At 46.0% G+C, this 57,350-nt stretch overlaps 5 protein-coding genes across 13 annotated transcripts; 1 reads left to right on the top strand and 4 right to left on the bottom strand.

The window, feature by feature from the left end:
* Positions 1-3,468: 3,468 nt before the first annotated feature.
* MRPS21 (mitochondrial ribosomal protein S21) lies at positions 3,469-16,176 on the bottom strand. 3 transcript variants are annotated; one of them, XM_032301388.1, is made up of 3 exons: positions 16,097-16,176; positions 15,552-15,667; positions 3,469-3,757 (listed from the first exon to the last, which is right to left on the bottom strand). In XM_032301388.1, the coding sequence occupies exons 2-3, from the start codon at positions 15,632-15,634 to the stop codon at positions 3,577-3,579; spliced, it is 264 nt and encodes an 87-aa protein (XP_032157279.1). In that variant the 5' UTR covers positions 15,635-15,667; positions 16,097-16,176; the 3' UTR covers positions 3,469-3,576. The 3 variants fall into 3 exon arrangements, with proteins under 3 accessions (XP_032157279.1, XP_032157280.1, XP_032157281.1); XM_032301389.1 differs by having other exon boundaries at positions 15,988-16,102; XM_032301390.1 differs by lacking the exon at positions 16,097-16,176 and adding an exon at positions 15,754-15,980.
* Positions 16,177-22,911: 6,735 nt separating this feature from the next.
* On the bottom strand, positions 22,912-28,259 carry CIART (circadian associated repressor of transcription). Of its 2 annotated transcripts, none has more exons than XM_032301379.1 (6): positions 26,861-28,259; positions 25,904-26,329; positions 25,660-25,735; positions 25,351-25,429; positions 25,122-25,233; positions 22,912-23,653 (listed from the first exon to the last, which is right to left on the bottom strand). In XM_032301379.1, the coding sequence occupies exons 2-6, from the start codon at positions 26,267-26,269 to the stop codon at positions 23,129-23,131; spliced, it is 1,158 nt and encodes a 385-aa protein (XP_032157270.1). In that variant the 5' UTR covers positions 26,270-26,329; positions 26,861-28,259; the 3' UTR covers positions 22,912-23,128. The 2 variants fall into 2 exon arrangements, with proteins under 2 accessions (XP_032157270.1, XP_032157271.1); XM_032301380.1 differs by having other exon boundaries at positions 26,919-28,258.
* Positions 28,260-28,577: 318 nt separating this feature from the next.
* Positions 28,578-34,291, bottom strand: C10H1orf54 (chromosome 10 C1orf54 homolog). Of its 3 annotated transcripts, none has more exons than XM_032301386.1 (7): positions 34,159-34,285; positions 33,694-33,752; positions 32,389-32,472; positions 31,901-31,959; positions 31,405-31,515; positions 29,332-29,430; positions 28,578-28,656 (listed from the first exon to the last, which is right to left on the bottom strand). In XM_032301386.1, the coding sequence occupies exons 2-6, from the start codon at positions 33,737-33,739 to the stop codon at positions 29,335-29,337; spliced, it is 396 nt and encodes a 131-aa protein (XP_032157277.1). In that variant the 5' UTR covers positions 33,740-33,752; positions 34,159-34,285; the 3' UTR covers positions 28,578-28,656; positions 29,332-29,334. The 3 variants fall into 3 exon arrangements, with proteins under 3 accessions (XP_032157277.1, XP_032157276.1, XP_032157278.1); XM_032301385.1 differs by having other exon boundaries at positions 29,332-29,433; positions 34,159-34,279; XM_032301387.1 differs by lacking the exon at positions 29,332-29,430 and having other exon boundaries at positions 34,159-34,291.
* A 1,767-nt stretch (positions 34,292-36,058) lies between these two features.
* Positions 36,059-39,794, top strand: APH1A (aph-1 homolog A, gamma-secretase subunit). Its single transcript, XM_032301378.1, has 7 exons — positions 36,059-36,424; positions 36,994-37,164; positions 37,345-37,418; positions 37,655-37,777; positions 37,931-38,058; positions 38,512-38,635; positions 38,970-39,794. Exons 1-7 carry the CDS (start codon positions 36,081-36,083, stop codon positions 39,032-39,034), a joined length of 1,029 nt encoding a protein of 342 aa, XP_032157269.1. The 5' UTR covers positions 36,059-36,080; the 3' UTR covers positions 39,035-39,794.
* Positions 39,795-39,973: 179 nt separating this feature from the next.
* On the bottom strand, positions 39,974-46,667 carry CA14 (carbonic anhydrase 14). Of its 4 annotated transcripts, XM_032301381.1 has the most exons (12): positions 46,359-46,667; positions 46,022-46,122; positions 43,917-43,937; positions 42,850-43,029; positions 42,345-42,487; positions 42,024-42,119; positions 41,776-41,842; positions 41,457-41,614; positions 41,236-41,356; positions 40,970-40,990; positions 40,767-40,851; positions 40,257-40,648 (listed from the first exon to the last, which is right to left on the bottom strand). In XM_032301381.1, exons 2-12 carry the CDS (start codon positions 46,074-46,076, stop codon positions 40,585-40,587), a joined length of 1,011 nt encoding a protein of 336 aa, XP_032157272.1. In that variant the 5' UTR covers positions 46,077-46,122; positions 46,359-46,667; the 3' UTR covers positions 40,257-40,584. The 4 variants fall into 4 exon arrangements, with proteins under 4 accessions (XP_032157275.1, XP_032157272.1, XP_032157273.1 ...); XM_032301384.1 differs by lacking the exon at positions 42,850-43,029 and having other exon boundaries at positions 39,974-40,648; XM_032301382.1 differs by having other exon boundaries at positions 46,022-46,667.
* Between the last annotated feature and the right edge of the window lie 10,683 nt (positions 46,668-57,350).

Genomic DNA, 57,350 nt, shown 5'->3' with positions numbered 1-57,350 from the left:
GGCAGGCAGAGAGAGAGGAGGAAGCAGGCTCCCCACCGAGCAGAGAGCCCAATGTGGGGCTCGATCCCAGGACCCTGAGATCATGACCTGAGCCGAAGTCAGAGGCTTTAACCCACTGAGCCACCCAGGCACCCCTCAAGACTGCATTTTAGAACAATCATACTGAACTAAGGGTGGAGGGACTTGAAGGCCAGGCAACACTGACGCAAGATGGCTAAGTGACTATTGTAATCCAGAACGGAGCTGGGACTCGGGTTGTGGCATTTAGTCTTCAAGATGGGGAATAAATGGATGCTAGTGATGGCTGAGTGTGGAGAAGGACGCAATGATCAGGCTTCTGTCTGGCACAACTGAGGGATTATTGCTAACATTTATTAAGTTCTATGTGCCAGAAACCATGCTGAGTATTTGACATGCATGATCTCATTTAATCCTCACCACAAACCCCTATACACAATTATTTTCATTTTACAGGGGAAACTAGATTTTATATTAAATAATTTGCCAAAAGCATGACTAAATCCAGATCTAAGTAAATAACTTCGTATGTAAGATAACACACACTAGAAGTCCCAATATTTTCCTCTCCCTTCAAACACCTATATTTAACATATCACTCCATTATTACTTTACCTTGTGAGTATTCAGTGACTTACTACTCCTTAATGTTTTCAGTTAACATAGGGGCAAATTCTCATTTCATACTTGTGCACTTCTGGAAGCTTTAGAGTACAATGTCAGAGTTCCACAACAGAGTCCCAGTTTTAAAGGGGTACCTGTTTCCAGAGCACTAAACATGAAGATCCTTAAATTATGACTAGAATGGACCTGTCAGAGGAAATCCAGTGGACATCTAAGAAATGTCATGGGTGCCTAGGATCAGGATATGAGGTACCACATCTATCACACTGCAACTGGGTCAAACACCAAACCACCTCTCTCTTGAACCCAAGGCAGGGATAAAAGGATACAGAAATTCCTATTCATTAGATGACCATGAGATACCTTTTAGCTTCTCAGAGCAGAGAGTGGAAGGTCTTTTTCCTTGCCATGACAACACAAACTCCGTAGACTTCAGGCAGACAGTGAATGAACCCCTTTACCCAAGAGGCATCCCCACTAGCTATCTGCTAAAACCCATCACTGTTCACTGCGCTGGGGTACGTGAGCAATGGTCAGGAAAATGACTACAACAAGCAGGGGATCATTTTGGAGATGAAGGAAATTCCAGATCTTAAGCCACCACTTGATGTTTTGGAGGGAGCCCAGGAGCAAATGTAATCTCAGAGGAATACTGCCAAGTAACAGGCTTGGCTCCTCCTCTTCTTCCTTTTTTTTTTTTTTTTAAAAGAGGCCTTAGCTCTTCTATCACAAACATACCCTACCATTTCGGCAAAGGCCAGGCCTTCATTCATCAGCAGCAGCAACTGGCAGGAGGTGAACCAGTGCCATGGCTCAAAAATCACTCAAAAGTGATACATTAAAGACCAAATTCAGAAACTGAAAAGGGATTCGGAAGTATCAATGTCTAACTTGACATTGGTAACAAAGGTAACAAAATTGAACACAGTCTGTATTCAGCATTTCTCTAACAGCAGTTTAAGTTTCTGGAGTGCAAGGACCAGATCTACCTCTAAGCTACTTCTTTGCTCTGCCCTAAGATATGATTTATTCACCATGAACTTTACTCATGAGGGGAAGATGATCAAGCGCTGAAAGGCAAGGAAGCATGGTTCCAGCATATCTTCATGCAGGCCTGCCTAGTCAATAAGTATGGTAATTGTGAAAAGGAGAAATGATATTGAAAAGACTAAAATTAAGACCAGAGAAATCAGATTTCATGCCGCTATACCACAAGGGGGCAGTGTTTGAACATTAGTAATCTGGAGACCTGGTGCTTGGCAGTCTGCCCTTTACCTCCTTCTTCAACATCATACTGAGGGCTGGAGCCTGGGAGAGGAGAGATGGGCTAGTTGCTCCACCTACTCACTGTGTTCCACAGGGGCTGGCACCAACTTTCCTTATACTAGCAGTGTGGCTGTCAGGGGAGCAAGGCCAAAGGAAACAGCAGGAAAGGAAGCAGAGAGGCTCACATACCCAAGAGTGCCTGCTGAGCAGAAGTAGGGGTGATAGAGGGGACCTCTGCCTGGAAACTACTTTTGAGTAGGATGGGGCAGGGAGTCTCAAACTTTAGCGGGCATCAAAATCACCTGCAGGGCTTGTTAAGATAGATTACTGGCTCTAACTCCAATTTCCTATTCAGAAAGTCTAAAGTAGGTCCCAGAATTTGCATTTCAATCAATTAACTGGGTTATGTTCATGCTGCTGATCTTAAGACCACACTTTGGGAATCACTGCTGTAGATATTTCTGGCTCTGTGGCCTTATATCCCTTAACACTCACCCATTCCTTCTTTTCTACCGTCTACCTACTGTTTTATTTCTTCTCCATTATCCCTTCAGTAGACTCCTTTAGGAAAACTAAAGGATGGGGTGCCTGGATGGCTCAGTCGTTAAGCGCCTGCCTTCGGCTCAGGTGACAATCCCAGCATCTTGGGATCAAGCCCCACAGTGGGCTCCCTGCTCAGCAGGAAGCCTGCTTCTCCCTCCTCCCTCCCCACCTTGTGTTCCCTCTCTCGCTCTCTGTCAAAATAAATAAATAAAATATTTGGGAATAAAAAAAAAGAAAGAAAACAGATTTGTCTTAAGGATTCCTCTGCATAAGGATTCCATCACTCTAGTCTCATCGGTGGGTGTTTCAGTAGCAAAATTTATTCCAAATATGTAGATGCCTCCTCTCCTTTTGTCTAACAGCTGGGAGGAGGGGAGAGTTCAGGAAAGAGTAACAGATGCTTTTCCAATAATGTCTTGCTTTGGGTTTTGTAAGAATTGAGTAGGAAATGATAGATATATTCCACTACATTTTAGAAAAGTTCCTTACTTCTCCTAGACTAAAGCATTTTATTACAGCTAAATATACATAAAATTTGCCATTTTCACCATTTAAGTGTACAGTTCAGTAGCATTAAGTACATTCACATTATTGTGCAAGTATCACCACCATCTGTCTCTAGAACTTCTTCAGCTTCCCCAACTGAAATTCTGTACCCACTTAACACGAATTCCCCATTCTCTACTCCCAACCAGCCCTTGGCAACCACCATTCTACTCCTAGACTATTTTTTTTTTTAAAGATTTTATTTATTTATTTGAGAGAGAGAGAGTGAGAGAGAACATGAGCGAGGAGAAGGTCAGAGAGAGAAGCAGACTCCCCGCGGAGCTGGGAGCCCGAATGTGGGACTCGATCCCAGGACTCCGGGATCATGACCTGAGCCGAAGGCAGTCGTCCAACCAACTGAGCCACCCAGGCGTCCCTCCTAGACTATTTTTTGACTTAGTTTCTCTTTCACACAATAGAACAGAGTGTCCATTGCTAACTATGGGATTCCTTCTATATATGCAGGCCTTCTTGCTTATACGGGATTTAATTTATTATAAGAAAGGTAAGAGAAAATGGGATTGGAGAAAGGAGACACCTAGATAGGGATTTTCATACTGGGCCTACTATCCACAGGCCTCAGCAGCCCTGCCATGGATCCGGCCGATTCTTCCGCATCAAGAAGTTGATCTTGCGAGCCATTTCCATGTTGTAGATTCGCCGACAGGTTTCGTAGCTTTCCCTCTGTCGTCGGCGACAAGGCTTTTCGTAGTACCGCCGTCGCTTAATGTCCTCAATGAGCCCATCCATGGTGAGGATTCTGTATAAAGGCAGGCGATGAAGTTAGAAATCTGGGCTCATTATTATTCTTTTCCAGTTTCACAGATGGCCAGAAGTCAACTGATCAAACAACTGACGTCTATAAAAATTATGATGTGAAATGATGGTTATACAGCATTAATTGCCTACTTATCGAGGCCTCAAATAGGAATTTGTGCGAAATACCAAAGCAATTAATGACACAATCCTTGCTCTTGGGGAGTTTATAATCAGGGTCATATTTTCAACCTTTATTCTCCTACAGCACATCTGAAGAATGTGACACAGTCCTTATAAACAGTGGCTCTCTATGGCAGTGATTTTCAACCAAAGGATCATTTCAGAATCTTCAGATGGGGTGACTCATTTGTAGTAGGAAAAACAAATCACTGCGGGTGACTCCTGCTTCAGCCTTAGTGGCAAATGCTGCCCCGTCCCTACAGTTTAATGGACACAGCTGAAGTCTGTAGGCTTGAGATATTTCTGGACCTAATTAACACAAGGAGAGAAGAGGCCTTCATCACACCAATGATACAAATGGGAGTGGAGTATTAAGTAACAGCCTCACCCACCATTTTCCCCATGTACCACATGCTCCAACCACACTAGTCTGCTGACTACTCCCTGAACACACTCTGGTACCAAGTCTTTATTCATACTGCTCCCTCAACCTAGAATGCCACCCCCACGTCCAGTTGCCAACCTTCTGAGTAAAATTTTCCTCCTCTTTTTGATGCCAAACCTAGATGTCACCTCTCCAAAAAGGCTTCTTGTCTTAGAGAAAATCATTTCTATTATTGTATACCTAGCTAGTAATTATTTCATTCCTCCATTCCATTAATTATTAATACAAATGTCTCCCTCATTAGACTGAAAATCTCTGAAGGAAGAAATGTTTTATTAATCTTTAAGGGTCTATAAAATTGAGCTCAATCTGTTTTTTTTTCTTGCCCACCCAATGCAGTTACAATGCAGTTCCTCTTGTTGCACATATTTTTTCCTTTTCAAATTTTTATTGAAATTCTAGTTAGTTGGGATGCCTGGGTGGCTCAGTCAGTTAAGTGTCTGCCTTTGGCTCAGGTCATATCCTAGGGTCCTGGGATGGAATCCCACATCAGGCTGCCTGCTCAGCAGGGAACCTGCTTCTCCCTTTGCCTGCCACTCTCCCTGCTCGTGCTTTGTCTCTCTGACAAATAAATAAATAAAATCTTAAAAAAAAAAAAAAGAAAAAAAGAAATCCTACTTTGTTTTTTTTTTTTTTAAGATTTTATTTATTTATTTGTCAGAGAGGGAGAGAGAGCGAGCACGGGCAGAGTGGCAGACAGAGTCAGAGGGACAAGCAGGCTCCCTGCGGAGCAAGGAGCCCGATGTGGGACTCGATCCCAGGACGCTGGGATCATGACCTGAGTCGAAGGCAGCTGCTTAACCAACTGAGCCACCCAGGCGTCCCAAAAAAAGAAATTCTAATTAGTTAACATATAGTATAATATTGGTTTTAGGAGGAGAATTTAATGATTACATATTTATTACATTACATATAACACCTACTGCTCTTCACTTAGCCCATTCCTTACCCACCTCCTTTTATCAATTCTCAGTTTGTTTTCTATCGTTAAGTGTCTCTTATGGTTTGCTTCCCCCCTGCTCTCTTCTTCCTTCCCAAATGTTCATCAGTTTTGTTTCTTAAATTCCACATGAGTGAAATCATATGGTATTTGTCTTTCTCTGCCTGACTTCTCTCACTTAGCATAATACACTCTAGCTATATCCACATCACTGCAAATGGCAAGATTTCACTCTTTTTGATGGCTCAGTAACATACACACCCACCCACCCACCCCCATCTTCTATGTCCATTCACCAGTCTATGGACATTTGGGCTCTTTCCACAGTTTGGCTATTGTTGATAATGCTGCTACAAACATCGGGGTGCATGTACCCCTCTGAACCTGTCTTTTTTTATTCTTTGGGTAAATACCCAGCAGTGCAATTGCAGGGTCGTTGGTACTCTTGTTCGATTTATAACACATCTAACTCAAACTTACCTCTTTGTTCTTCCACAAAGACACTGGAGCTTATTCTATAAACTACTCAATCCCTCTGGCTCTATTCTGTAATTTGTTGCTTCCTCTCATCTAGAGGCATCTGCTGCCGCCGCCCTCCATTTCTGACATTGTTTACATGGCCCCTTTCCTGCTCACCCTGTTCTTTCATTACAGGTAAAAAGCAAGTCACAAACACAGTTGGAGTTAAGGAGGTTAAGTGGAAGAAGGGAGATAGAGGAAAAAGAAAATCAAAATAAGAGAAACCACCAGCTACTTCTGCCCAGTGGGAAGCCCTATTTCTTGCTGCTATGTTATACTATAAAGCCCAAGATAACAACTACAGAATGAATATGAACTTGAAAAAAGATGTGAGCTTTAGGTAAATTACAAATGTGAATAGACATGGGAACCACTGTCCTATGGGATCCTCTCCCAGGCTCCTGCTGTTTAATATCAAGAATGCTCTATAGGCTACTAGAAAATCTTATTTGTATAAATCAGTCTGTTTAGGTATTAGTGGTAGGAAAATAGGAGGCAAGGGAATTGCTGAAATTCCCAGAAGCAGGAGAAGCAGATAATTCAGGTTCTACTGGAAACACAGTCATGCTCAGAAGTCACGTGGACCCAACACTAGAATCTTACAATAGAGAAGTGAGGCACCAAAGCCTAAAAGACTCCATACCCTGGCCCATAAAGGTCTCCTTTGCTAACGTTAGTCCTTAATTTACTCTTGAATGTTGGTATTCCTCCAGATTCTGACTAAAAACCTTCTTTCTACACCTTCTTAAGGAGGTTCTACCCGACCCCCTTAACCTTTGCCAGTGAGCCTCAACACTAATGCACAATGGAATTATCCCTTAAAAGGTTTTTAAAAGACTACTTATTCCTGGGGCACCTGGATGGCTCAGTTGGCTGAGCAGCCAACTCTTGGTTTCGGCTTGGGTCATGATCTTGGGGTCCTGGGATTAAGCCCTGCGGCGGGGCTCCACACTCAATGGGAGTCAGCTAGGAGGTTATTTCCCCTCTGCCTTTCCCATAACTTGCACAGACGCACGCATGTGCTCACGTGCATGCACATAAGCTTGCTCTCTCAAATAAATTTTTTTTTTTTAAAGTACTGACTCCTGGGCCCTATTCCTCAAAGATTCTGATTTAATTGGTCTAGCATGGAATTATGCACTGGAGATGTTTTAAAAGACTCCCAGGTGGGATGCCTGGGTGGCTCAGGAGGTTAAGCCGCTGCCTTTAGCTCAGGTCATGATCCCAGGGTCCCGGGATCAAGTCCTGCATCAGATTCCTTACTCAGTGGGGAACATGCTTCTTCCTCTCTGTCTGCGCCCCTGCTCATGCTCTCTCTCACTCTCTATCTTAAAAAAAAAAAAAAAAAAAAAAAAGTGATCACCTTAGCAAATGCCTGTGTAAATGCTTGTATGATCAGGTAAAAAAAGAAAAAAAAAAAGCAAGGTAAGAAAAAAGTACAGAAGGATTTAAGAATGGAGGAAGGGAAAGAATGAAAAGATCATGGTCCCCAATATAATGATGGGATAACTAAATGGTGTTCCCTGGATGGCTCTAACTACTCTAGCGAACACTTACCCAGCTCTTTTTAGTTATCCAAAAAAGCTCCAGAGTCCCTACAGTAGAGACATCTACTCAACTCATTTTTTAAAAAAGATTTGTTTATTTGACACAGAGAGAGAGAGAGAGAGAGAGATCACAAGTAGGCAGAGAGGCAGGCAGAGAAAGAGGGGGAAGCAGGCTCCCCGCTGAGCAGAGAGGCAGATATGGGGCTTGATCCCAGGACCCTAGGATCATGACCTGAGCCGAAGGCAGAGTCTTAACCCACTGGGCCACCCAGGCACCCATCAATTCATTTCTAATAAAAAAAAATTGCAAGAGCTTTGCAGACCTGATGAAGTAATGATGCTTCTGCTTCCAAAGGTAGTTCAGGGACAGGCAGACCAACAGGCTAAACAGATCAGCCTGGAGTTCGGGTGCTTGGCAACCTAACACTGAAGGAGAAATCGGCTGCCAATTTTAGTTAAATTCATCAGATTATGTAAAAGGAGCTAAGCTGCCCAGGCTGGGGGAGGTTGGAAGTGGCAAACTCACATGTCAGCATAGCCAGCCTACTTCAGGATAACGTGTATGCACGAGGACTCACTGGGCCCCAAAGTTCGCCTACCAGGAATAAAAAGAGGTCAACTAGGCACACTTCCAGGGTGCTTGCCTTTCCTTGCTTGGGGGCTAGACAATCATACAGGCCTTCCTAGCAACCCCCACTCTCCATGTCCTCATCCCAGGGCAGGAATGAGGGCCCTTGGTTATATAACAAACATTTTGTGGTGGTCTCATTGAACAGACATATAGCCTGTTTCCTTTTCAAGACTGCCTTTGTGCTCCAAACACGCCAAAGCTTTAACGACCTCTCTCTCACTTGCTCTCCTACCTACTGTTGTAATAACACCACAGGACATTCAACTAATTTTTTAAACTACCAACCATCAGAAAGCTGGGAGAGATAAGAAGCCTGGGATATAATAAAGAATACAGAATACAGAAGAAGTGTGATACAGAAAAGGTGGCCAAAGAGGATATAAAAAAAAGCAGAGAAAAATAAGAAAAGTGCATCAGAAAATACTGTGTTTGACTGACAGGAAGACTGGGATACTCCAGAACTAGCTGGATTCACATTTTCAAGCTTAAAAGTCCTTGCCTAGAAAATTATTCTAAGAGCAAAATATTTGTCCATTTTCTCCCCCTGAAACTAAAATACAATTTATAGCATATAATACTCCAAGTTAAAAGGAAGAGAAATGTAGCTTCCTTAAAGACGGAACGTAAATTGAGAAAATAAGTATCCTCCCCAAAGACTATAAAAATCACTACTGTAACACTGCTCCAACCTGGCACCTTCCAACAACATACACCGCTCTTTTTCTTTTTTTAATTCTTTTTTCAAAGATTTTATTTATTTATTTTTAATAAAGATTTTATTTATTTATTTGAGAGACAGAGATCACAAGTAGGCAGAGAAGCAGGCAGAGAGAGAGGAGGAAGCAGGCTCCCCACCAAGCAGAGAGCCCAATTTGGGGCTCGATCCCAGAACCCTGGGATCATGACCTGAACGGAAGGCAGAGGCTTTAACCCACTGAGCCATCCAGGTGCCCTGAAGATTTTATTAATTTATTTGAGAGGAAAAAGAGAGAGAAAAAAGTTGAGGGTAGGGGCAGAGGGAGAGGGAGAAGCAGACTCCCTGGTAAGCAGGGAGCCCAATGTGGGGCTTGATCCCAAGATCCTGAGATCATGACCTGAGCTGAAGGCAGACGCTTAACCGACTGAGCCACCAAGCACCCCAACAACATGCACATCTTGCACTGCTTTCCTAGATAATCCCAACCACACAGTATTAATTTTCTAAATTTGTAAGAAAGCTGAAAAGAGTTAATCACACCCCAGGCTCTGAGTCTCTAGGACTTGAATCTTTTCATATATTTTTCTTTCCAACCATTCCTCTTCTTTCTGATCAAATTCTTTCCTTTTTAAGTAATATATAGTTTTTCCCCAAAAGCTATTTCTAAATTGGCATTTTAATCCCTGAAATGAAGAAAAATAAAGCCACTTTTTTTTTTCCTGTATACATTTATATATTTATTTTAGAGACGGGGGAGAGAGAGACAGGCAGGAGAGGTAGAGGTGGGGGAGAGGGAGAGAGAATCCTCAAGCTGACTCCAATAAGCAAGGAGTGTGATGTGGGGGTCAATCCCAGGACCCTAAGATCATAACCTGAACCAAAATCAAGAGTCTGCCACTTAACCGTACGAACCACCCAGGCCACCCAGTAATGCCATATTTCTTTTCTTTTCTTTTCTTTTTTTTAAAAGATTTTATTTATTTGAGAGAGTGTGAGAGAGAGAGCATGGGTGGGGGGAAGGGTCAGAAGGAGAAGCAGGCTCCCTGTCAAGCAGGGAGCCCGATGTGGGACTCCATCTCGGGACTCCAGGATCATGACTTGAGCCACCCACGTGCCCCAATGCCACATTTCTTAATTAGGATACTTGACAGTGTGCCAAGGGTATAATCCAGAGACAGAAGTCTCTGGATAAATTTGATGCATTTGCCCAGAGCTCTAATTTTAACTTGAATAGGGGCAGAGGTGCTAGCCCTAGAACAGATGTAATGGCAATGGATTAAAAAAAAAATCACTTAAAACTTTAATTAAAAGAAGAGAGACTTCAAAGAGCTTCCATGTTTGCTTATAGTAGCAAAACCCCTATAGTTCCTTTGCTCTCCTTTGTTGTTAAGGATACTTCAGTGAAAAGGTTTGACAAATACTAAAGTAAGAGACTGAAAAAGATAAAGAAATATCTACATTCATTAAATAGACATTTATTGAGAGCTTTCTATGGGCCACTTTGGCATATGCAAGGGATATACAAATGAAAATGCACAGGTCTCTGCCTTTAAGAAAGTCATTAGAATCTTGGCTCAACATTAAAATCTGATGGGACATTTTTTTTTTTTTTTATTTTTCAAGACTTTATTAGTCAGAGAGAGAGAAAAAGACAGAGCACAAGCAGGAAGAGCAGCAGGCAGAGGGAGGAGAAGGAGGCTTCCTGCTGAGCAAGGAGCCCGACACAGGACTCAATCCCAGGACCTGGGATCAGGAGCTGAAGGCAGAAGCTTAACCAACTAAGCCACCCAGGCGTCCTCATGGTATATTTTAAAAATACTGGTCAGCTGCAACTGCCCAGACTTAGTCTCAGGCTAGGCCCTGGGATCAAGAATTTTTTTGGAAGGTTCCCCAAGTAATTCTAAACTGGTAGTCAGAGTTGAAAACCACATGGTGTCACAATGACCAATCTCCTATGGTTTCTGACTAAAATTATTAGGTATACCTAGGAAAGAAGTATGCATAAACTGCCATTCATCTACAAAAAGAGAATCTTGAAAGAATTATGGGGCTGCTGTTTAACAAAAAGAAGAACAAAAGAGAGAGAGAAAAAAAAAAAAGACAGGAATGTGAAAACAGATTCCTAAGAACAAGAAGTGAGATAGTACCAGGCCAGGCCAGATGGCAGAAAGAATCCAAACATGCCTCACCTTCTGCCACTTATTTATTCTTCCCTCACCTGCCACCCACTTGCATCTGGAATCAGGAAGAATTTTTAGATAAAATGAAAAAAAAAAAAAAAAAACAGCAAAAGAAAAACTAATGTTTATTAAAATAAAAATATAATTGGATTTGGGGAGATGCAGATAAATAGAGGTTTGGTTCTAAGTTAATAAGAACAATCTTAGACAAAGACAATGGAAAAGTCTTCTCTCAGAAGACAGAAGGCCTAATTCAGGTCTGACATCAATGGAAAGATGAATTCCTTAAGGCAGGAAATTAGAGATATTTTGTTTTTCAGGTTTTAAACTTTTCTAACTGGAAATGGAGATGAAAGAGCACAGCAGGGGCTCCTGGGTAGCTCAGTGGGTTAAGCATCTGCCTTCAGCTCAGGTCATGATCCCAGGGTCCTGGGATTGAGCCCTGTATCAGCTCTCTGCTCAGCAGGAAGTCTGCTTCCTCCTCTGCCTGCCTCTCCCCTTGCCTGTGTGCCTCTCTCTCTCTGGGTCAAATAAAATCTTAAAAAAAAAAAAAAAAAAAAAGAACAGACCATACAGAAGGAATAAATGCTATTATTTCAAAATGAGATTAGCAATAGGCTAAATAGAAGAGCCTTTGTTGGAAAGTATCACTCTATAAGAGCCTATAAGAGGGGATGCCTGGGTGGCTCAGTTGGTTAAGCCACTGCCTTCAGCTCAGGTCATGATCCCAGAGTCCTGGGATTGAATCCCGTATTGGTCTTCCCCTGCTTTGCGGGGAGCCTGTTTCTCTTTCTACCTCTGCCTCTCCCCCTGCTTGTGCTCTCTTTCTCTCTGTCAAATAAATAAGTAAAATCTTAAAAAAAAAAAAAAAAAGAGTCTATAAGAAAAGTCATTCCAGTATCAGTAGCAAACTGGACTGTCCTGACAAAATAAAGCTTAATTTTCTCACTTTTTCATCTCCAGGCCACCTTGAGCATAACCTAATGATCAAGGAAGACAGGGAAAAAACAGCTAATGTAAATTCTTTATCATTCAAAATAAATAAATAAATTACCCACAAGCAAAACCAAAAGGGTTAAAACTTCCTTATGATGAGTTCCAGCTTATGATAATAGCTAACACACAATGCCTACTATGTGCCAAGCACTCTTCTAAACAATTTAATCATATTAACTAATTTAATCCTCACATCATCCCCAAGAGGTAGGTACTATTATTAGTTCTACTTTACAGAGGAAGAAACTGAGGCAGAGAGAGAGACATTGTAGCTTATGATAGATCATGCAGCTAATGAATGGCAGAGCTGAAATCTGTCCAAACTGGGCCATCTGCTTCAGGGTCTGTGCTTTTTTTTTTTTTTTTGGATTTACTTATTTTAGGGGCACCTGGGTGGCTCAGTTGGGTATCTGCAGGGTCCTGGGATCAAACTCCATATCAGGCTCTCTACACAGCAGAGAGCCTGCTTCTCCCTCTCCCTCTGCCTGCTGCTCTGCCTGCTTGTGCTCTCTCTCCCTCTCTCTATCAAATAAATCAATATTTTTTTTTAAAGAATTTATTTATTTATTTGAGAGAGAGAGACAGTGAGAGAGAGCATGAGCGAGGAGAAGGTCAGAGGGAGAAGCAGACTCCCTATGGAGCTGGGAGCCTGATGCGGGACTCCATCCCGGGACTCCGGGATCATGACCTGAGCCGAAGGCAACCGTCCAACCACCCAGGCGTCCCTAAATCAATAAAATCTTTAAAAAATAGATTTATTTGAGAGACAGAGAGTGAGTGCACGCAAGCAAGGGGAGGGGTAGGGGGGTAGGGGAGAGGGAGAGAGAAAATCTCCAGCAGTCTCCCCCTTGAGTGCAGAGCCTAACTTAGGTCTCAATCCCATGACCCCAAGATCATGACCTGAGCTGAAATCAAGAAACGGTTATTCAACTGACTGAGCCACTCAGATATGGGGATGCAGGAGTGTCTGTGCTCTTATATTCAAGCCATGACTACAGTCAAAAGTATTAAAGTTGTAGCTACTTTCTTGATACAAATATAAGAAAGAGTTCAATAAATAGTTCTGCACCACAAACTGTTCCTTTATTCCTTGCCAAAGTAGCTCATTTCTTAAAAATCAAATTTTTGCTTTTGTGTTATTTGCACTTTAGGAACAGGTAGTTTAGGGGAGCCTAAGCTAAGCCTTTAGAAATTTGTTTTACCATCAAGTAATAGCTGGCCTTTGACATCAGTCAATAATACAAACATCTCAATCACCCTGGCTAACAGTCCCCTCTAAATCCACCAAAATAAATCACAAAAAGACTTTGGGGAAAGATCAGAAAAAGGGTGGAGGAATCTGCAAGACTTCCTTTTCCCAAATTCAGCATTTCATCTCATTGGCTAATTCACTACTGAGTCTATAAAGACATTCATTTTGTGCTTATAATATATGAGCACAGAAAGGTCATTAGACATTTTGAGCCTCTCACAGACATGCCACTAGGTCTGAAATAGGAAAAGAGTTGGGAATGAGCCGCGATAGAAAAAAAATGATATAGGATATCTTACCACACGGTACTTAACTGATTACCTTTAGGGAACAGCTTCTATGCAAGGATATAACTAGTATGCACAGACATAGAATGAGGTAATGGGGCTGACCTAAAACCAGATCCTTTTATTTTTATTTATTTATATTTTTTAAATAAAGTTTTTTTTTTTTTTTTTTTAATTTAACAGAGAGAGAGATCAGAAGCAGGCAGAGAAGCAGGAGTGAGAGAGGGAGAGGCAGGCTCCCCACCAGGCAGGGAGCCCGATGCGGGGCTTGATCCCAGGGTCCTGGGATCATGACCGAAGCCGAAAGCAGAGGCCCAACCCACTGAGCCACCCAAGCGCCCCGACCAGATCCTTTTTTTTTTTTTTTTTTTTTTTTTTTTAAAGATTTTATTTATTTATTTGACAGAGAGAAATCACAAGTAGTCAGAGAGGCAGGCATAGAGAGAGAGAGAGGGAAGCAGGCTCCCTGCTGAGCAGAGAGCCCGATGCGGGACTCGATCCCAGGACCCTGAGATCATGACCTGAGCCGAAGGCAGCGGCTTAACCCACTGAGCCACCCAGGCGCCCCCGACCAGATCCTTTTAAAAGACACACAAATCTTGGGGTGCCTGGGTGGCTCAGTTAGTTAACTGTCTGCCTTCAGCTCAGGTCATGATCCCAGGGTCCTGGGATCAAGCCCTGCATGGGGCTCCATGCACAGCAGGAAGCCTGCTTCTCTCTCTCCCTCTGCTCTCCTACTCCTGCTCTGTCGCTCTCTATCTCAGATAACTAACCAACTAACTAAAAATAAATAAATAAATAAAAGACACACGATCCATCTTGAGCCTGCAAGTGCTTCTCAATTACACAGCTTGACAGCATAGTTGCCCTCATTTACTATGGTCTTCTGCCATCCAACCCTCCACACCTAAAACTCTTTGCTAAGAACTAGTTTTTTTACTTACCTTCTCGGTCCCCAAGAATAACACTAATAAACCCAGTCAAATACAGATTCTTAACAGGAAAATGACTGCCATAAGTGTCTACATTTCCAGAGGAACCAGTAAGCAATTTAGTGATATAAAGCAAAGAACACTGCAGTAGAAAGGTGTGATTTATGTTCCTCTCTACTGTTCAATAATTGTGTGATCCAAGAAGCATAATTTCCATGTGCTATATTTCCACTTGTGTAATAAAGCTATCACCTTACTGGCCTTAAGGCAGAAGGACAGCTCATGTATTCTCTTAAGATCTCTTTCATACAATTCTTTGACAATTTAATTCCACAAGGATTTGTTTCTTTCACACTAGGGAGAGAAAATGATGAAGCAAGCCAGAAAGTCAAAATCCTTACAATCAGTGATAAGGGAAGACTAAGGCACTATTGGCCTGAGAATGTACAACAGTAAGGTACTCTTTATTACAGCCCTTCTACATCTCTTAGTCTAGCATTCAAAACCTTTCAAAACAGCTCTTCTAGGGGCGCTTGGGTGGCTCAGTGGGTTAAAGCCTCTGCCTTCAGTCATGATCCCAGAGTCCTGGGATTGAGCCCCACATCCGGCTCTCTGCTCAGTGGGGAGCCTGCTTCCACCTCTCTTTCTCTGCCTGCCTCTCAGCCTACTTGTGATCTCTGTCTGTCAAATAAATAAATAAAATCTTTTAAAAAACAAAAACAAAACAAAAAAAAGCTCTTCTAGTCCCAGTTCATTTCCATCTTTACGTTTTGCTTATGCTGTAACCTTTCCCTAAACTTGATACACTTTTCCATTTCTTGCTTGCTTCTCCAAGATCCCAAATCTGAATTAATCTTGCCATTAGCCTTGCTCTACACCAATCCCACCCTCGACCTTCTGTTATCATATACTACATCCTTGCTTCCCCACAACTTTACACTTTGATTTTCCCTTTGGGTTCCTTAGGTCTTGGGGGAGAGAATTCAGGCTCTGTATAAACAAACCTCATACAATCAGGTTTGGGGGAAAAGTCCATTTTAAAGATAATAAACTAAGGCGCTGAAAAGTTTCAAGAGACTGTGAATACCTGGGTTGCCAGAGATTTGAGAACGATCTATGACGGGGGAAGGGAGAAAACAGCCACCCAAGAACTTTCTAAGAGAGCTTTTCTAGGCACAATTCTGGTTACCTGTTCAGGGTCCTGTAGGCACCTTCCATGTTCCCTTCCTGTACCATCACAGTCCTGGCAATGAACTTCAGATGTTTTGCCATGACCTTGGAATTTAAATCTTCACTCTGCAGCACCTAAAGAATAATGAATAAAGGGAAAGTATAGAGACCAGGTAAGAAAGAGAAACACAGCAGAATGCATACTCTACCGCGTGGCTTACTCAGGGTCTGGAAAAGCAACGTCCCCGGGAACAAGGGACACAGGGGCACGTGGAAGTCTTCATGTCCTAGAAAGGATACGCTAATCATAATCAAGGCTGCCTAGCTCTCTTTGCCAATACAACCCTAGCATCGGGAAGAAAAGAGATGGTAGCGGGGCGTCATCACGGAGATGTACGTGGCCGGGTACGGGAGGATCCGGACGCGCCACAGGGTACACTCCAGTTACCGCTCACCGTCCCAGGAGGGTTTGGGGTGGGAACTGGTACGAAATCTTTCTCAGGCAAGCTTCCCCCTCCCGCTACACCCGGCTTGCTTTCCCCATCCCCAAGCTCAGATCCTCACCCCACGCCCTCAGGAACCGGCCCCAGCAAAGGTAGCTCGCGGCCGGAAGCGGAAATACGTAATCTCTTGCGTCACGCGAAGAAATCCGGGCTGAAAGGAGAAAAACTGCCTGGAAACCATGGCAACATTCTTCCTGGCTCCAGCTGATGGCTTCTCCACGCCCTCCACCCCAATACCTCCAGCCCGGACTCTACACTTGATATTCGTTGCCTTAAACTCGCCCAAAACAGCTTCCTCGTTTTCTCATCCCTCGGTCTCAGAAGGTCAGCGCGATTCCCTACCCCTAATCCTATGAAATCTGTAATAGATATTTAAGTCACTTATTTTTCTGGAAGGAAAATGAGAGAAATAGGCAAAGCTTCCTGAACATGCTTCCTGTTTTCTCAAAGGACCAGATTCTTTGAGATCTGCTCTCCGGAAAAAACAGCTTCACGCCCCTCATCTGCTTAAAAACTAAGGAAAAGAGACGGAATGAACATAACATGACTTTCTCAAAACATCATCTGCCCAGGCATTTCACTAAATAAAGTGAGATTACTAAACAAAGAATTAGGAAACGCCTGAGGTTTTAGAATCGAAGACTTTTCTTTTTTCTTTCTTTCTTTTTTTAAATTAAGATTTTGTTCTTAAGCAATCTCCATACCAAAGGTGGGGCTTGAACCCACCCACTTCCCCCCCAGTCCCCTCCAAGCCCCCCAACCCCCATCCCCGAGATCGAGTCCGTTGCTCCACGGACTCAGCCAGCCACGCGCCTGAGTTGAAGACTTTTAGGACTACTATCCATTTAGCCTCCCAGTGAGACCTAGTAGTAATATTTCCTTTATTTCTTCACTGTGGAAACAGCTTTTCTTTTATTCATATGTTACTTAACATATCCATCTGTGGTTATTCACATAAATTCAGATCTAGTGGCTACTGGAAAACAGTAGAGAAAGACTCAAAAAAAGAAAGGCGCACAAGTGTCCCACACAGGGCACCTTGCTCAGCGGGGAGCCTGCTTCTCCCTCTGCACTCCTCCCTGCTCTATCGCGCTCTCTCTTTCTCTCTGACAAATAAATAAAATCTTTTTTTTTTTTAAGATTTTATCCGTTTATTTGACAGATCACAAGTAGGCAGAGAGGCAAGCAGATAGAGAGGGGGATGCAGGCTCCCTGCTGAGCGGAGAGCTGGATACCGGGCTCCATCCCAGGACCCTGGGATCATGACCTGAGCTGAAAGCAGAGGCTTTAACCCACTGAGCCACCCGGGTGCCCCTAAAGCAGAGATTTTAAAAAATATATATTAATTTATTTGACAGAGAGACACAGCGAGAGAGGGAACACAACCAGGGGGAGAGTGAGAGGGAGAAGCTGGCTTCCCATGGGGAGCAGGGAGCCCAATGCAGGGTCAATCCCAGGACCCTGGAATCATGACCTGAGACGCTTAATGACTGAGTCACCCAGGTGCCCCTCACTCCTGTTTTTGTAAATAAAACCTTATTAGAACACAGTTGTGCTCATTTGTTTACATATATTAGATATGACTGGTCTGGGCAACAATGGTAGATTTGGGTAGTTGCCTTTAATCACACAACATTTGTCATGGGAAAAAAATTTGTCATGGGAATCAAATGAGATAAAATAATTTTTTTTAAATAAAAGAAGAGGGAAAGTAACGTTTTTGAGAATCTGTTATATTCCAAAACCTGTATGGGCACTTTATGTGCATGGTCTCATTTGATGAAATAAAGGGCCAAAGACAGCTTATATATCATGTTTAGTGGAGAAAGTAATTGGTAGAAGGACTTGAGTTAGTCTCTTAAAAGGGGGTAGGGTTTAATTGACAGAAGCAAGAAAGGCTGGGCAAGGTGATGAGCATGAACAAAGGTTTAGAGTTAAAAAGTCTTAACTGTTCATCAAGGGTGAAAAAAAAGTGAACAGAGGTATCAAGTAGGGGAATAGAAGGAGAAACAAAGACTTTGACTAAAGGCTTTGAACTTCTCAAAGCACTGAGGAGCTGTTGAACAATTTGAATAGGAAATAACATGCGGGGGCACCTGGGTGGCTCAGTGGGTTAAGCCTCTGCCTTCAGCTGGGGTCATGATCTCAGGGTCCTGGGATCGAGGCCCACATCAGGCTCCCTCAGCAAGGAGACTGCTTCCCCCTCTCTCTGTCTGCCTCTTTGCCTATTTGTGATCTCTGTCAAATAAATAAATAAAATCTTTATTTAAGGGGCGCCTGGGTGGCTCAGTGGGTTAAAGCCTCTGCCTTCAGCTCAGGTCATGATCCCAGGGTCCTGGGATAGAGCCCTGCATCGGGCTCTCTGCTTGTCAGGGAGCCTGCTTCCCCTCCTCTCTCTCTGCCTGCCTCTCTGCCTACTTGTGATCTCTGTCTGTCAAATAAATAAAAATAAATTTTAAAAAATCTTTATTTAAAAAAGAAAAAGGAAGGGGCACCTGGGTGGCTCAGTGGGTTAAAGCCTCTGCCTTTGGCTCAGGTCATGATCCTGGGGTCCTGGGATCGAGCCCCGCATGGGGCTCTCTGCTCAACGGGGAGACTGCCTCCCTCTCTCTCTCTCTCTGCCTGCCTCTCTGCCTACTTGTGATCTCTGTCAAATAAATTATATCTTAAAAAAAAAAAAAGGAAATGACATGCAAAACACTGTTCTAGGAAAAGTACTCTGGTATCAGTGAGAAGGGATTAAAAGTAAGAGAGACTAATGTTATAATTAAAGTTTAGGCCAAAGATGTGGCAATGAAATGGGTAGGAAGAAATGGATTTTAAGAGACATTCCAGGGGCGTCTGGGTGGCTCAGTGGGTTAAGCCTTTGCCTTCGGCTCGGGTCATGATCCCAGGGTGCTGGGATCGAGCCCCACATCAGGCTTTCTGCTCAGCGGGGAGCCTGCTTCCTCCTCTCACTCTGCCTGCCTCTCTGCCTACTTGTGATCTCTCTGTCCAATAAATAAATAAAAATCTAAAAAAAAAAAAAACTCTTAAAAAAAAAAAAAGAGAGAGACATTCCAAATACGGAACAAAAAGGATTTGGTGGGACCCCTGGGTGGCTCAGTAGGTTGAACCTCTGCCTTCAGGTCGGTCCAGATGCCAGGGTCCTGGGACTGAGTCCCCGCATCAGATTTCTTGCTCAGCAGGAAGCCTGCTTCTCCCTCTGCTTATGCTCTCCTCTGACAAATAAAATCTTAAGAAAAAAAAAAATATATAGGATTTGGTGACTGAATGGCACCAAGTTTGAAGTTCAGTTATCTAGAAAAAATGATGGTAGCATAGATAGTGTTAACAGAAGAAAAAGCGTATAAAAAGGAAGAACAGGACATCTTTAAAGGAAAGATAATATTTTGATCGGTGACTTCTGGAAAAAGCACCAGACTGGAAACCCAGAGTTCTATACCCATGTTGTGTTGTCTTGCACAAGCCACCAAAATTTCCTCATCTAAAAAATTAGGGAGGTGATGGTGTGCCTGGATGGCTCAGTCGTTAAGTGTCAGCATCTGCCTTTGTCTCCGGTCATGATCCCAGGGTCCTGGGATCAAGTCCCACATTGGGCTCCCTGCTCAATGGGGAGCACTCCCTGCTCAGGGAGCTGCTTCTCCCTCTCCTCTCCCTCTGCTGTGTTCCTTCTCTCGCTATGTCTCTCTCTGTCAAATAAATAAAATCTTTAAAAAATAAAAATAAAAAATTAGGGGAGTGAATGATAACTCTTGGCTCTAAAATGCTGAAATTTTCAACAGTATTTAGGTGTCAATAACATATAAATAGAATTGTTCAGCAGAGATGTAGACTTTCAGTATGTCTTCCAGGGGAGAGAGTGGGACTAGAAATGGGGATTCAGAAGTCTTCAAAGTTGAGGCAATAAAACCATGAGACATGAAATCTTTAAGTGAAAGAATATAGTCAGAGAAGAGTAGAGGATCAAGGACTGAACCTAAGGGAATACCCACTCTCTAGAGCAGGCAGAAGTGGGGCCATTAAGGAATAGGGAAGTTGCTGCCAGGTAGGTAAGAGGAGGATTAGGATAGTGTGCTGTCATGGGATCCAAGGGAGGAGAGTTTCAGTAGGTAGCATCAAGAATGTCAAATGCTACAGAGAGCTTGAAGCAAATAGACTTTGTGCTTGGACTGTTGATTTGGTGGAAGCTACATTAGAATACCTGATCCTGGAGGCTCCTGAGTGGTTCAGTGCTTTAACTGTCTGCCTTTAGGTTTGGGTCATGATCTCAGGATCCTGGGTTCAAGCCCCTGCATTGGGCTCCCTGCTCGTATGGAGTCTGCTTCTCCCTCTGCCCCTCCCTGCTGCTTGTATGTGCATGCTCTCTTTGATAGATAAAATCTTTTCTTTTTTAATTTTTAAAAAAGATTTTATTTACTCATTTGAGAGAGAGAGAGCAAACACAAGCCAGGTTGGGGGGCGGGGTGGAGAATGGGGAAGGGGCAGAGGAAGCAGAAGATTCCTGGCTGAGCCGGGAACCCAACGCAGGGCTGGATCCTAGGATCCCAAGGATCCCTGGATCCTTGAGGAAAAGAGGAGAAGGAGGACAATCAGACTCAAGAGATGTTTTCTAGAAGGGGAGACCTGGTCTCACTTGTGGGAGGAATAAATATTATTTGTAGGAGAAAAAAATAAATAATTCAAGAACAATGTGAAGTTACAAGATAAAGAGGGAATAAATGATACAGCAAAAGTTCCAGAGGAGAAAGGTAATGCAGAGCACAAACGGAGAGGTTTGCCTTAGAAAGGAGGTCATGCGGCAAGCCTGGGGGCTCAATTGGTTAAGCATCTGCTTTTGGCTCAGGTCATGATCTCAGGGGTCCTGGGATTGAGCCCTGCATGCGGCTCCTTGCTTAGCAGGGAGTCTGCTTCTCCCTCTCCCTCTGCCCCTCTCTCTGCTCATGTTCCATATAAAATGAATGAAATGAAATTAATGAAATATGAAATGAAATTAATGAAATATGAAATGAAATGAAATAGAAAGGAGGTCATGTTCTCTGAAACCAAAGACAATTGTTCCCTGAGAACAGGGACTTGAGAAATAGGGGAAAGATGTATAACTAGCTGTGAGAAACATGCTAAGTAGCCAATAAACAATAACTAAAATGATCAAGTAGTCTGATACACTGCCAAGGCTTAGGATGGGAGAAGACATGGTTTTGGTGGAAACTGGGACAAATGAGTCAGTGTGATATACAGAGAAAGGTAGATATAGATAAATTAACAGACTGTCATGTTTGCCTCCTGATAACGCTGGGTAGCTTTCTTTACTCTTGCATACATTTAGTTGCAGCCTTTTTTTTTTTTTTAAGATTGATTTATATATTTTAGTGGGGGAAGGGCAGAGGGAGAGGGAGAGAGAGACTCTCAAGTAGGCTCCATGCCCAGCATGGGGTTTGATTTCACAACGGGAGCCAAAATCAAGAGTCGGATGCTTAAGCTTGACAGATTGAGCCACGCTGGTGCCCCTCCTGCAGCTTTTTGAAAAAAGATGTGGCCCAGTGTCTGAGGAGACTCCCCATTCGGACAGTTCTAGGGCACCACTTCCTCTTTGAAACAGACAATGACAGGGGCGCCTGGGTGGCTCAGTGGGTTAAGCCGCTGCCTTCGGCTCAGGTCATGATCTCGGGGTCCTGGGATCGAGTCCCGCATCGGGCTCTCTGCTCAGCAGGGAGCCTGCTTCCTCCTCTCTCTCTCTCTCTCTGCCTCTCTGCCTACTTGTGATCTCTCTCTGTCAAATAAATAAAATAAAATCTTTAAAAAAAAAAAAAAGAAACAGACAATGACAGTGGGTGTTCTGGTTCTTTTTTTTTTTTTTTTTTAAGATTTTTTATTTATTTATTTGACAGACAGAGATCACAAGTAGGCAGAGAGGCAGGCAGAGACAGAGAGAGTGGGAAGCAGGCTCCCCACTGAGCAGAGAGCCCGATGTAGGGCTCAATCCCAGGATCCTGGGATCATGACCTGAGCCAAAGACAGAGGCTTTAACCCACTGAGCCACCCAGGCGCCCCAGGGTGTTCTGGTTCTTGTGTCCCTCCTCTGCCCACAGAAGATGACATATGCATTTATCCACAAGCATCAACAGCTCTCATCAAAGCAGAGAGCTATCCCAGAGGAGAATCTGCTAGTCTGGGCCAGCTGGAAGACTACAAAAGGGAAAGGTACTAGTCTCTGAGACTAAATGAAAACACAAGTCCAATTCCAAACCCTGTAACCATCCCAGGAGTGGTCCCTAGGAAACCAGCTGTAGTCTCATTTGCTCTCCACAGAGAGGACTTTTGTCATCATTTTTGTCCACAGGATTTTTATCATCCCATCCAGACTTCTAACTTGCTGGAGCTCAGGTGCCTGGGTGGCTCAGTTCGTTGAGCAACTGCCTTCAGCTCAGGTCATGATCCTGGAGTCCCGGGATCAAGAACCGAATCGGGCTCCCTGCTTGGAGGGGAGTCTGCTTCTCCCTCTGACCTTATCCCTTCTCATGTTCTCTTTCTCTCAAAATAAATAAATAAATAAATAAAATCTTAAAAATATATATATATATATATATATATATATATATATATATATATATACATATATATATATATGGGCGCCTGGGTGGCTCAGTGGCTTAAGCTTCTGCCTTCTGTTCAGGTCATGATCCCAGGGTCCTTGGATTGAGCCCCACATCGGGCTCTCTGCTCAGTGGGGAGCCTGTTTCCCCCTCTCTCTCTGCCTTCCTCTTTGCCTACTTGAGATCTCTCTCTCTGTCAAATAAATAAATAAAATCTTAAAAAAAACATATATATATATATATATAACTTGCTGGAGCTCACTGTCACAAACATTCCCACCCCCTTCCTTCTCTGCAGCTCAGAGGATCGATACTGGTACTTAGAGCAGAAAGTTGCAACTTCCTTCAATCAACAAACTGTTTAGGTATAAAATTTCTTTAATCAAAAAGGACTTCTCTTCCCTCAACACAAATGCACACATTAAAAGTAAAAAAAAAAAATAGATGACAGAGACATATATTTACACAAATCAGAAACCACAGTCTCAAGTCCTGGATTAGGGGTTGAGAGAATGGACATCAGGAGCAACTGGAGGATGGCTTCTCCATTGCTCTAGCTGTCCCACAGTCATCTCTCTGACCATGGTGGGTAGACTAGGACCAGATCGGGTACAGCCCCAATCTGGTGGCAGAGTTACTGGCAAGTGGTGGCAATAAGGTCCATCTCCAGAGAGTTTCTTAGGATCACCAGGGATGACAGGAGATGCTGTAGTGGGTGGAACTGGAGAGGCTGGGGCAGAGTGGGTGAAGGGCTGCACTCCATGCTGGACAAAAAGGATGACACCAATGCTGGCTCCAGTGCCTAAAGGACCATGGCTAAAGGAAATGGTACCTGGGGAACTGAGGGGGGGGTTGCAAATTGGAGTGGTGTGGATCCAAGTCAGGTGCATAGTTGGCCATTCAGTGAGATGCCAAGGCTGCTTTGGTTTCAACAGTAGATGTCCTAGCTGTGTCTGGTCCGTCTTTTCCATGGGAGGTGCAGGAGAGGAAGCAGCTGAGGAACTGTGGTGGCTTGGAAAATGCTAGAAAGGGGAGACAAGAAGAAAAAAAAATATGTGAGAGAGCTTTCAGATTAATTCCACTTCGTTGCTTAAAACTTTTCTTTCCCTGGGGACTCTTTGCAATGGAAACATACCTCGTTTTATGCAACAGCTCATTTTCTGCCAGGCAATGATTAAAAGTTTTAATAACCTAATTATACTTTCATTTACTGAACCAATACTTGAAGGCTTGTTATGTACCACACACTATATCAGGCACTGGACATTCAGACAGGCAAAATAAAACAAACAGTCCCATAGGTTCTCACTGTTTTAAAAATAATTTGTTTTGGAGCTTCTTTCTTAAAAGTCTATTTTTAGTTGGAATCATCATTCACCAATTTCTGTATTTAAAATTTTTTTAAATATTTTATTTATTAATTTGACAGAGAGAAATCACAAGTAGATGGAGAGGCAGCCAGAGAGAGAGAGAGAGGGAAGCAGGCTCCCTGCTGAGCAGAGAGCCTGATATGGGACTCGATCCCAGGACCCTGAGAACATGACCTGAGCCGAAGGCAGCGGCTTAACCCACTGAGCCACCCAGGCGCCCCTGTATTTTAAATTTTAATTTCCCTTTGTTGAGTTTCTTAAATGTAAGTTAAAGATTTTATTTATTTATTTGAGAGACACAGTGGGAGAAGGAACACAAGCTGGGGGAGTGGGAGAGGGAGAAGCAGGCTCCTCGCTGAGCCAGGAGGCCATTGTGGGGCTCGGGGTTCCTGGCTCGATCCCAGGACCCTGGGACCATGGCCTGAGCCGAAGGCAGATGCTTAATGACTGAGCTACCCAGGCTCCCCTGCTTATTTTTAAGTGAGTTATTCCCACAGCAATAATGACTATGGTTAATAGAATACAAGAAGGACTGTCCATTATCTATAGGAGATTTTACCCTCCCTGTCATTCGAGGAGATAATAAATATCCTATTATTTGAAGGCACAAAAAAACAGGTCACTTCCACACAGGTCCTTCTATGCACACATGACAGCCTTCCTCCCCTCCCAGTGATATACTTGTTATGACCAGTCCTTGAAGCCCACCCTTCCAGAGGATTTGGTACAAGGATACTTGGGTAGGAGTAAAAAGAGGGAGAAGGAAAGAGTTTTAGGGCAACAGAGAAGAAAGGATTTATAGAGAAAAGCTAAGAACTCTTCCTGCATCACTCATTTGGCCAGGTGAAAAGCCTTCTGTATCTATGCAGAAAGCAGATAAGCTGCAACATGAAGGATAGGGTTAAACTTCATGAAGTTCTTTGTACTGATCAGAACAAAACAGAACAAAAACCATACAGGAATCAAGACAGTGTAGGAAGGTGAGGCATTCCCTCCCCTGAAAGGAAACCTGTTGGAAAAGAGGAAAAGACTCAAGAGAAAACAGAAGAAGGAACCCATTTCTGCAGGTACACTTTGTTTCCTTATTTCCCCACCCCCCCTCAGTTTTACAAGTTCTCACCTTGGTCAGCTGATGCCTGCTATTACCCAGTGATGACTTTTGGGCAGCTATATGAGGAAACCAAGTCTTTAACATCCCTTCTACCTGTAGCAAGGTTCCTAGGTAACGTTCCCTGTGAAAAAGACATTTCTTTAAAAAGCCATTAACTGTGAAAAAGCAACAAGACAGGATTATAGATATCTCCTTTTTTTTTTTACGAAGTACCGAGGAAAGAACCAGGGGAACTTACCCCATCTGTGGCTTCTGCAAAACACCTACAATACGCTGGATTCTATCCATTGCCACACTCTGCTGGAAACTGCTCAATCCTGGGGTCAGGGAGAGAGAAAGGCATCAGGGGTTGAGATTCAAGAATTTCGTCAGGGAAAGGAAGGACAGAACAGGGTTAGAATAAATGCACCTAAAGAAATTAAATCACAGATGCAGAAAGGTAATAATGTATCATATGAAGGTTTAAGAGAAATACACATTTAAAACATTGAGAGAAAGAGAAAGAGATGAACCTAGCCCAGATAATCGCAACTAATCAGATAATTACCTCTCTCAAATCGACCGGTCTTCAGCCCATTCAGTAGGTCTGTGAGAGGGCGAATGAATCCTTGAAGCTCTTTACACTGTAGGAAAACAGAACAAAGGCTATGAGAGGACTGAGAATTGCCCATACAGTACGGTTCCTCCCCACCTCCAAATCTGGGAACCAACATTATCTTCATAGGGTCCTTACTAACAATCTGGATGCTAAGTCATTCTAGTATTGTCTCCTTTCTCCTGCTTTCTCTTACCTTCTGAGCAAAAAGCAGGTCTCCTTCTGTGGTACAACCCTGGATGTTTATGTTGGGCTGTAATTCACCATCTCTTGATCTTTTGACCCCAGATCCTGCCAAAGGAGAGGCCAAGCACCGTTGTTCCAAGTGAGATGCTGTATGTTGGTTGCTGGAAACCTTGGGCCGTTGTCTGCAGCGGATAGGACCAGGGCTGGGCCGAGAACCTCCCCTTTGCCCGACAGGGTCGGACATGGGGTCATGGGTCTCCTTGTCCTCCCCCTCACTATCGGAGAGGAGGCCAAAGTCACTGTTCACTGGGGAGGTGGAAAAAGAGGAAGAGAGAGAGTAGGAAGAACAGGAGGAAACGCTAGCTGGAGAATCCATAGGTTCAGAAGCAGGGGCTGGAGAGCAACTCCCGGAGTACCCAAAAATCGGAACCTGCAACTGAAGAGCAAAGCGAGGGAGTTTGTAACCATAACCTGGAAATTAGGAAATGGATTGGGAGACTGGGGTGTACTGTGTGGGACGGTAATACCTCTTCTCTCCTCCCCAGCATTACATGTCTCAGAGACAATAGAAAAAATCATCTCCTCCTCCTGCCCGCCCCCCCTTCAGTTAAGAACCTGGACTAACCCTCTGGCCTCCGCAGAACAGTTTCTCAGTATGATACAGACTGTTCTTCCCTCCCCTCTGTTCAGAGTAAATTAACCGACTTGACACTATCCCCTGACAGTTGTTCGCCGGGTCTGTTCCCAGCCTGACCCTGCAGTGAAGGCTACTGGAGAACCCTAAATCCCCAGTAACCCACACAACTGTAGGGACGAATGACCCCGTAGGAACCACCCCCACAGGACCCTCCCGCCTCTTCCCAATCTTTCTCATCGGGATCTCTGAGCCGGGACCCTCTACAGTCGCGTCTGCCACGTGATGCTATCCTTCCCAATACCAAGATCTGCTTTCGGTCCCAAAACCTACTCCCTCCGGGTCTGATCCTCTCGCGCGGTTCGCTTCCTTATCCTGCAAGCCTCCTCACCCGTGCCGGTCCGCTCAGCCCAGGCTGTCTCCTGCTCCTTCTCTAACTCTGCGGGTCTCTGCTGCCCACCTCCGCCTCTCTCCCACTGGTCCCGCCCCTTCTCTCCCCCCTCCCCGACACGTGCGTCTGGGCACGTGCCTTACCCCTGCGTACACAGACCTCGCACCCTCATTGGCCGTCTAGCCGGTGGCACGTGACTCTTGTTACCGAAGTTCACATTCAATTTGCTACAGCCTACAGGGGCTCGGCCAATAGAGACCCAGGTAGATGACGATTGGCTGAAAGGGAATAATTCCGTGCCCCGCCCCTACATGCGGCCTGAGAACAGGACCCGGTGATGAGAAAAGGAGGAGGACGGGAAAAGAGTGGAAAAGGGCGGAGCCCGTGGCGTTAAATAGGATGATGGTGGGCAGAAGACGTGCGGTTGGAGTATGCAGACTGGTTGTGAGATCTGCGGGTCGCGTGTTGTGATGTGGGACTCGGGGTTCCTCCTCGGTAGCAGCGCCCCCCTCCCCCGCTGCTCCCCTCCCCTCTGAGCGCCTCATCTCACGAGGGCAGCACGTGGAAGCCATCAGCGACTGGAGTCTGCAACGTGTAGTGAGAGAATGGATGTATCCCACTGTGTATCCTCTCCCCCTCTGGGTCGCGCGGCCCTCGTGACTCTCGGGTTTCTGCTTCATCCTCTCCGCCTCCTCCTCCTACAAGTTGGGTGCCTCCTGCCCTACTGGGTGAGGAGGGTGGGGACTGCCGCCGAGAACACCGCGTCCTCTCGCGCACTCCCACTGGGGCGGCTCCTCTGGCCCTTTCCTTACATAACCCGCCACGCACGTTACCAGCTCAGATGCCAGCCAGCCACGACTCTAGAGGTCAAAGCCGAACTCGGTTGTTCCTGACTTTTCTATCCGGGCCCCTCGGCCCCTGCGCCCTGAATTCTGTGACTTCTAGCGCAGGGAACGGAGTATGGGTAGGTCCCTGATTTCCTAGTGGACATTTGTCCACCTTCGTTTCCTTTATTTGTTCCCTGGAGAAGATTCGAAAGGCTTGGAAGGAGGGATGGTGGCGAGTCCGGAGATGACAGAGTCAGGAATTTACTATTCAGTGCCCCTTGCAGTACTCAAAGTACAGCGCGGCGAAGGAGAGGCTCGGTGACCGAGGGTTGATTGAGGTTGTGGCACCGAAGAGACCGCAAGGGGGCAGACCAGTTCTGATTAGGGTCTCGAGGACAGAGAGTTAAAGTATGTCCCTGCCTGCCCTAATTAAGCGCTGGAAAAGGCACTTTGTTGGGGGTTGGGGGTGTAAGTGGAGGAGGGTGTGAATTTTTAAGATCTATTCTAAGTAGTTTTTAATATTTTACATATGTTTAACAATGTGCTTATTTTATAAAAAGAAAGAAGTGTTCTACAAAAACCTCAACTCTCTTTTCCCAAACACACTGTCTCAACACCGTGTGTAATAAAATATTAGAATTAGATGAAATTAACTGTCTGTTGGTGCTCTTCTCCATTCTTCACATTTCAGGTTTATTCACAGTCCTAACTATTCCCTCTAATTCTACTGCCACCTAACTCCCTTTCTATTCTACCCTTCCACCCCCATATCCTGGTGCTCTCTTTAGCATTGTGAGATTAGAACAGACCCTTATGAAGGAGTAGACAGAAACCAGGTTATTTCATTTATTTATCTTCCAATTTCCTCTTCCCAAATCCCCATCAAAAGAGTTGTAGCAGCCTTCTTTCTCCTAAAAAAGCAAAGAAAAAGGGAAAAATAGGGGGCTCAGGAAGCTCAGGAAGCCCTTAGCCCCCCGCACCCCCGCCATGAAAACTCCCCAGATTTCATATTCTGGGCTAGATTTCCCTCATCTCCTGGAAGATGTGTCCCCTCCCCTCCTCATTCCTTCCTCTGGTAAATCTCTTCACCCATAGTTATTTAGAATCCCAATTTTAAATCCCTTTCCTATAGCACAGGCTTCTCTTCCCTCCTTCTTGCCTCCACCATCTCTCCTCTACTTTTAGGGAACCAACCACCACCCCTTCTGCCTCTGAACTTTGCCTCTTGACTCTGCCAGGTTGTAGGGCACCTCCCACTATGCCCTCTGCCATATCTTAAACTACCTCCTGGCTGGAACAAGCTTTAATTCCTCAAGGAAATCTGGAGAGGTTTCTTCTGTTTCACCTGCTTCTGCTGTAGGAGGTCCTGAAGTTCTCCCAGTTGAGAAAAAGTAATGACTCTCGTTTGAAAAGTCTTTGCCTCAACATCTCCTAAACTTCTTTAAAATTAGAGAGGATTTTTCTAAGTGGGACCCCTTGACCTTCAAGCAGCAGAGAATTGATTGACCAGGCTGGAAACACTAGCCAGAGATATTTGTAAAAAATTACTTCATGGACTCCCCCAAGGCCAGTGGCTGCACTCTCACCTTCTACATGAAATACATCCCCCCCTGAACGAGGGCCCAGGACAGGAGGAGGGGAACAGGACTCTGCAGACTGGATACAGCATCGTTCAGATCTGGACTCTGCTAAAATACAGACATTCCCCCACGGTAGGCCAGTGTCATCCTTCCTATCATCCCTCCTCCCCCTCTGGAAGGATAGCCATCTCTTTATACGACCTCAGTGTTTCTTTCTTCTGAACTTAGAGAAAGATCCAGCTCTCCTCCCCTTAACTATGAGGAGTCCTTTCCTCTGTGCCTTTCAGCCTCCTGAGCATACCAGGGAGGGTCAGCTCCATTCAACAATGTGTATTTTTTTATCTGTTATGTGCATGACACTATGCTTAGTCACTGCGCAGGTGCTACAGTGGGGATTTAAGTGTGATTAAGACCTTGCTCCTTGGGGCACCTGGGTGGCTCAGTGGGTTAAAGCCTCTGCCTTCAGCTCAGGTCATGATCCCAGGGTTCTGGGATCAAGCCCCGCATCAGCTCTCTGCTCGGCAGGGAGCCTGCTTCCTCCTCTCTCTCTGCCTGCCTCTCTGCCTACTTGTGATCTCTGTCTGTCAAATAAATAAATAAAATCTTAAAAAAAAAAAAAGACCTTGCTCCTTTCTTCAGAGAGTTTACAATCTAAATGGAGCCTACTATATACCTTAAAATATTTCCTCGTCCTTGTCATCAATCACCAACTTTCATTCTTACTGATTCCTCCCATCTGTGTTCAACTATATTCAGGCTACACTTTGATCCTCTTGCCCTTTCTGGCTGTTGCTTCTCTTTTTTCACTACCAGATTTCTCAAATAATTGGTCTATATTCTCCTTTACCTTCTTCACAAGGTACTCCCTCTCTAACTCCACAAAAACTTAACTTTTGCTTAACCACTCTAAAACTTCTTTCTTTGGAGCTACCAATGACCTCCTTTTCTTTGGCTTCTTCGTTGCTTTTTATTGATTATATTAAACTTTATCCTCTAGATTCTATAATACAGACTTGGCTCTCTGCCTACCCCTTTAATCAGTTCTTCTCCATTTCCTTGGTTGATTCCTCTTCCTCCTGCTAACTACAGGCATAGTCATTGGCCTTTGGTCTTCTGTGTACTGGCTCTATTGAGCTTGTCTACTTTCGTAACTCTGACTTTGCCCCTTAGAACTGTAGCTCTGATGTCGGTCAGCTACCTTTAGGACAGCTACCTTTAGAACACCCTCATAGGGTTGTCACCATAAATTCAGCTTGGCCAATACCTAATTTATATAAATACCTAATTTATAACTTCAGTCCTAAACCATTCTGACCTTTCACAGTTCCCCTTTTGGTCAGCCATTTTCCCAGACATCCATATTTGAAACTTGTAAGCTATTTCAACTCTCTCCTCATTTATTGCTCATTGCATTTTCTTCAAAATATTTATTTTTCTCCTCTTCATTCAAAATGCTATTTCCCTAGTCCAAGCCTTTAATGGATTGTTTCCAGAATGATGTAAATCTCATGCATCTCTCTCCACTCCACTGACATTTCAAATTCTCTTGTGATTCAGCCCTACTGCTTTCCCTATGTGAAATTACCAAGAAAGTATTAGGAGACTTGTAAAGGTTAATTTTTTAAAAAATTTCCCACTGTTCCTTCCCATACACCTTCTCCTTCAATCATACCTATCCACCAAACATGCCATATTCTGTCCCCTCACCAATGTAGCTCTTACATCTGCCATTCTTCCTTCTAATTATTTTTCTACTTTCATAACTTACTGCCACTCAAAAGCTTACCTATTCTTCAAAGTATATCTCACCTTCTAAGAGTCTTTGAGGCCAGTGTATTCTGATTTCTGTCCTTCCACTGACTAAAACACTTGCCTATGTCAGATGCTCTCAGATATATATGTAATTAAACATGGATATGAACCTCTTCATTTTGTCCTAAATGTTTTGTAAGTGTGAATTGAGGTGTGATGGCCAAGCTGAGCTAGACACCTCCCTCTGTTCTCTGTCACCAGCCCTGGGATCCACCACTGCCCCCCTCACCCCGCCCCGCCCCACCCCACCATCCCCAACCCACTTACTGGTTCCCTTGTCATTGGTTTCACTGTTTCCGGCTTCTGAGTGTGTGCACCTTCTGTTTCATGGCTAATGGTGGTCTCTGCTGCTTCCCTTACCTCCTTATCCAACCTGTTCTGCCCTCAGTAGGATCAAGAAACACAGAGTTATCATTGCTCCCATCCAACATCCTCAGAGTTTTTCTGTTTAGACTCCTTCTCCTGCACCCCCCATCCCCCAAAACTTAAGCTCAGGGATCCTCCCTACCTTACGTTTGCATAGATTATGTACCCTATCCCATCACCAATTCCCCACCCTCACTCTCAATGTCTTCACAAACCTACTGAATTCTGGTTTTATTCTCTTCCCCAACTGTGGTTAACATATCTGCTTTGGGCCTCTTTCCCAGTTCCATTTCACTAACTCATTTGCATTCCTGCTAATCATTTATATTTCGACACTGCCCAGTTCTTTTTTTAACTGTTAACTATCCTGACCATCTTAGATGTAGAGGTCGCTCACCAGTCTGTCCTCAGATTCAAACATGGAGTAATCAACAGTGAAATTTGCACTGAAGTCATCTGGGGAGAAGAAAAAAATCAGTAGTGACAAATGAAAAAGGTAGCAGTAGGTCAAGAAATGGAAGGAGGTAGAAACTGCTCAGAATACTTTAACTTGCTCAAGTTGCAAAATTTATTGGTGTAATCTAATTCTAATGAACTTGAATGTTAAGAATGTTTTTGAATGTATCTGCATTTATGTTTTCAAACTGGTATTGAAAATAATTTACAAATTTGAAAATCTTCAAATTGTTTCAGCTGGTTTCCAAAGAATTGAAAATCACTAGCTTGAGAAATAACATTATGAGGCTTGATAAGGGCTTTGCTCATAGCCTAATTTCTCTCTGATCTAGTTGTTCCCATTGCAAAGAGAAAGGCAAAGTCTCAGAACTAAATCTCCCCAAAACCTCTGTGCATCCTGCTATAGCTCAGAGCCTTCTACATACTCACCATAATTGGGAGTGACTGTGTAATAATAGACCACCTGATAATAATCATCCTCTTCCAGTCCTTCTTCATCCTCATATTCTTGTCCTATGGGGACAAGGACCAGAAGTCAGGCAGCATCTGGAACTCCTTAGCAAGATAAGGACACCAGAAGGTGACCTCAGCTCTATCAATTTCTTTTCTCTCTGCCTCCCCCTCCAAGGGTCTTACTATCTCACTGCCTCTGAACCCTTCTCAGTCTTTGGGGCTCCATATCTATGATGAGGGCTGTTACTCCACGCCCTTTCAACTTAGGAACTCCTAGAGAGAAAACAAATCCCTTCACATTCTGTAAACCCAAAATGAGAGCTAAAGCTAAAAAAGGTAGGAGGCAGAGGTGCCAGCAAAGAAGAACTCCAAATTGCCTCCCCAGTATTCCACACACCGTATTGGATTTGTGAGAGCCCTCCTTCTCTTCTTGGTGTGTCTCACACATTAACACAAACACAAATCTTAGGTTTTTGGACTTGGGTTTTAGTTCCAGATTCACCGCTAACTGGCAGAACGATCCTGAAGAAGCCACTTAACATCCGCTTTCTTTAAATGAGTCAGCTGGACTAAATGACCCATCTGCATTAGTTTTTCTTCCTTCCCAGGACTAAAAATATGTGGCTTTGGCATGATTAGATCAAGGACTCCAGGCCTCCACATTTCCCTAAGCTCCTTGAATGCTCTCCCTGAACCCCAGGCAATGACACAAGAATCTGGAGGAAAAGGAAACAATGAGAGTACCTGGCAGCCTGGAAACAAAGGAGGGAAGGAGCCAAGCTACTTTTGGGACTCTCTCCCGGAGGGAAGCCAGTTCTCCACTACCCTAAAGGCCACCCGCCCCCCCATTTCTGTTTCCTTACTAATATAACGGTTTTTCTCCAGCCCTCTGGGAAAGAAGATACCCTGGCTTCTCTCACCAGTTTCAGACTGCACCATCTTCCAGGAGCCCACCTATCTCCTCCACCCTCTCTGGAGTCCCTTTCCATCTTACTCAACTCTGGTGATGGAGAGCTAAGGTCACTCTTGTCAGGACCTCCAAGTATCTGGGGCTCCATCCACATAAGCTTGTCTCTTCTTTGACAGGACTCTGCTTTCTTCCCCTTTTTCTGGCTCTATGTTCCAGGCCCCTCCCCCTCCCCCCAACTGGACTCTGGCACAGATGGGTGTTATCACCCTCCATCAAATTGCGCCTCTCACCCTCTCCTCATTTTTCTTTTCTTCTACCCCACTTATGATAGAAGACCTAGTCCAAGAGCTCAGGGGGAGAAGTGAACTTACCTAGGATAAGTTGCACAGCAAGGATGGCTACGAAGAGGACATCCATTCTGGATTCTGCACTATTGTTGTGAAAGTAAAAAAGGAAATTACAGAGTTTCTCACCAAACTTACCCCGCCTTCTGCCCTCCTCCAACGCTGCAGCAACTCTTCTCCCAGGGGGTTGAATTCCCCACCCACTTGCTGACGGACTAGATCCTCAGTTGTGACTGGTCAGCCAGATCTGCCCAGATTAAGAGAGGCAAAGTGGGTTTTGAGGTGAATGGGTGCACTGAATTCCCCAGCCCTAGATTAGATCCGTTCAGGACTCCCGAGGTGACCACCACCAAGACAAGCTAACAAACAAGCAAAAAGCCAAACCAAAACAAAAAACCTCAGCTGGCCTAGGAACTTCCTGTTTCCCCTCCTCTCCTTCCCTCCTCAGTCCTCACAACAAGATCCCCCTCCTTCTCAGTGTCCCTGACTTACAATCACCAAGCCGACTTGAGGCTTATGCACAGTCTCTCTTCACAGGCAAAATGTTGTGAGGAAGGGATGGGCAATTTTTCTGGACTGAAAAAAATTCCCTCTCCTCTGCCTATCTTGCATTATGAAGTACAGGAGCAATATCAACATCATTGTCTGATACTCAAAGCACTTACTGCATTACTTCTGATAAAAATCTCTCAGCCAAGGCTAGTTATTTCCTCTCTAGTGAGTACTGACCTCATTTCATTTCTTTCTCTACTTTCTGGATATAGGATGGAAGAAGGGAGGAAACAGCCTCTTTTCCCGTATAGATGCCCCCGTCCTTTTCCCACTTTCAGTCACTTGGTATGCTCCCTTCATTCCAGCCCACAGGGATAGAGGTCCTCTCACTGTTTTCTCTGCTTTTGTATTTCCCCTTTCCATTTCATTCAACTCAGAAACATTTAGTAACGTATATGCTAGGCCTGGTCTGATAGGCAACGCAGGGTCTACTGGCAAGGGGATGAGCATCGTTATGTTTTTTAAGAGGAAGTTGATAAGTTTCTATTCAACATCTACTAAGAGCCAGGTGCTATGAGGGTCTCTGTGGAACCACCTGTGGACAAGACAGGTTTAGGTGCCTGCTCTCCTCCGTCAGAAGGTGCTGTGGTAATAGCTCTAAAGAGAGATAAGAAAAGTTGTCTCACTCCTATCTCTTCCCCTGACTCAGCCTGTTAGGCTCAGAAGCAAGACATACTGGAGTTTTGAGCACTGGCCAGGAGGTTTCCATCCTCTGAGCCTTTTGGGGAGAGGATTTGCTTGATTATGGTGTTTTCCATGTAAATCTACACAACCTATTCCTTCAGCTCCTTTTAAGAATTTCCTGGAAAAAAATGTAAAATGCTTATGTGGATGTACCCATATGCATTAAGTCATAGGTCATTTCCAGGAAGGAAAGGAAGCCTGGTTCCCTTTGAACAATTTCTGTGGTTTTTTGATACTTTGATAGTCTCTCAAAAACAATATTCCCGATGTCCTCACTTGCCCGTCCTGGTACTCTTTTACCTAAATATCCTTCCTAAAAGCAGACCCTAGCCCCATCCAAATGAGGTCACAATACCCTCTTCTCCTACTTTAATTTTCTCTCACTGTGATACACACAGCCACTGTGCATTCCACCAGCCTAAGGAAAAGATACCACTGAGGTTCATTTTCAGAAAATAAATGGAGGAAGTGTGACCTAAAAGGAACTGTGTGACTTGGCTGGTGTGTGTGTACGTGTATGTGTGTGTGATTTTCCTTCAACCCCATAGCTCGAATTGCTTTTTTACAAACAGTCTTAACTTTGAATCTTAACACCAAAGCCCAGGTAACCTCCTTCCTAACATTGCTTCCCAGGCTCCTATTCTTCTGATTCACTGGTCATGACAGATGAAGGCTTCATTAGCGATATACCCACTGAATTGCATGTTTCCTATACTAGCCTGTTAAAAGAATCTTACTTTTAAGTCTAACCTTCATCTCTTAGGCAGTAGCTCTAGCCCATTTCCTCTCATTCAAGTAAGAACAATACCCGTCCCTATCTCCCTGCACCCTCTATCCTGTGCTTCTTTGTATTTGTCCTTTAGGTTCCAACAGGATCTGCTCCCCACCCCGCCCCCGCCCCCCCTGCATCTCTTCACGAAGACGTAGAATTGCTACCACTCTTCTACAAAATAACGAAAGAAAGCCGCAGGCAAGGCCCAACGGGACCCAGGAACCCAGGCCGGTCCCAACCCACTCCCTTCTTTGACCCGCCGAGCCACTCCCAGAACGCGGGTCGAAGGCTCAGTAGGGCAGAAGGACTACAACTCCCAGCAGGTAGTACTGCCCCGCCCCTGCAGCTCCGCCCCCGCCAGGTCTCCATTGGCCTTCGGTGGGTGGGGATTGGATGGGAGGTGGCCATGGGGCTGCGGCAGGGGTTTGTTACCTCTTCGGCTTCCGTAGAGGAAGTCGCGCGGACCTGTATCTGGGGTTTCGGTGTCCCCCCTCCCCTTCCCCGGGGTCCGGGGGTGACATTGCACCGCGCCCCTCACGGGGTCGCGTCGCCACCCCAAGCGGACTCCCCAGCTGGCTTCCTGCCCCCATCCACCCCTCTTGGCCAGGCTTTCCACTCCGCCCCCTGCTGCCCAGCCATGGGGGCCGCAGTGTTTTTCGGATGCACTTTCGTCGCTTTCGGCCCAGCCTTTGCGCTTTTCTTGATCACTGTGGCTGGGGACCCTCTTCGCGTCATCATCCTGGTCGCGGGGTAAGTAGGGGGTCGACGAGACGCGGGAGGGCGCCAGAGAGAGAGAGAGAGAGAGAGAATGAGAGAGAGAGATCCGGAAGGGGCTGGGCAAGCTTGGGAGCCTGAGTTCGGGGAGTCAAGTCGGAGGTGAAGATTGGAAAGCGTCGAGTCAGGGGTGTAGATGATTTGCCCTTTCCCGCAGTTGGTTTCCGCCTTCCAGGGATTGCACAGATTCCTCCTATACTCCTCCCGGCGACGTCAGAGGAGGCCCAAGGCCAAGACTCGTGAGGGGGTTGTGCTGACCTCCGGCGGCCTACGGGAGGATCCAGGAACGGATACCTCTCGCTACTGCGCGCGTACATTCTGGCTTTCATTGCTCTGAAGACTCATTAATCAGATTTCTATCCCTTCCCCTGCGTCCAGATCCCTACATGACTACCTTGGTGGAGACACCGATCCTATCTCCTCCCAGTCTCTCTGACCATCCGGAAGTCTAACTTCCACTTTCCATGCTGCAGCCTTGATTGGTTCCCCTCCTTGATTTCTCTGGCTCTTCCTACCCTGACCTGATTGCCCTTGTCTTTCCTTAGGGCATTTTTCTGGCTGGTCTCCTTGCTCTTGGCCTCTGTGGTCTGGTTCATCTTGGTCCATGTGACCGACCGGTCAGATGCCCGGCTCCAGTATGGCCTCCTGATTTTTGGTGCTGCGGTCTCCGTCCTTCTACAGGAGGTGTTCCGCTTTGCCTACTACAAGCTGCTTAAGTAAGAAGATGGGATGGTTCCGAGGGGAGAAGGGCAGAGGACTGCACTATGAGAAGTGGGGTAAAATGCTGGGTGGTGGGTTTGGAAGAGGAGGCACTAAAGGGAGGACGTTAGAGGGAAAGGAGCATTCCTGCCCTCCCTCATATTTCCCCTACCCCACCCCACCCTGCCCCATCCCAGGAAGGCAGATGAGGGGTTAGCATCGCTGAGTGAGGACGGAAGATCACCCATCTCCATCCGCCAGATGGCCTATGGTGAGCCAAGGGAGAGGGACTGGAGGAGGGAGTTGGACACCCCCCCCTCTCCCGGGGAAGTAAAAAAATCCACGTGTTCTAAGTGGCTGCTGCTTTTCCTTCATACTTGACTTCCAAGGAGAAGTGGTTTGGAGGGGAGAGTAGGTGTGGGGGAATTGCCACTGGGAATGGGGCGGGATCACTGATAATCAGGTTATAGAGATCTGTAACATTGATGAGACCCTCCTTCCCCCCAGTTTCTGGTCTTTCCTTCGGTATCATCAGTGGTGTCTTCTCTGTTATCAATATTTTGGCTGATGCACTTGGGCCAGGTGTGGTTGGCATCCATGGAGACTCACCCTATTACTTCCTGACTTCAGGTAAGGTCTGCTTTCCTGCTTGCCTTCCTGCCCTATCCATCCTTGGCCTTGATCTGGTTTGTTAGCCTTCACTGGGAGACCTCTTTGGCTCAACATCTCAGGAGGCTGGGAGAAGATGAGGGATGTAGCTCATCCCCATCTCCCTCCCTGCAGCCTTTCTGACAGCAGCCATTATCCTGCTCCATACCTTTTGGGGAGTTGTGTTCTTTGATGCCTGTGAGAGGAGACGGTACTGGGCTTTGGGCCTGGTGGTTGGGAGTCACCTACTGACATCAGGACTGGTGAGTTGGGGATACCGGACTGAGTTAGAGAGAAAAAACTTTAATGGTGAGTGGGGTGGAGGGGTGATAGATTCTCACTTCTTAACATTTTAAAACGTACCTAGAGAGGCGCAGCAGAAAGGTAAGTGTCTAGAAGTCTCTCACCTCAGCATCAGTCGTATAACCTGCTCTGGGGATGCTCTGGGAGGAGTTTGAATGGATTAGTCCAACTGTAATACAAATGGCTGAGAGGAGCAGGAGGGTGAGAAACCTCTGGGGTAGCTAAAAATCAAAAGTCCTCTTAAACCATAAGATGTTGGTACCCTGAAGGGAAGGATGGGGGAGGGGTGGGGGTGGGGAGGGTTGAGTGAGCCAACTGGGGTGGGGGGAGGTTTAGGTGAAAGGCATGAAGAGAATGTGGGGATTAGGCAGAGGGAGAAACTAACTTCTTTTCTACTCTTACCCTATCCCTAGACATTCCTGAACCCCTGGTATGAGGCTAGCCTGCTGCCCATCTATGCAGTCACTGTTTCCATGGGGCTTTGGGCCTTCATCACAGCTGGAGGTTCTCTTCGAAGTATCCAGCGCAGCCTCTCGTGTAAGGACTGACTACCTGGACTGATCGCCTGACAGATCCCACCTGCCTTCCCACTGCCCATGACTGAGCCCAGCCCTAGCCCGGGTCCATTGCCCACCATTCTGTCTCCTCGTCGGTCCATCCCACCACCTTCAGGGTTTTGCTTTGTCCACTCGTCACCTTTAGTCTCTAGGCTTCACCAGGAGCAGCCTGGGTTCAGCCAGTCAGTGACTGGTGGGTTTGAATCTGTACTTATCCCCACCATTTGGGGACCCCCCCTCGTTGTCCAGGACTCCCCATGTGTCAGTGCTCTGCTCTCGCCCTGCGCAAGACTCACCCCCCTTCCCCTCTGCAGGCCGCCGGCAGGAAGACAGTCGGGTGATGGTGTATTCTGCCCTGCGCATCCCACCCGAGGACTGAGGGAACGTGGGGGGGACCCCTAGGCCTGGGGTGCCCTCCTGATCTCCTCGCCCTGTATTTCTCCATCTCCAGTCCTGGACAGTGCAGGTTGCCAAGAAAAGGGACCTAGCTTAGTCGTTGCTGTGGAGATGAAATTAATGGAAGCTCAAGGGTAGACGAGCTCTCAGTTTCCCAGTACCTCCTCCCCAGACTGGGCGTCTTGGTCTTTTTCTCAGGTCTGAGGGGAACCATTTTTGGTGTGATAAAGACCCCAAACTGCCTTTTTCTTTTTCTTTCTTTCTTTCTTTTTTTCTTCTTTTTTTTGAGTGGGGGAGGGAAGAGGTGTGTTGGAATTCTTCTAACCTCCTTGAACTATATTTTTCCTCCCCAAATTGCTCCTCACGGTGGGGCTTTATCTGTCCACCTTTCCCCTTTGTCCCAGGCCTTGGGGAAAAGGAAGGAAGTGCATGTTTGGGGAAACTGGTATTACTGGAACTAATGTTTTAACCTCCTTGACCACCAGCATCCCTCCTCTCCCCAAGGTGAAGTGGAGGGTGCTGCGGTGAGCTGGCCCACTCCAGAGCTGCAATGCCACTGGAGAAGTCAGACTACCATGACATCACAGGGAAGGAGGGCAGATTTTTTTCTAGTTTTTAATTGGGGGATGGGAAGGGGGGTGGGGAGGTTTTCTATAAACTGTACCATTTTCTGCTGAGGATGGCATATTGCATCCTTTTAATCAAGGTGATTGTGATTTTGACTAATAAAAAGGACTTTATAATTGTGGGGGAACTTGGCTTTTAAGGGAGGGGATAACATGTTAATTGAAACCTCTGCCCTCCCACATCTCTTATCCAACCTCCTGCCTTATCTGGCAACCTCTGATTCCCTCCAGCATAGCTTTGGTATGAGGACAGAAATCTGGGCTGGCGCTCTCACATGTCAGGAACTTTGGGTTAAGTATTTTCCAGAGGCAGATCTCCCCTTGCAGGACTGGGGTAAAAAGAGTCATTTACCTATGCTTCTTTTCCCCTGTCCTTTGCCAACCTCTGCCACCTGAGGGATTAAGGAACTCCTCCACTCTCAAGAGCCCCAAAGGAAGACCAGAGGTGGGATTAGAAATTTTCATTTCCAGATATATTGAGCAAAAAAAAAAAAAAAGAAAAGAAAAGAAAAATAAACCCCCAGCAGCAGCAGCTCTTTTTCCTAAGGGGAGGTCCTGCCCTATATCTGGGGGAAAAGACATAAAGGTAAGGGGGTGGAAGACTTTGGGAGGTACATCCCCAACTTCCTCCACAGCTAAACACAATTTGCCATCTGCATTGTCAACATAGGGTTGTCCTGATCTGTACACTTCGAGAGGTCGAAGGCTCTGCTTAGTCCACGAACCAGAGCCTGTCCGTGCCTCTCTGTAGGGGCTGTCTGGAGGAAGGAGGTGTCTCTGCCCACTACTCTTAGAGTATTTTCTGACCAGCCCCTGCACCTCATTTTAGAAGCTCTCCGATTGGCACAAGGGGAAGGCATCCATGATGTTGGCAATGGGGCGGGGGTTGGGGGTCGGGAGAGGGGATCTACGCCTCTGTGGCTGGTGCTGAGGTGAAGACCACGCTTTTCCCATTTCCCAGCCTCTTCTTCCTGGAAGGGGGAATAGTTCGTGGAAATTACTAGTGTCCTAGGTGAAACAGATTACAGATAGAATAGAGTGCTTTCAGTAGAAAAGAAAGGACTGAAGGAATGGAAAGTAGGACCTCACCGGATCTTCCTAGCGATGAAATAAACAGCCAGTAGAAGGCAAAGACAGCCAACTAAGATTCCCACTCCTAGACTCAGCATTTCGCCTGAGAGAGACAAACACGGAAGGTGTCATCCTAAGAGTGACAAAGATACTGAGACTTTGCCTTGCTCACTGTGGTGCGCCCCCCCCCCCCAGCCCCCACTTGGTTCAGGGTGTCTTACCTGTAGTATAGGAGGATTGCACTGTAAGGGAAGAAGACGCTGGTCAGTGGGACTTGAGTGCCCCATTCCAGCTGGGAGCAGAACACTATGCCTCCATGGTGGGGGAGATCATCACTTGGCACTCAAGGGACTGGTGGTAGTCCTAGTCCAAGCAAGTCCTAGAAACCCCTTCCCCTCCCAGCCTTTCTTTTCTTCCCAGGGGGCCCTAGTTCCTGTTGCTGTGCCCCCCAGTTTCCCATCTCCTTTTCCAAGCCCGGTGCAGTCACCTTGGATGAAAGACGCAGAGACTGTTCGCTGATTGAGAGGCTGGGGGGCTCGGTAGTTCTGTACCAGGAGCTTAGAGGGCTCCTCTTCCGTGGAAAACAACGTCTCCTGAAGCTCTTTGAGCTGAGGAGTAGAAGGGTGGGTTGAGGGGAGAATTGTTACTATGTGGAGCAGGATAGGGTCTGAGGTTATGTTCCTGCTGCCTCACCTCTCCACGACTCACCTGTTCCACCGAGATCTGAGCCCTTTGATTGAAGACTGTCCACAGCACACTCTGATAGCAGGGGGGTGTGGTGAGCGAGCCGTTGTAGCGAAAGAACTGGTCCCGCCGTCGGGGGAGCAACTCTCCCACGTTGAAGGGAGGCACCAAAGTCTTCTGATCTAGAGGAGAACAGACTAGGACTCCTCTTTCCCTCACTGTACCCCAGCTTACCTAGATAGAGCTCCCAGAAGCAAAACCTCTGGCCCCTAACTCATTGTCATCCTAGACCTCATAGGCCTTTTTGGGCAGGTACCCCTGAGGTCCAATCTCACGGGCTCACCTTTATGCCTAATTTCATGCAAGTGACTCAGAATGTGTTCATAAACTGGATTCTTGGTCTCACCCACCTGGAAAGGGAGAGAGTTTGGAATGAGTCCCCGTTTGAAGTATGATGTTCACATATAGAATAAATTGACAGAGTGGGTTGCTGACTAGCCTAGGGAAAGTAGCAATAGACATGGGGAGAATAGGACTGGAGGGTGTAGAGAGATTGGGGAGAAACCTGGGAGGGTCTGGGGGACCACTGACCTCAATGAGGATGCCCAAGACAGCCAGCCCCTGGGGCTTTGGAGCAGCCTCACTCAAGCTGTCATAGGAATCAGAATCATAATGTACAATGTGGAGCTGAGGGAGGGGAGAGGGAATTAAATCATTTAATGTTTCTCCATTACCCCTTCCCAAATGCTTTGACCCTAGCCACCACGACCACCTCCAGAGTGCCCTAAACCTGTCCCACGAAGGTTGGCCTTATTCTCCAAGTATGACTTTCCCCAGTTTCCAGATTCTTCCTTTCCCTGGCACCAACCATGCCCGTCGCTATGTCCCAGTCCACGCTTTGCTCCCCGGTACCTCAGCAGCAGTGGCTTCACTGTTGATCTGGTGCTCTGATCCACCCAGTGATCCTGTCTTGCCCCAGTGCAGGTGGAGCTGGGCAGCTACATATTTTCGGGGAAGTCCCTCCAGATACATGGTAGAGGGCAGAGAGAGTTGCACTGTGATGACAAGAGAGCAAGCTAGCGTTGGGGGAGGAGTGTGGAGACATTCATACGCCTCTGATGCCACTGTTTCTTAGGAGACTCGGGCCAGCCTTTTCTACCTCCGTTCCCCAGTGGCACCCAGTCCTTCCTACCACCGCTTTCCTAGCATATCTTTCCCTTTCTCAGTGAGGATCAAGTGAGGTTATGATGCTAAATCCACCCTTATTGTAAACATTCACTCCCCACCTTTGGCTTTCGTACCTCCAGATTTGTAGATGAAGCCTTCTGAGAATTTAGAAGCTAGGCAAATGCTTCTTTTCCCTGACTCCTAAGATTGGAACTGGAGTTTATCCCTCCGTGGAGCCTGGGCTTTTTACCTGTGTGGCCATTATTGTGCAGGTCCAAAGGCTCAGTGCTAGGCTGGTCATATCCATGGGGCTGCAGGGGACGTAACTCAGGATCGAAAGTCACACTGTCTGTCTGGATATTGATGGGGGATTGGGCATTGCTTCCACATTCAGGGTAAGAGGCTGGCCAGTGGTCTTGACCATGTGGGCCTGGTGGAGATTACCATGGTCATTTGTCCTGCCTTCCAAGCCCCAGCCACCCTTCAGAAACCCCCTCCCACCCCAACCTTTGGTGAAGACCCCAGGTGTAGGGCTATGTGAGGAAGGGGTCCCTGGTGGACTTGATGCAGCAGCACCCTTCACCTTCCCTGAGACAGTGATGATTCCCCCACTTTTCTGATAGATAAGAGTAGTGGCTTTTACTTACCTGTAGTTTGGGGACAAGAAAGCTGAATGAAAGGAAAAGGGATGGATAGAAAACCTGCATGCCTGGAAAGGTGGGACTAGAGCCGAAGCAGGAAAGCTGGGGAAATAAAATGATCCTAGAATGATGAATGATTCTTTGGGTCCCCCCTAGGAAGTGGCCTGGGGATTCTGTTCCTTCTTTTCGCTCTCACACAGGACTTTGCATTGACTCTGGAATTTGCTTATTAGTCAGAAATTCAAAGGAATTGAGTCCGCCTCTGTCAGGGTCACCAACTATCCTGCCAGCCTCCTGGACGGACCTCAGGCTCTGTCTCGATTCCAGATTAAGTAGGATCTCTGAGGTCAGAAAAGGCGCCAAGAAGTGGTGGATGGGCAGCTAAGATCAGTGTTCCTTTCCCTACCTGGTTTCCTCTCCACTCCAGCTCCCTCATCCCCACACACACTGACTGAGGACATCACTGGCCTTTCTGCTGAATCCGGAGGTGTGGGATTTGACAGAACCGGGTCTAGGAGTCATATATGTAAAAGGTAGGGCCTGGGGGTCTGGGGGAGGGAGAAGCTGGGGTCGGAAGCTAAAGGCAACTCCCCACCCACTCGAAAGAAGTCTTCCCGGCAGGTGAAGAGTTCCCAGTGCGAAAGGGGTAGCGGAAGGCCCTGGGTTCTGCTCTCACCCTCGTATGTCCAGTGTTGACCTGCAAGGCAGAGAGAGTAGGGTGGCCGCCAGCCCTCTCCCTCCCGCGGACACTGCGCCGCCCCACCTCCCTCTCTTCTTTCCCCACCCTCCTCCCAGAGCACTTCTCCAAGGAAGCCCTGAAACCGGACACCTCGCCGGAAAGGTCGGGGGCCCTATTTAAAATCACCAGCCCCGCGGCGAGGGAGCTTGCTGAGCAGAGGGGGGAGGAGAAAGGAATAGGTAGAGCCGGGAGACTAAAATTAACCCCGATCCAAAAGTACAGCTTGCCCCGCCCTCCCTTAGCTCCCGCCAGAGCCAAGCCAGTCCGACACTTAGAAGATTAGGGTGAGGTGAGGGTGTGGACAGAGGATTTGGAAGAGAGAAACTAGAACCGGGGAGTGGGAGGCGAGGAAGGTTGTGTGCGGGGAAGGAGGCTGGGGGGGGGGGGGGCGGAGGACGGATGCTGCTCCCCAGGGGAGAAGAGCCATTATTCATTGGGTTTGAAGCACCCCGTCCGTCCTGGCGTGAGGCGAGGCCCTTGGCTGTGAATTAACATTCAAGTTCTTCGCGTCCTAGGAGCTCTAAAGGAAACTTTGCCCATTACCAGGAGTCTCGGCTCTCTAGATCCCCAGATGGCTAGGGAAGGTGGGAGTCGGGGCAGGTCCACGCCACGTTGAGGGTGGTCGTGGGTGGGCACTGGCAGCCAGGCTGGCAGACACAGGCTGAAAGTGAGGCATTGTGTGCGGAACAGAGAGCTGCCAACTGGGTCACATGCCAGGCTCCCGTGCAGTCCTATCTCAGGCCGAAAGCCTGAGGTGGGGGTGGGGGGTGCTTCTGGTCCAGTCTCACCCAGGGCCAAAGGGCTTCAGCGGGAAAAGGAAGGCTTTCCCCCAGGTTTTCTCTCTTTTATTCCCATTCTAGCTCAAATTCAAGCTCTGGGGGAAAAAACATCCTAAATTCCTTCCGATCTCTCTCTCACTCCCTCAAATTCCTCAGACTTCTGAGATATCCTTGATCTCATCCTTGGGCTCTTTTCTCACCCATCCCCTGGTTCAGACAACTCTGAAAGGCAGCCCAAGGGGCAGGGCTGGAGGCAGCCTCTCCCTCACCAGCTCCATGGGACTCTCGGTCAACTTGAATTCCGCATTCAGTCTGGGGCAGGCTCACAGCCTTGCCTTTCCCCTCCCGCCAAATCCTCGACCTGCTGGTTCTTCACCTCTTCCTCTTCTTTCCCTGGTTTTTTCTTTTCCCTCAGATGTACTTTCCAACTCTCCATTTGGCGGCCCCCTCACTCCTTCATCCTCCCTGCAGTCCTCTTCTGCTCTCCAGGCCCTTGCCCTCACCCTGCTCCTTCAAGGGATTTTAATTACACACTTACTGTGTACCGCTACTGTGCTAGGCATAGGTAACACAAAAATGAGGGGGTAGGGGGTCCTGGGGACTCTCTTGGGAGCCCTGAGGCCTGTTCTCCTTATCTCCTGGGAGCTTCTGAAAATCCTTTGTAGGCTGTAAAGGCCCAACAATGCTGACTATTATTGCTACTGCTTTCAGGGAGATACTGGGAAGGCAGTCGCTCCATAGAATCAAGCATGGACATTGGCCATGAGGTTCATGAGTGAGGATCAGGGTCTGAGTTAGTCAGGAGGCGCAGGGGTATACCGCCCACCCCCATCAGTCCTCTCTATTTTTTTACGCCCTACCTCCTTGGCTCCCTCATTTGAGGGAGATCAGAAATAAAGAAGGCCCAGGAGGGTTGCCTGGGACTAGGGCAGTGCAGGAAAGAGTGCGGAGAGAATCTGTAGCTTGCAAGGAGATTCCTGCAGTGTGTGTCCACATCCTGTTCCCCAGCTAGCTCCCCAACCCTCCCCCATCCCCACAAACAGCAAGGCTGGATAGGCAAAGGCGAAAGAAGGAAAGTGCTCTTTTCCCCACTCCTCTCTCTTCTCCCACATCCCGGAGTCCATTATTATTCAAGCTCCTAGTCTTCCTTTTATATCTCTCCCTCTCCCGCCCCCTCTCCGCTCCCCCCCAACTCCATTAAGTAAACCTGGCAGCATTTGGACATCAGCACAGACAGACACACAGATATCCAGATGTACCTACCCCCTTCAGCAGCCAGGATCCAAATCACCTCCAGCAGGAGAATGAAGAACAACATGGTATCCCCGGAAGAAGCAGGTACTGGGAGTTTGGGGAATAGAGGGCTAGGGTTGGCCAAGAAACGGGGGGTGGTGGGGGGGACGACAGAGAGGGAGGGAGGGACAGAGCGGGAAAGAGTGAGAGAGGAGTTTCTTGGAGCTGAGCTGATTTTATTTATCTCTTTTTCTCTAGCTGTCTCTGTGTCTCTGTGGGCTTCCAGGGGATTTGGTTTTCAGGATAGCATAGGGTTTGGGATCCCTGGGACAAATGTCTCGCTTCCTCTCTCTCTTATTTAATCTACCTCTACAGTCTTCACTCCACTTACTGGCCGGTGACTTCACAATTGCCTCCCGCTTTTAAGGTGGCTCTGGACGAGTGTACGTGGTGGTGGTGGGGTGCTGCCTGGGTTGCTGGCGAACAGCTCCTTAAATAGCCTATTAGGCATGCGGAGCTGGAGCGTGCAGCCGGTTCACGGGGAGCCCTGGCCCTGGCTCAGGAGCGCAGCTGGGGTTTAGCTCTTCCTTCCTCTGCTCTTCTCATGGGCACTGGCCAGGTGGGTGTCCCCTAGAGCAGGCCTGGGGCATGGAAGGAGGGCTTGGGGGTCCAATCCAGGCCCCTGAGTGGGACACTGTGCTCTCATTCCCGATCTGTCTGGCTTTTCGGAGGAGCAACTCCTCCGGGTGGCCTGGGGCAGAGGGCAGGAAGCCCTGCTCCCTGTCCCCTGCAGAAGCGGAGCTCCCTCGGAATGGGAAGAGTCCAGAGTTCCAAGATAGGAGTTGGAGACCCAGGGTGCAGGTGAAGGGTAGGAAGTCCAGGGCTAAAACCCAGCTTGTGGAAAATAAAGAAGAGAAGTGAGGCAAGAGAACTTGTTTGGAGCGATCTCTTAATGCGCCTGTCACCACCCCCTTCCCACGGTGAGGCCTGGGTCCACGTGCCTGTGTGGCCTGGGTGGGGGGGTGGTTTTGTTTGCTGTATAAAGCCCATTTGTGTGCCCAGCGGGGGAGGGGCTGCAGCAGCACCATGGAGAGACAGCGGCTCCAACTGCCAGACCCAGCCACCTCCCTCCCCAGGGAGCCCAGATCTAGGGCGGCTTTTGTCATTGAAGAGGACACTGACCCTTGGCAGGGAGACCAGGGCAGGAGGAGAGATGGGTGAGACCTCTGAAACAATCATTACCACCGTAAAAAAAAAAAAAAAAAAAAAAAAAAGGCGGACTTTAGAGAAAGGGAGGGGAGGGAGCTGAGAGACCATGTGATCTAGTTGGAAGTGGGGCCCAGGGTCTTCCCTCCCGCTCAACAAAGAGCCAAGGGGCCTGACCTGTGGGACTGAGTGAAATCTACCACTGGGAGCTGGATGTGTAGAGCATGGCGGCTGCTGGGTCTCAGGAATGTGGGCTGGTGCCTGTTTCCCCACGGGACTGGAAATCCCGATCGGAATGTACATCCTAAATCCCCCATTAGAGAATGTGAAATAATTTCCAGCCAGGCACTGAGACCTCTTTCTCCTCCGCGCCCTTCGCCAGAGTCACCCGCCTGAGGATGCGCCCGTTTGAGCTCCCTCTGCGCTGGTCCCTCCACCAAGGAGCAAGAAATAGCCAAAACAAAGGGAGCAGAAGCTAAATAAGGGAGCAGGAGAAAAGCCAAATGAACAGAATAATGCATGCGCCTGGCTCATCAGTGCCTGCCCAGGCAGGAGCCACCATGCCTTCCTGGCACCCCCCACCCTCATTGATCTGCGACGCAAAACTATTAGGCAGATATAGTTTCCTTCGTTTTCTCATCATCACCCTCAGAATTATTTTTTCCCTTCCAAGGTGCAGTTTATATTTTGAGGTTCCCCCAAAGCCCCACCCCTCTCGTCTAAGAAGAGTACAAGGCATAAAGTGTAAACTAGACATCTTGGGAATCAGGATAGTTAATAGAGAGAAATACAGAAACAGAAAAGAAGAAAAGTGGAGACATTTATTTCCTGGGGGTAAAGAGTGGACCTGGACAGAATGACCTCGCCAGGTCAGAGTTCCCTTCCAGAAGCTGAAATTCTAATTCAGCTTCCCCTAAGCCTGTAGGCGCCACCTCCTGGTTGTCTCAGGAATTTTTTAAAAACCAAGAATTAGGGGCACCTGGGTGGCTCAGTGTGTTAAAGCCTCTGCCTTCCGCTCAGGTCAAGATCCCAGGGTCCTGGAATCGAGCCCTCCATCGGGCTCTCTGCTTGGCAAGGGGCCTGTTTCCCTTATCCCCCTCTCTCTGCCTGCCTCTCTGCCTACTTGTGATCTCCGTCAAATAAATAAATAAAATCTTAAAAAAAAAAATAAAATGGGGACGCCTGGGTGGCTCAGTTGGTTAAGCAGCTGCCTTCGGCTCAGGTCATGATCCCAGCTCCTGGGATCCAGTCCCACATCGGACTCCTTGCTCAGCAGGGAGCCTGCTTCTCCCTCTGACTCTGCCTGCCTCTCTGTCTGCCTGTGCTTGCTCACTCTCTCTCTCTGACAAATAAATTTGAAAAAAACTAAAAAAAAAAAAGGTTTATCTAAAATAAATAAAACCAAGAATTAATTAATTAATTAGTTTATTTATTTATTTTGACACACAGAGAGAGATCACAAGTAGGCAGAGAGGCAGGTGGTGGGGGCGGGGGGAAGCAGCCTCCCCAGAAGAGCACAGAGCCTGATGTGGGATGGATCCCAGGAGGGAGATCATGACCTGCGCAGAAGGCAGAGGCCCAACCAACTGAGCCACCCAGGTGCCCCTAAATTCTAAAATTTTAATCAAAGTGTGTGTGTGTGTGATTGTTTCAGGGAAGTGTTTTGCTGCTGGTGGGACTTGGGATTTTTGCTTACAGGAATAAACATTGTTTCACAAAAATGTCCAACCCCAAACCCGCAGTTTCCCACTTCTAAGTGAGCAGCCTTTTCAGGCCCTGGTGCTTCCTAAGCGGACAAAGGCCTTTCCTAAGCGGACAAAGGTTTCTGGGTGGGAGGGAGAAAGGAGACAAGCACTGACCTCAGGGCACTTGTCCTTATTTTGATCTTTGGCTCCACTATGATATTTCTGTTGCCCCAAGCTAATTTGGAGTATGTGTTAAGAGGACCTTTATACGTTAAAACAAAACAAAATGCTATCCCACGTCCCACTCCCTTCACCTCAGTAGCTACTCAAACTCTGGTGCTTCTGTTTTAATTCCTACTTCTCCCGCACAATTCTTAGCCCGACTTGGCTAAACACAAAGGCGTTCCACTGCCTTCTGGCGCCATCTCCTGTCCTTTCAAAAGCAGTTGAAATGTGAGCAGGTCAGAGAATCAAGTATCCAACTGTGGTAGCTTTTTGGTTTGTTTTTTCTTAAAAGGTCCTTTTTATTTTATTATTAATTTTTTTACTTAAATGACCTCTACACCTCATGTGGGTTTCCAACTTACAACCCCCGAGATCAAGAGGGTCATGCTCTTCCAAATGATCCAGCCAGGCATCCTATTAAGAAGTCCTTTTAAAAAGGATATTTAGGGGGCTCCTGGGTGGCTCAGTGGGTTAAAGCCTCTGCCTCAGCTCAGGTCATGATCCCGGGGGTCCTGGGATTGAGCCCCGAATGGAGCCCCGCATGGAACCCTGCATTGGGCCCCGCTCAGCGGAAGCCTTCTTCCTCCTCTCTCTCTGCCTGCTTCTCTGCCTAATTGTGATCTCTGTCTGTCAAATAAATAAATAAAATATTTAAAAAATAATAAATAAAAAGGATATCTAGGGGCGCCTCTGACTCCTGCTCCCCATGCTTATGCGTACTCTTTCTCTCTCTGTGTCAGATAAATAAGTAAAATCCTAAAAAAAAAAAAAAAAAAAAAAAAAAGATATTTAAGCTCAATAAATGTCCTAAATAGTCTAAAACACCTTACAGGAGCCCACTAAGCCCTCTGAGTTTGTGTGGTGGGTATACAAGAGTTCAGTGTGGGAGGGAGGCTAATCAAAAAGAAAGAAGGGGTGCCTGGTGGCTCAGTCACCTAGGGTCTGCCTTCAGCTTGTGTCCTGATCTCAGGGTCCTGGGGTCCAGCCCTGCATCGGGCTCCCTGCTCAAGCCTGCTTCTCCCTACCCCTCATGCTCTCTAACAAATAAATTAAAAAATAATAATAATAAAAGCAAAAAGAAAGGAGAATGACCAACGCAGGAACTTACTCAAGCAATACAGTTGGTAACTAATTATTGAGAAAAGAGAACCAATGAGGAGACAATTAGATGGAATCTAATTTCATAAAAGAGCAAATAACTTTGTGCCATGAAATAATGTAGACGCAGAGATATTCTAATTTGGTAGATGATCACATTTATTATCACATGCTTGTCTTCTAACACTTGAGTACTGAAGCCCCTTAAGGAAACACAAGAATTTCAAGAATTGAAGTCAGAGAAAAAAAGAATTAAAGTCCAAGTTATTTGGGAGAGGGGTGGTCAAAATTCTGGATCATTTTCTCAGCTTTCCAGTTCACATTGCCCAACAAATGCAATGTGAGACTACTGTAGACAGAAGACAGACTTGAAATCTTGTAATTTTTTTTTTTCAGGATTTCATTTATTTGAGAGAGAGAGATCACAAGTAGGCAGGCAGAGAGAGAGGGAGAAGCAGACTCCCCACTGAGCAGGGAGCCCCATGCGGGGCTCCATCCCAGGACCCTGAGATCATGATCTGAGCCGAAAGCAGATGCTTAACCCACGGAACCACCCAGGTGCCATTGAAATCTTGTAACTTTCATCAAAAAGTAACACATTTTTGAAAGGGACAGGAGTCTAGGGGCTCCTTGGTGGCTCAGTGGGTTAAGCTAATGCCTTTGGCTCAAGTCATGATCTCAGGGTCCTAAGATGGAACCCCTCATCCGGCTTTCTGCTCAGTGGGGAGCCTGCTCTTCCCCTGCCCCCCACCCCCACCACCTGCCTCTCTGCCTACCTGTGATCTCTCTGTCTCTGTCAAAATAAATAAAGAACATCTGAAAAAAAAAATAAAAGGACGTGAGTCTTAAAAAGTTAAGTGACTTGGGGACACCTGGGTGGCTCAGTGGGTTAAGCCCCTGCCTTTGGCTCAGGTCATGATCTCAGGGTCCTGGGATTGAGTCCCGTATTGGGCTCTCTGCTCAGCAGGGAGCCTGCTTCCCTCTCTCCCTCTCTCCCTCTCTCTCTCTCTCTGCCTGCCTCTCCATCTGCTTGTGATATCTCTCTGTCAAATAAATAAATAAAATATTAAAAAAAAAAGTTAAGTGACTTGGCTGAAGTCATATAGAAATATTTCTGGGACAAAGAATCAGGTTCTGACTGACCCCTCACTCAAAGCATGTTAAAATGCTTTAAAGAACAATACCAAAAACCTTTAAGGAAAATAGAGGGTTTTGTTTTTTTTTTTTTTTTTTTTTTTTTTTTTTTAAAGATTTTATTTATTCATTTGACACAGAGAGATCACAAGTAGGCAGAGAGGCAGGCAGAGAGAGAGAGAGGAGGAAGCAGGCTCCCTGCAGAGCAGAGAACCCGATGCGGGACTCAATCCCAGGACCCTGAGATCATGACCTGAGCCGAAGGCAGCGGCTTAACCCACTGAGCCACCCAGGCGCCCTGTTTTGTTTTTTTTAATAGAGGACATTTCTGGTTCTGGCTGTTGCTCCTGCCTCAGTTAGTTCCCTGTAGTAGCTGAGGAGGCATTGCTGGAAGAAGGAAGTCCAAAACCCAACAAATCTTTTTTTTTTTTTTTAACCTTCAAGTAATTTTTTAAAAAAAGACTTTATTTATTTATTTGACAGACAGAGATCAAAAGTAGGCAGAGAGGCAGGCAGAGAGAGGGGAAGGGAAGCAGGCCCCCTGCTGAGCAGGGAGCGCTATTTGGGACTCAATCCCAGGGCCCTGAGATCATGACCTGAGCCGAAGGCAGAGGCTTAACCCACTGAGCCACTCAGGTGCCCCAACTTCAAGTAATTTCTAAGGAACATCTGCAAAAGTGGAATGCAGCTATTAATGAGCTCATAGATTCTGCATTCTTTCTACTGTTCTACTATCAAATGCACTTATTATTTCGGGTATTACATATATTTTAATTAAGTAGTACTTTCACAGGGTGGTTATAAATCCATTCACATTGGGAAAAATTGACTTTTTCCTCCTTAAAAAAGAAACAAAAATGGGGGACCCTTGGGTGGTTCAGTTGGTTAAGCCTCAGACTAAATCTCAGCTCAGATCTTGATTTTGGGGTCGTGAGTTCAAGCCTCACTTTGTGGTTTTTCATTTTTTTTTTTAAATTTTTAGAAGATTTTATTTATTTATTTGACAGAGAAAGAGAGAGAGAGAGCACAAGTGGGGGAGTGGCAGGCAGAGGGAGAGGGAGAAGCAGGCTCCCCGCTGAGCAAAGAACTGGATGCGGGGCTGAATCCCAGGACCCTGGGATCAGGACCTGAACCAAAGGCAGACCTTTAACAAATTGAGCCACCCAGGAACCACTTTTTCGTCTTCCCCTTCCTTCCTTCCTCCCTCCCTCCCTCCCTCCCTTCCTTCCTTCCTTCCTTCTTTCTTTTTTGTTTAGATTCTATGAGAGAGAGAGAGAGAAGGAGAGCACAAGCAGGGGAAAAAACAGGCAGAGGGAGAAGCAGACTCCCCCTCAAGCAAGGAGCCCCACATAGGGCTGGGATCATGACCTGAGCTGAAGGCAGACTCTTAAACATCTGAGCCACTCGGGTGTCCCTCAAGCCCACTTTGGACTCCACACTGGGCATGCAGCCTACTTAAAAAAATAAACAAATAAAAACAAAGGAAATAATTACTAGGAGCTGGCTCTAGAATGGTAGAAAACATTGAATCTTAGCAATGGCTTGTCACTTTTCCTTTTAATTATTATTATTTAAAAAAAAATTTTTTTTTTTTTTAATTTGACAGACAGACCACAAGTAGGCAGAGAGGCAGGCAGAAAGAGAGAGGAGGAGGAGGCAGGCTCCCCGCTGAGCAGAGAGCCAGATGTGAGGCTCAATCCCAGGACCCTGGGATCATGACCTGAGCCGAAGGCAGAGGCTTTAACCACTGAGCCACCCAGGCGCCCCTAAAATTTTTATTTTTTAAAGATTTTATTTTATTATTATTATTATTATTTTAGATTTTATTTATTTATTTGACAGACAGAGATCAGAAGTAGGCAGAGAGAGAGAGGAGGAAGCAGGTTCCCTGCTGAACACAGAACCCGATGCAGGACCCTGGGATCATGACCTGAGCTGAAGGCAGAGGCCTTAACCCACTGAGCCACCCAGGCGCCCCCTTTTTAATTATTATTAATTCTTTATTATTATTATTATTTTAAAAAGATTTTATTTATTTATTTGACAGAGAGAGAGATCACAAATAGACAGAGAGAGAGGGGGAAAGCGGGCTCCCTGCTGAGCAGAGAGCCCGACAAGGGGCTCGATCCCAGGACCACAACCCGAGCCAAGGGCAGAGGCCCTAACCCACTAAGCCGCCCAAGCGCCCCTCTTTATTATTTTTTAATTATACAAGTAGTACCTGATGAATTTAGGGAAAGTAGGAAAAAAAGTAATATCACTTTGTCTTATTCCTTCAGCTAGAAATTCCTTCAATTAGAAATAACCATGTAGGGGGCACCTGGATGGTTCAGTCACTAAAAGTATGCCTTCAGCTCAGGTCATGATCCCAGAGTTCTGAGATCAAGCCCTGAGTTGGGCTTCCTGTCTGGACTCCCTGCTCAGTGGGAAGCCTTCTCTCTCCTCCACTCCCCCTACTACTACTGTTCCCTCTCTTGCTGTGTCTCTGTCAAATAAATAAATAAAATCTTTCAGAAAAAAAAAAAAGAATAACCGTGTTAATATTTGGTATTTTATAATCATTTTCTTTTTTCATTAATTATTTTTATTAACATATAATGTATTATTAGCCCCAGGGATATAGGTCTGTGAATTGTCAGGCTTACACACTTCACAGCACTCACCATAGCACATACCCTCCCCAATGTCCATAACCCAACCACCCTCTCTATACCGCCCTGCCCCCAGCAACTTTCAGTTTGTTTTGTGAGATTAAGAGTCTCTTATGGTTTGTTTCCCTCCAGATCCCATCTTGTTTCATTTTTTCTAACCCCCTACTCTGCCTCTGAAATTCCTTATATCTAGGGAAATCATATGATAATTGTTTTTCTTATTGACTTATTTCACTCAGCATAATACCCTGTATTTCCATCCACGTTGTTGCAAATGACAAGATTTCATTTCTTTTGATGGTTGTATAGTATTCCATTGTGTGTGTGTGTGTGTGTGTGTGTGTGTGCGTATCACATCTTCTTTATCCATTTATCTGTTGATGGACATCTAGGTTCTTTCTATAGTTTCACTATTGTGGACACTGCTGTTATAAACATTCGGGTGCACATGCCCCTTTGGATCCCTACATTTATATCTTTAGGGTAAATACCCAGTAGTGTGATTGCTGGGTCGTAGGAAAGCTCCATTTTCAACATTTTGAGGAACCTCCATGCTGTTTTCCAGAGTGGTTGTACCAGCTTGCATTCCCACCAACAGTGTAGGAGGGTTCTTCTTCCTCCACATCCTCACCAACATCTATCATTTCCTGACTTGTTAATTTTAGCCATTCTGACTGGTGTGAGGTGGTATCTCATTGTGGTTTTGCTTTGTATTTCCCTGTTATTAATTGGTTTATATAGTTGGCTGCTCCCATGATAGGGGCATAGATATTTAAAATTGTTATTTAAAATTGTTAGAGCTTCTTGTTGGACAGACTCTTTAAGTATGATATAGTGTCCACCCTCATCTCTTATTATAGTCTTTGGCTTAAAATCTAATTTATCTGGGGGCGCCTGGGTAGCTCAGTGGATTAAAGCCTCTGCCTTCGGCTCAAGTCATGATCTCGGGGTCCTGGGATTGAGCCCCGCATCGGGCTCTCTGCTTAGCGGGGAGCCTGCTTCCTCCTCTCTCTCTCTGCCTGCCTCTCTGCCTACTTGTGATCTCTGTCTGTCAAATAAATAAATAAAATCTTAAAAAAAAATCTAATTTATCTGATGTAAGGATTGCTCCCCCAGCTTTCTTTTGATGTCCATTAGCATGGTAAATTTTTTTCCACCCCCTCACTTTAAATCTGGAGGTGTCTTTAGGTCTAAAGTGAGTTTCTTGCAGACAGCATATTGATGAATTTTGGGTTTTATCCATTCTGGTACCCTGTGTCTTTTGATTGGGGCATTTAGCCCATTTACATGCAGGGTAATTATTGAAAGATATGAATTTAGTGCCATTGTATTTATTGCCTGTAAGGTGACTGTTATTGTATAGTGTCTGTATTCCTTTCTGATATACTACTTTTAGGTTCTCTCTTTGTTTTTAGGACCCCTTTCAATATTTCCTGTAGGGCTTATTTGTGGTTGCAAATTCTTTCAATTTTTGTTTGTCCTGGAAGCTTTTTATCTCTCCTTCTATTTTCAATGATAGTCTAGCTGGTTATACTATTCTTGGCTGCATATTTTTCTCATTTAGTGCTCTGAATATATCATGCCAGTTCTTTCTGGCTTGCCAGGTCTCTGTGGATAAGTCTGCTGCCAAAATAATATTTCTACCATTGTATGTTACAGACTTCTTGTCCCAAGCTGCTTTCAGGATTTTTTCTTTGTCATTAAGACTTGTAAGTTTTATTATTGGATGCTGTGTGTGGACCTATATTTATTGATTTTGAGGGGTTTCTCTGTGCCTCCTGGATTTTGATGCTTGTTCCGTTTGCCATATTAGGGAAATTCTCTACTATAATTCGCTCTTATATATCTTCTGCCCCTCTCTTTTCTCTTCTTCTGGAATCCCAATTTTTCTAATATTTCATTTTATGGTATCACTTATCTCTCAAATTCTCCCCTCGGGGTCCAGTAGTTGTTTGTCTCTCTTTTGCTCAGCTTCTTTATTCTCCATCACTTGGTCTTCTATATCACTTATTCTCTCTTCTGCCTCATTTGTCCTAGCAGTAAGAGCCTCCATTTTTTAAAAAAAGATTTTATTTATTTATTTGACAGACAGAGATCACAAGTAGGTAGAGAAGCAGGCAGAGAGAGAGGAGGAAGCAGGTTCCCCGCTGAACAGACAGCCTGATGCGGGGCTTGATCCCAGGACCCTGAGATCATGACCTGAGCCAAAGGCAGAGGTTTTAACCCACTCAGCCACCCAGGCACTCAAGAGCCTCCATTTTTTTTTTTAAGATTTTATTTATTTATTTGACAGAGAGAGATCACAAGTAGACAGAGGCAGGCAGAGAGAGAGAGGGAAGCAGGCTCCCCACTGAGCAGAGAGCCCAATGCGGGACTCGATCCCACAACCCTGAGATCATGACCTGAGCCAAAGGCAGAGGCTTTAACCCACTCAGCCACCCAGGCACTCAAGAGCCTCCACTTTTTTTTTTTTTAAGATTTTATTTATTTATTTGACAGAGAGAGATCACAAGTAGACAGAGGCAGGCAGAGAGAGAGAGGGAAGCAGGCTCCCCACTGAGCAGAGAGCCCAATGCGGGACTCGATCCCACAACCCTGAGATTATGACCTGAGCCGAAGGCAGTGGCTTAACCCACTGAGCCACCCAGGTGCCTCGAGCCTCCATTTTTTATTGCACCTCATTAATAGCTTTTTTGATTTCCACTTGGTTAGATTTTAGTTCTCTTATTTCTCCAGAAAGTGTTCCTCTAACATCTTCCATGCCTTTTTCGAGCTCAGCTAGCACCTTGAGAATCATTGTTCTGAACTCTAGTTCTGACATATTGCCAATGTCTGTATTGATTAGGTCCCTAGCCATCATTACGGCCTCTTGTTCTTTTTTTGGTGGTGAGTTTTTCCACCTTGTCATTTTATCCAGATAAGAATATATGAACGAGGGAATGAAATACTAAAAGGGTGGCAAAGACCCCAGAAAAATGTGCGCTAACTAAATCAAAGGAGATCCAAAACCAGGGGGAGAAGAAAGGGGGAACAAAGAAAAAAAAATATATGTATATATATTAGACTGGTGAATAGAACAGAGCCACCCACTTGATTTGGGGTGTAGAAGAAACTACCTCCCAAACTACCTCCCTTACCTTAAAAGAAACTACCTCCCCAAATTTTAACGAATGAAAAAAAAATTTTTTTTGAAGAATGAAGAACTTATATGTATACAGTAATAAGGGTAAACACGATGAAGGGATGGAACGTGACTGTAAAGATGAAAATTTTGAAAAAATTCTAAAAAAGGAATTGATAAGTTAGTTGAAAAAAAAAAAAGGGAGGAAATGTGCTCAGGCTGGAGACTAGAACAAAACC

Source organism: Mustela erminea, chromosome 10 (genome assembly GCF_009829155.1).
Source record: "Mustela erminea isolate mMusErm1 chromosome 10, mMusErm1.Pri, whole genome shotgun sequence".
Lineage (NCBI taxonomy): Eukaryota > Metazoa > Chordata > Mammalia > Carnivora > Mustelidae > Mustela > Mustela erminea.
Note: the sequence above shows the minus strand (reverse complement) of the source record. Positions and strands in the feature narration are given on the sequence as shown.

Coding starts and splice junctions, on each gene's coding strand:
- MRPS21 (XM_032301388.1), bottom strand. CDS start 15,634: ATGGCAAAACATCTGAAGTTCATTGCCAGGACTGTGATGGTACAGGAA. Junction 3,758..15,551: donor GCCTACAGGACCCTGAACAG/GTAACCAGAATT, acceptor GCCTTTATACAG/AATCCTCACCATGGATGGGC.
- C10H1orf54 (XM_032301385.1), bottom strand. CDS start 33,739: ATGGATGTCCTCTTCGTAGCCATCCTTGCTGTGCAACTTATCCTAG. Junction 31,516..31,900: donor TTGAATCTGAGGACAGACTG/GTGAGCGACCTC, acceptor TACTGAGGGCAG/AACAGGTTGGATAAGGAGGT. Junction 29,434..31,404: donor AACCAATGACAAGGGAACCA/GTAAGTGGGTTG, acceptor TCTGTATTTTAG/CAGAGTCCAGATCTGAACGA.
- CA14 (XM_032301382.1), bottom strand. CDS start 46,076: ATGTTGTTCTTCATTCTCCTGCTGGAGGTGATTTGGATCCTGGCTGCT. Junction 42,120..42,344: donor GTGAAGCCACTGCTGCTGAG/GTACCGGGGAGC, acceptor CCCCTCCCTCAG/CTCCACATTGTACATTATGA. Junction 41,843..42,023: donor TCTTGGGCATCCTCATTGAG/GTCAGTGGTCCC, acceptor CTCCCTTTCCAG/GTGGGTGAGACCAAGAATCC.
- APH1A (XM_032301378.1), top strand. CDS start 36,081: ATGGGGCTGCGGCAGGGGTTTGTTACCTCTTCGGCTTCCGTAGAGGAA. Junction 38,059..38,511: donor ACCTACTGACATCAGGACTG/GTGAGTTGGGGA, acceptor CCCTATCCCTAG/ACATTCCTGAACCCCTGGTA. Junction 38,636..38,969: donor TATCCAGCGCAGCCTCTCGT/GTAAGGACTGAC, acceptor TCCCCTCTGCAG/GCCGCCGGCAGGAAGACAGT.
- CIART (XM_032301379.1), bottom strand. CDS start 26,269: ATGGATTCTCCAGCTAGCGTTTCCTCCTGTTCTTCCTACTCTCTCTCT. Junction 25,430..25,659: donor GACCGGTCGATTTGAGAGAG/GTAATTATCTGA, acceptor CCCTGACCCCAG/GATTGAGCAGTTTCCAGCAG. Junction 23,654..25,121: donor GCAGGCATCAGCTGACCAAG/GTGAGAACTTGT, acceptor TCCCCTTTCTAG/CATTTTCCAAGCCACCACAG.